The sequence below is a fragment of the Elaeis guineensis genome, chromosome 6 (assembly GCF_000442705.2).
Source record: "Elaeis guineensis isolate ETL-2024a chromosome 6, EG11, whole genome shotgun sequence".
Taxonomy (NCBI): Eukaryota; Viridiplantae; Streptophyta; class Magnoliopsida; order Arecales; family Arecaceae; genus Elaeis; species Elaeis guineensis.
The window spans coordinates 126,263,142-126,324,089 of NC_025998.2; the positions used below are offsets into that span (position 1 = coordinate 126,263,142).

The window sequence follows — 60,948 nt, forward strand, 5'->3', positions numbered from 1 at the left end:
TCTTGACCACTTTAGTGGTGATGCAATATATTAGCTCTAGGGTTGGAACTGAACTCAGGCCGATCCGACCTGGAGTTGGGCTTCGGACTAGGTCTGAAATAGTTTAGATTGGACTTAGACCTAATTATAGAGCCCGTTTGACTTGTGGGCCGGGCTTGGATGTACCTTTCGATCAGTTCGGGCTCAAGCTTGAAGTCCAGCTCGATCAAAAGCTTGATTGAGTCCCTTCTCCCAATCCCTTCCCATCCAAATGGAGTCTGACATGAAGTCGAGCCCCCCTTCGAGTCCCTTCTCCCAGCCCCTCTTGACCACCCCCAAGCCCCAGCCATCCCCGGACCTCCCTGAGAGCTTCTAGTGCTGTTACAGTGAGTTCCTTAACACTATCAAGAAGGGCAAGGTAGAGTATGTCCACTTCAGCAAGGACAGCAGTGCCCTCCAGCTCATCGCTATCGATGATCACTGTGCCACCGTCGTTGTCCCCAATGACCCTGACCTCATCGACATCCTTGCCATGAACAGCATCCACATCTTTGTCTCTGAGGGCGACGGTGGTAATGGCCTCTTCGCCTTCATTGGCAACCTTCTCTTCTCTTTCCTCATCTTCGCCAGCCTCTTCTTCCTCTTCCACCATGCCCGGAGGGGCCCAAAGGCTACGGCCCTATGATCTTCAGCTGCTTCAAACCTAAGTTTCAAGAGGTCCCAAAGACTAATGTCACCTTCATTGACATCATTGATGCCGACCAGGCCAAGCGTGAGCTCTGGGAGGTCATTGTTGTCATCAAAGACCCAGTAGGCTTGAGCGAGATAGTCGAAATGGGTTAGGGCTTCAAAGATTTTTTTTTTTTTTTAAATTTGAAGAGGAAGGAGAGCTGGTGTGTGCCGTGTGGCTGAAAATCTGATTGGACTGGCCCAATCGGGTTTGGGATAGGCTCAAGTCTGGCTCAAGCTTGAGCTTTTCAAAAACTTTTAGGTCTAAGCCCAGTCTAAAGTCCAAAAATAGTTTCAGATTAGGCTTGGGCAAGGATATGGCCTGGCCTGGCCCGACCCACTTCCAGCCCTAATTGGCTCCCAACCCAACCTTTGCCGGATACCATCAAATTCCATCATCACCAAAGATTTTTACTTTATGAATTCCATGTGGACCCCATGGAGGGGTCTTGGATGGCATTGCAGGTGATCATCCATTTTGTGCGTCTCCATCTTGGTTTTCATTGGCTATCCATAGATCCATAGTTGACAATCCCTAACTTGTTACCTTGCCTCGATTAGATCATCTATTTAATGATCTATAGAATTTGACCACATTATTCTGATTGATTAGAGTCACTCGACACCAATACCTAGCTAGCCTCATCCTTTTGTGTCAATCCTGTTTCATGATAACTACTAGTTCTCATGTGGAGATGCGATTGATCTGATGAGAAGACATTGAGCAAGAGAATTTATGCTCCGATCCTTAAATTAGGTAAATTCATAAATCTTTTATTATTAATTAATCTTATATTAGATAGGATCAAAAAATTTGGCGATTAAGAGTAATTTAGATATTAAAGCTTTGAAAATATTAATTTAATAATAATTTATTATTTCTTGTGCTGGTGATTAATTGAAGATGAGTTGAATTTATATGGATGGACATGCTAGGCATGGACTCATAGACATGGCATCTGGATTTGGCTAACGATAAAGGTAATAATTTTTGGACATTGATTATCTATTTATGTAAAAATTATTTTTTTGCATCAATAATTTTGTTCTATGTAGCTTTTGATAACTGTACACTATGTAGGGCTGGAAGTGGACTTGAACTGGCCTGAGGCCCATCGGGCTGGGCCGACTTTGGGCTAGACTTCAGGCTAAGCCCGAAATAATCTAGGCCAGGCTTGGGCCTATAAATATAGGATCTATTTTTTTTTGGGCCAAGCTCGGGCTAACCTTTAGCCCGACCCAAGCTCGAGTCTGAATTTCAGCCCGAGCCCAATCCCTTTCTCTAATTAATTTAGTCTGATTGATCTGAGTTAGCTTGAGCCTAATTGATTAACCAGTTAGTATTAGCTAATTGGTTTAATCAATTAGCTTGATTATAATTTATAAGGACCTTCTGTGTAACCCTATTCCACCTTCTCGACATCCCCCATCGAAGAGCCCTAGCCCTCATGTTCATTCGCCATTGCCATCCCTCCTGCTTGGTATATCCATGATGCCAGCTCTAGCCTTCAGGCTGCTGCCTCACTCGCCCATGCACTCCCCCACCTTGCGGAATGGTCCTGCCGACAAGCTTGTCAAAAAACAGGAAGCGGTGGAGGCCGTAGCGACAGTGGAAGGTGGAGAGGTAGAGGTTGGAGAGAGAGGAGACTGTCGTCAATGAGAGCTGGACAGTGAGATCATAGGGGTGGCATGTGGGGGAGTGGATCATGAGGAAGTGAGAAGCTGCGGGGATGAAGAGGCTGAGGAGGAAGAAGAGAGCCCAGGAGACGAGGGCATGGGGGGTGTCGAATTGGTTGTCACAGAGCCAGTGGAGGCCAAAGCAGAAGCTCGTGAGCTCATCGCCAATGTGGGAAAGGCAACCCATGTACGGCGAAATAATTCTAGGAAAGAAGGGGCTCTCTCACATGATTTCTCCTCCTTAGATCGAGCTCGGGCCCAACTCGGGCCAATCAATGTCTCGGGCTGGCCTGAATGGATTCATGCTGGGCTCGAGCCAGGGCTCGAATTAGGCTCGGGCTTGAGTTTTCATAAAATTATCGGACCAAATCCCAACCCAAAGTCTGAAAATAATTTTCGAGCAAGGCTTGGAATGAGGTAGGACCCAATCAAGCCCAACCCAGTTTCACCCATAATGCTATATTTGTTAGTTATATATGGTTTTGTATAAAGTTATATATCACATGTCACTAATCCTAACTTCGGTGGATTTTGGTAATCTTATACATTAAACTTTACAAAAAAGTGTAACCTTGAAATATAATACTTAACAATAGTATAATTGAATTGCGTGTACGAACATAAGGTTGCGATGATCTGGGCTAGCCATTTTATTGTGCCCTTTCATGGATTTAAAACATGGTTGTAATAGTTTAGGGTCGAGCATTTATGATCTTCTGGACTAGTTACTTTATTGGTGCCCTACTACGATCTTGAAACATGATTGTGGTAGTTCAGAATTGAATACATATAGTCTTTTGAACTAGCTACTTTATTGATGTCCTATCATAGACTTGAAACATAGTTGTGGTAGTTCATAGAACTAGCTATTTTATTTGTGCCCTGCTGCCACAGACTTAAAATATAGTTGTGGTAATCCAGAGGACTTACCATTTTGTTGATGCCCTGCCATGGGTGCGAAATATATATGGTTGTGATATCTCAAAGCTAAGCACTTAAATATGATCATATCTGACAAATGTATTATTTTGAGACAATTATATGGTGTAATTTATTACACAAAAAAATACATGTTTGCTACGTATGTTTTATAATTATGGTATCTTGTGGTATGAGATCTATATGAATAACAACCACTAATAATTTCTAATTTATTATTATTATTATGGATATTGGTATAAGAAAATTCTTATTAGACTATAAAACTTTTAACCCCTATCTTCTTTTTCTATTTTTTCAGAATTACAGGATGTATGTATTTGACTATAGTTGGATTCTGATTGAAAGAATTGAATAGATAGAGTATCATCAATATCGGTCGAGTGATTGAATTTTATAAATTGAATAAATTTTGTTATTTATTAATATAGAATATTTTGTTATGACATGATATCATTAGTGCTCATATAAATTTGAGGTTGTAATAATATATGATCTCTAAGATATTGCTCTATGATTTATACGGCTGTGTTGCATAGTCGACCCAGATGCTAGGTTTGAGGCATGACAGCTCTCATCTCTACCATTGCTCAAAGCCACTTTTGCATATCTAAACATCTAGTTGAAGCTAGGTGTTCCTTAGTAACTAAATGTTTCTTACTTCAGCAAAGTGAAGGCGTACATGATTCACTTCTTCTTGAAGCTTTGTTTTGGTTGCTATGGTCCCTTCCTTGACTGACAATGTCCATTCCAAGAATAAATTTTTTTTTTTTTTTGCGATTTCTTCTGTGGAGCAAGCTTCGAACCGGAAGATCCTACTATTGCATTCCTTCCAGGTTAGCCGTGAGCAGGAGGGGGATATGAACTTTGCGTTGTTCGGTGCAAGCGAAACTTTTGATCCAATCGCTCAAGATATGAGTGGTGTTCGCATTCCTTGAGAGATGAATATCCAGACTGTTTTAGAGTATGAGCAACAAATAGGAGCTGGTCCGTCGTCTCTTCGTGTGAGCAACATCATTTGCACACTGGGTCGACCAAGACTCTTTTTTTAGCAAAGTTGTTAGGTGTAAGTTATGGTTATCTTTGTGATGGGCAGGTAGACGACTCCGTATATGAGGAAATGGTAACAGTTTCTCATTGAGAATTTAGCTGTCGCACATCATTTCCATTCCCTGTGCTTTGCATTATTTGTTAGGCTAAGGTCTGCGAGTTATGGAATGTGTTTTGAGGAGTCAGCGCTAGCAGCACAGCTGAGTCGCGTTTTAAAGTCTGATTACCAATCAAAACAACACAGGAACTTGACGACACTCGTAGAGGTATTGTTCACAAATATGAATAGATAAAGTAAGGCATACTGAATGGATATGCCGTAGAGCCAAACATCATACCAAAAAGATGTTAATTCCCTGTTACCGATCCTTGGTAGAGTGAAGTCTTGGAAGATTTGGCCAAGCTTAAGGACTCCCTTCCAAAAAGGTGAAGCTGCTCTCGATGTTGCATCGTAGGGGGGAGTAGGGGGGCGCCTATTATAGTATATGTTTGTAACTATCTTCTGACATGGCTTTTCTTGTGTTGGGAAAAAAATTCCACCATCATTTCAGCAAGAGCGCTGGATTTAGGACGGCGATGTTTTCGACTCCTAAATCTGGGGGTGTTTGGTTGAAAGGAGTGAGAGTCTGAAATCAAAATTGAAACGGGAGGAGTCCCATTCCGATTCCGATTCCGATTCCGATTCCAGGATGGAATGAGAATGTCTCAATCTATATAGAACTCAATCCTTACTCTCTTCTATGGATTCAATTTTTCATTTCAATTCTGATTTTGATTCCGATTCTGATTACGAACCAAACGTTTTGAAGGATTTGACCATTCCGATTCTGATTCCAAGCCATTTTGATTTTTATTTTCATTTTGATTCCAGTTGCGAATCAAACACCCCCTAAGGTATTTCACGTAGCTCATCATGAACCAGTTTGCAAGAAATTTGATTTTCCTACAATCCTCTCGACCTCCCCTTAGGAAATTTCTGCAGATGCTGTTAATTCTTCAAATAACCAAGGCCGATAAAGAGTAGACTGCCGTCCAGTATATAGGTATGGCATTTAGATCTGAACTGACAAGAGTTAAGTGGCCATCTAATGATAGAACTTTCTGTTTCTAGCCTGACAACTTCTTTATTTTTTCCAAGAGGAAGTTCCAACCATCTGTTTCTAGCCTGACAAAACTCCTGTCCGTTCTATGCAAAAGGATAGAGCTATCAGTAGTTTATCTCATATAAGTACGTTGTTGGTGCATTACCTTATTTTTCCTCAAATAATTACAATAATGAATGCCTTCACCTGCAGGATCCATTCGTTGAGAGTAGAAAACTTAAATAAAAAGCTGCATTCTTCAGGATAAATATTTTTTTAAAAAATATTTATTTAATAAAATAATTCATTCCTATTTTTTTTATATCTTAGAAAGTTGCTCAAGAATCTATTAACCATGTTCTTTTACATTCTTATTTCCGTGAATAAATTATCAAGACTTATCTATATTTTCTATAATATTTTTTATTTATATATATTTTATGTTTATAACAATATATTAATATTTTTATCTATTTATAAATATAAATATATGACAATATTTGTATACTACTATATAAATATTTTTATATATAATATAATATAATATAATATTAAGGTTTGGGATATTTTAGGAATAAAATAAAAAATTTATTTTATTGGCTAATGAAAAATGACTTATCCATCTTTTAGATAGATAAGATTTTTTTTCATTTCATATGTAACTGCTATCTTTAGAAAAACATATCCATTTAGAAAAGAATGAGAATGTAGATGAGTTAGTTACTAGAAAAATTGATCAACTATCCTACAACATTTACTCACCAAAGAATGGATCCAAAAGTTCTTCCCATCCAAGGAAAGAATGTGAGAGGCATAATCCTACAAATACAAATGCCCATCTATCACAAGATGATCTACGCTTGCTTGGACTCCTTCACAAGTCCTTTCCCATATAATGCTTAGATATATAGAATTGCAAGAGTGGATCTTTGCTTGAACTCAGGTTCCATGTATGTTACCACGTTATGCTTACTGAGATAATAATTAACATATTCATTATTATAAATTATTTAAGATATTTGTAGATGAAGCTTATATATAGAAGTTAACAATTTGTTAGATATTATTAATATTTGTTAATTATTATTATTTTAATATAAATCATCAAGCATGATTTTTCATGAAAGTCATGACTCTATCAACTTTTATAAATAATCTCATCTTTTTTAATAAATACACCTTATTCATTTTAAGGAAGAAAGCAATAGAAATTCATCTTTGAAAAGTTGAAATACATCGATCAAATAACTAAATTATTATAATTTATTTAAAGGTCACTGAGTTAACAAGATTTATTTATAAATTAGATAAGAAAACTCACATCCTTCCATACTTCGTATGTGACATTTCCATGATTAATTGTTATTTCTATTATAATACTAATTAATATACAGATGGTAGTACTCATTAATTGGCAATATATGTGTTACTAAAATTTATGTCGACGCTCGGCCCTACAACTAGGGGTGGCAATCGGATCAGATTATAAACAGATAGGGATAAAAAATATCAAATTTGAATCTGACCTATTTATTAAACAGATCTGATTTACAAACCTGAATTTGATTTGTTTAATAAACAGGTCATCCGTCCCAATCTATTTAATCTATTTATTAAATAAATAATCTGTTTAACCGTTCTGACTCAACTCATTTAGTCTGTTTACTAAATAAATAATCTATTTACCAAACTCAACCTGATCCGATCTGTTTAACCTATTTGTTTAAAAAAATTGATTATTTATCAAATCATAGATCTCGAGCGGCCAACTCCCCTCAGTGACGGCTGTTGGAGAATAAAGTATTGACTATCGAAAGAGAAAAAAAGAAAACCCTAGATCTCGAGTGATCAAGGTTTCAAGCAGCACAAGCCCCCTCGGCAACGGTCATTAAGGAGGAAAATGAGAAAGAAAATGGCATAGATCTGAGCTTCCTTAGTGACAGCTAAGTGCCAATGAATACGGCCACCTCCTCTCAAGAACCGACGATAAAGGAAGATCGAAGGAGGAAACCAAAGAAGAAAATCGAGGGAGGGTTGTCTTCACAGTTTGCCTGACTATAGTTGAGAAGGAAGTTAGAAGCATCGGCCATCGAAGGAGGAGTGGAGGAACCCCAGCCACCGCTAGAAAATGGGGAGGAAGCTGGAAACATCAGTCACCGAAGGAGGAAATCCAAAAATCCTAGATCTAGAAGTCGGACCGGAGGAGGAAAGAGAGTAATGAGTCTTTTATACTCAAGATGGGATCGAAGAGCGAAAGATCAATGGTAGTGATCAATTTAAACCATTTAATGCTTTAGCCTTTAAACCATAGTATTATGGGTTTATGGATTACAATCTGATCCTACCTGACATGTCCCAATCCATTTATTAAACGGATTAAATGAGTCAGTTGTTTGAAATCTGAATCCGATCCGATTATTAAATTGGTTAGACAGGTCAATCTGCTTACAATCTGAAGCCGTTTAATCTAAATACAAACCTGTTTAAGATGGATCGAATGTGGGTCGAGTTGACAGGTTGGGTTGATTTTTGCCACCACTACCTACAACAAATATGTGTCCTTTGCAACCAATAAGTTAGGCATATAAATGTTTATAGGCCAAAACAAAATATAGATGATTTTCTAAGAGAAAATATAAAAAAAACATGATAATGCCTTGTATATCTCATTGGGTAACCAAGCCAGACTTTTAACTAGTGCAGGTAAAACGAGCATTAAAGCCACTATTAAACCAGCATGCTCATGCATATGATATATAAATCCTAGTTTGACGCTCATCCTAGGTATACATTAGGGTGGACCAAGCAATACTTAAAAAATATATAAGCCTCAGACCAGTTAGCAAACTGACTCCTTGGCTGATGTGGCAGTTAATTTGACATCCTATGAATGATATAGCTCTCTATCTATCAGGAATAATGCTACAGGGTTGTTGTGTTACATGCACATGAAAAATTTTCTTGCAACATGGCAAGAAAGGATTATTGCAAACTTGTGAAATTTATTATCAAATATAAATAATTAATTGATTATATATTTTTTTATAGACCTAATGAACTCTTCATACACACATAAAGGGCATATCCCAAAAGATTACCCATTGATCACATATTACACTAGATAAACTCCTTGTGCACTGTGGGCGGTGCAGCTCGGCGCGCACCACCCACAGTGATAGGCTCGGGTGTGGGGCCATGGAGCAGTGCGGGAAAAAAAAAATTTTGCCCAGCCCCGCGCCCGAGCCAATCACCGTGGGTAGTGCGGCCGAGCGGCACCACCCGCGGTGCACAAAGAGTTTCTTATTACACCAATACCCTCGTATCAATTTTAGTTTTGCTACGATACTTCTTTATAATATTTTATAGAAAAACTATAGATCAAACACTCCTCCAAATTTGTATAATGTGTACTTAAATATCAAAAGTTTAAAAGTATTAATTAACAACCAAAATCTTATATTGGTTGCAACGTGGTCAAGCTATCTATCTCTATTACCTCATGATGATTAATTTTTTTATAAAATTTCAGAATTTCTCTTTCCACCAACTTAGCAAGAGGCTCCTGTTTTGGTAAATATTGAAAGACAGAGGAGGAATACAGCATCATGAGATCTGTGCTAATGGATGTATGACTCATTCTTTGAAATTAATGCAAGTAGATATATAATAAAGGATTGAGTAGCTTAAAATTTGTCTAAACTAATGAATAATAGAGAATAGAGTACTTTGAGATTTGTAAAGCCGATGAATGACAAAGGATGGGATATTTTAAGATCTGTGTAGGCATATGAATGATAGTAGATGGGTACTTTGAGATCTATGCATACAAACGGATAATAAAGAATATAATGCTTTCAGATTTGTGCAAACAGATGGATGATGGAGGATGGACTATTTTGAGTTTTGTGCAAGCAGATGAATGAAAAAGGATGGAGCACTTCAAAATATGAACAGGCAAATAAATGATAGAGAATGGGATGTTTTGAGAAATATACAGATGGATGAATGAGAAAGGATGAAGTGCTTTAAGATCTATGCAGGTTGATGGATGATAGGAGATGGATCACTTCAAGATTTATGCAAGAAGATTGATGATAGAGGATGGAGTACTTTAAGATTTTGTATAGGCAGATAAATGATTGAGAATATTGTATTTCAATATCTATGCAAGCGGATGGATGATAAAGGATATAATATTTTAAGATTTGTGGATGAATGGATGATGCATGATTGAGCGCTTTGAGATCTATGCAAGCAAATGGATTATAGATAAAGTGCTTTGAAATCTATATAGGCAAATGAATCACAGACACAGTACTTTACGATCTTGTTCATGGATGATGACAAAGAATGAAGCTCTTTAAAATTTTTGCATGTAGATGGATAATTGAGGCCAGAGTACTTTAAGATCTATACTGAAAAATGAATGACAAAGGATGGGATATTTTAAAATCTATACACGTGGATGAATGATAGAGAATTGAGCGCTTGAAGATTTATCCTAGTTAATAATGATAAAAGACAACCTTTCTAAAGCTAAGGTATGTTTTATCCTTGTTCTTATTCCATTAATGGTATTAGGATCCAGATAGATAGTTAGGCTATATTGTAACAAATCTTAAGTTATGGTGTCTAATGGATACTTTTAAAGATTTTGTGGTCTAAATATAAATGCCAAACTCGAAAAGATATCTCTATAATTTTTTTTGTTTTGTAAAAAATAAGAGATATCTAGGTTGTTTAAGAAATTAGGATATTTAGGATATTTTCTTCTTAACTATTCAACAGCGAGTTACCTACGGGCAACCAACTTTCTAATTTTTTATTATTTTCAATGAAAAAAATAATATTGTATTATTTTGTCTTAACATGGAAAACTATCTCATGTGCTATCTCTTTCTAGGTTTTTTATATATTTTTTTAAAATAAAAATATATAAATATTTTTCTCTAAAATTATATTTTTCCTCAATTTATCCACCTCCTTAAGTAGCTTGAGGTCTGGCGATGGAGATGGTGACTCCAATGCCATCAATTGGCTTACCATCTAGGACATCCAACAACAATTGAGTGGGAAGAGCCGCAACCACCTCCACATCAAAATCAATGACCTCCTCTATCTCTATCTTCATTTGCTTGGGTCTCTTCCTACCACCATGCTTTCCCTACTCCCAACTTCCTCTATCCCCCGCTTTTGCTCTATATCCACTTCTTAGTCCTAACTCATCTCCTCCCCTATGTTTGCCCTCATGCATTTTTGCTACCACTATTCTATCTTCAGCCTCTTCTCCACCTCTTAGAGATGTTGGTTTAGAGCTCTTTATATAGATCTTATCGGGGGCTTCTCTTGGGGCACCACCTCTACCTATCACCCTTTGAGGCATACTGCCCCGACGTAGTTGGATATCCACCAACGAATCCATGAGTTACTCCATCGCTACCACCAAATCTCCCTACTCCGCCACTTCTGGCAACCTCTGTGATGCCTCCACTGCCTTCTAGTCCACTGACCACACCTACTACATTCCCATCCTCTCTCCTCAAGTTCAAATTGTATCTTTCACATGACAGAATGATTAATCTTCTTCTGTGATATCAACTATTGGATCATATATGTCAGAGATCTTAAAGCACTCCAACTTCTTTCATCCATCTGTCTGTATTGATCTCGAAGCAGTTATTACGCAATCCAATAACTTATGTCATAAAAGAAGATGAATCATTCTTTCACGTGAAAGATACAACTCAAACCCTCTCTCCTCCTCTCATTCCCCCTTTGATAGCTACTAGCCACCATCCCTAGGCACCATTATCAAAACTCCAACTTAGCCCATGATCGCCAATCTCTGCTACATATAGTCGTTGATCGCTGCCCTATGGCGATCTCTAGCATCTCTCTCTCTCAACTTGAAAAGATGTAGTGCTACAGAGAGAGCGAGAGGGAGGGAGGGAATTAATTATCTAGCTACCTCTATCCTCCTCCTCCTTCAATTGAGGGGAAGAAGTGGATTTAACAATGCCCCTCAAGTTTCTTTGAATTATCAAACCAACCACCCACTGCATTTGAAAATATCTATGGAGTTCAATATAATTATTGCACTAGCCAGGCACATCATCAACTAGAACTAGTTCTTGGTGGGTAAATCAAAGCCATTTATATTGAATTAGATGGTCAGAGATTGATTACAAGGGAAAAGACAAAAAAAAAAATCTTAAGCAGCATAGTATTTTCCAATCAATTTTATAACTAATTGAATAATAGTTAATCAAAATTTATCATATATTTTAATAATATTTTTTTTATAAATAAAATTGAGAGAATTTCCTCTCATGCTATTCCATCCTAACTTTTTTTTGATTCGAGTCCTCTCCTACCCTTAATGGTCTCTTGGTTTTCTTAGGTTTTTTTTTGCGTATATGCCTTTCTAAACATTCAAATTTGTATGAATACTTTTTCAAAATTGATATACGCATACATACCCTCAAAAAATATTTATTTTGCATGTATACCTTTTTTTCTACATATATATTCATACCATTAATAAATTAGTAATTTAAAATTGAAATAATTGAAATACCCTTAATGGGTCAACATACAAAAAAATATTTATAGGGGCATATATATAAATACTAACTTTACAAGGGTATTTATATAATATCACATATTTAGGAGAATATATAGGAAAAATCCTAATTTTATTTTTGTCTATTTTATCTTGTTTTAACATTCATGTTAGTTTAATACCTGCTTCTTTAGAAAAAAGATAGATTCAATAATTAAATAATAAAGAGAGTTATAGAAATTCTTTCACTAGTAATGAGATTGTTCTACTTTATTTTTCTTCATTTATACCTATCATCAAATTTTATTTGATCAAAAAATAATTTGTAATATTTATTGTTATAGATGCATGCGTGAGGTCATGGATCAGAATGCAGAAAGGGATTGGGATATTTTAAAGGCATATGACAATTTATAATGATTAAACTTCTTTGCAACTATCATGCTCATCGATGAAAAAGAAAAGGATAAACTATAAGATAATTTCTTAATTTTAGTCTAACTTTACTTACACTCCCTCGACTTTAAAATATATCAAATCAGTCCTTCAAATTTTCAAGATATTCCAGTATAGTCTTACCATTCATTTACCAACAAATAGTATTAATTATCTATTTCAATAGATAAAAATATTTTTTGCTTATATTGGATGGATCACCGATGAGGAAGGGATGGAGGTGAAGGGAGTTGACATGGAGGAGAAAGGTGGGATGCGAAGGTTAGCATAAAAAGTGAGGACGACATCAAAGGCCTCATAAGCGGGATTGAGGGGGAGGAGAAAAAGGGTTAGGAGAAAAAGAAGGGGGAAGGAGAGAGAGCACTCGTAGATGGGCTTAGAAGAGAAAGAATATAATAAGAAGAAAAGAGAGGAGAGAGAAAGAGGGGCTGCTGGTCAGGCAGGAAGAAGGTGGAGAGAGCCACCATGAAGGAGGAGGGATCATGAATAGGCTTGGAAGAAGAGGAGGAGAAATAGGTGAAGAAAAAGAGGAGCGAAAAGGAGGGGTCATGGGTGAGCTTGGAGGAGCAGAATGAGGAGAAAATATGGATGAGGAACGGGAGGAGGAGAAGGAGACGTCACTATAAGGCAGGGGTAGAGGTGATTGGAGCCATTATGAAGATCACTACAAGAAATCTAATTTTTTACGATAAAATTTTAGCGACAAATTTTTTTTTTTTGTAAATAAGTATGTTTTTGTGACGAAAAATTTTTTTTTATCAAAAATTAAGTATTTGCGATGAAAAAAAATTTCATCATAAAAAGTTGAATCTTTTGCGAAGACATTTTAATTTTCTTTGCTAGAAGTAAATTTTTAAGGATAAATTTTTTTTGTCGCTATAATTTTTATTTTTTTATGATGAAATAAATTTTTTATCATCAAAAATTAATTATTTGTGATGAAATAAATTTTTTATGCTTGGTGATGAAAATATTTCATCGCTAAAATATTTTTTTGTTGAAAAAAATGGAGATTTTAGGGCAATGAAATTTTTTTACGATAAAATGTTAATTTTTATTGCTAAAAATAAATTTTTAAAGATGAATTTTTTTTTTGTCACTACAGTTTTTATTTTTTTGCAATGAAATAAATTTTTCATCATAAAAAATTAATTATTTACAATGAAATAAATTTTTTATCGCTAAAAATCAATTATTTGTGACGAAAAAGTTTTCGTTGCAAAAAAGTATTTTTTTGCGATAAATTTTTTGATATTTGGCAACAAAAATATTTCATCGTTAAAATATTTTTTGTTAAAAAAAAGAAATTTTAGGACAAAATCATGCCCCAAAACCCTTCACGTGTGTCTCTAGCTCTCTCGCTCTCTCACACCGCCGAGCACACCACCAGCCATCGATTGAAGCTGTCCCCCTCTCTAGTCGATTGAAGCCATCCCCCGGTTGCCATCCCCCAGTCGGCATCATCCCTCCACACCATCGGTCGGTTGATTGAGCCCTTCCCGATCATCGTCCTTCCTTCACGCCACCACGTCGGTCATCATCCTCCCTCCTCGATTTCTCCCTCTCCTTTTCTTATGATTTTTGCTTCCCCTAGGCCTGCCATAGTCTGCCTTCGCCTCCTCCTCCATCGCCGTCCCTCTTTGAAGTCCTCTGGGATCTGTCCCTCTCTCTCAAGTATGGCTCTCTCCCTCCCCAGTTTCTCCCTCCCTTTCCCTCATATTCTCTCTCTCTCCCCCTCTCCCTCTCCTATGATTTTTGCTTCCCCTAGGGCCGCCATAGTCTGCCTCTACCTCCGCCACCGTCCCTCTTTGAAGTCTACTAGGATCTCTCCCTCTCTCTCAAGTATGACTCTCTCTCTCCCTCCCTCTCCCTCCCTCACTTTCTCTCTCTCTCCCTCCCTCTCCCTCTCTTATGATTTTTGCTTCCCCTAGGGCCGCCACAGTCTGCCTCCACCTCCGCCTCTGCCTCTGCCTCCGCCGTCGTACCTCTTTAAAGTCCATCGGGATCTCTCCCTCTCTCTCAGGTACGGCTCTCTCTAGCACTCTCTAGCTCTCTCTTTCTTTGGCTCTCTCTGGCTCTCTCTCTCACAGTCCACCTGCAAATCATCGCCACACCGTCGTCACCGTCACCATCGCTGCACAGCCACCGGCGTCCGCTTCCATCTCGGTACCCATCTCTTTCTCTTTGTGTGAGATTTACGGGAGAGTTGGAAGATCAACCAGCCATAATTTTTAATTTTTATAATTTTATAATTTTTATTTTTTTTTAAATTTTTATTTTTCTTTTTGTTATTAATTTTGTTGGTCTACTCTTTCTATGAAGCATAGTTCACGATCTGAAAATAGTTTAAAAATAAAAGTAGTTATAATAATAATATATTAATCTTAGCATAATAAGTCTATAAACCTTAAAATTTTTATTCGAGGATAGCATGCATGAATCAATAATTATCTTTTAATGAAAAAAAATATTGATATTATGCACACTATCCTCGAATTGTCCATGTGGATAGTTTGGGCACATGAGTGAATTTTATATTGCATACCATATGCTTCTAAACATTGAAAAATTTCATCGGTATTTTCGATCATATTCTCTTGGTACATAGCAAAATTTTAGTATTTGTGTATCTGAAAAACTGCACCGAAATACTATCGAAATTTTTTTGGTGTAGAAGACATGTATGGCAATGTTAAATTCTTGTGTTCCAGAATGGGATAGGACCACCATCCTATAGGTAAGGGATATAAGATGTTAGTCAACTATTATTACATAAGATTAACTGTATAGTTTACATCATAAACATATAGGTATAGATCATAGTTGGATGTCATTGCGCGATAAGTTATATCTCGAGTATATTATGGGTGTGACGTCTTTCATGAACGTGGCATCCAATCATACTAGAGAAGATGAGAAAGCTCGTTGTCCATGTCGTCAATGTAGAAATTTATTTTGATGTACCCTATCGAACATTCAAAATCATTTACACAAACATGGTATAAATATGACTTACAAGAGATGGACTTGTCATGGCAAAGATTTGCCGACTGGCTAGAGCATCTTGCCCAAAAGTCCTACAAATGCATCATCAGTAGGTAGATCATCCAGTCGTATAAGGCAAACACTCGGTGCAGAAAATAAAAAAATTCTGGAGGATCTCCATCCAGAGTTATTTGAAGCAAATGTGGAAGCGAGATCAGAATATCAACATCCCATCCCGAGACAAGAAGCTAAGGAGGACAGTAACATGCCGGCGAACGATAGATTCGAGCGTCTATTAAGAGATGTGCAAAGTGACGTTTATTCTGGTTGTAAGAAGTACTCTCTATTATCCACCATAATAAAATTATTACATATGAAGATATTTGATAAGTGGCCAAACAACTCATTTAATTGATTGCTCAAATTTTTGAAAGACCTACTGTCTGAGAGAGAGTTACTTCATTATATTTGATTCGATAGGGGGATAGGCTGGTGAAGCCATTGGTATGTTATGTACTAAACCAAAAAGAGAGAAATCAATTTCTTACATATCTGAAATTAGTGAGGTTTCCCGATAGATATGCCTCAAATTTGAAACAGTGTCCATCGGAGGATGGATGGCTGGGTGATTGTACATAAAAAAATAATATATATATATATATATATATCCCGAGAAAGTAATAGTACGTCACAGAATGAGCATGTAACAAGCTCTTCCAAAGATTCTTCATCCTAATTAAAATGAGCATTGGTTCTCAGCTGTCCATACATACATTCATCCTAATTATATACATACATTCAGAGAGGTCAACCTTAAAGACAAAACCTTACCCATGTCTCTCTCTCTCTCTCTCTCGTTTTCTCTTGATTCTCAACCAGCAATCATCCCTTCGGGACGAAGGAACGGGATCCTCTTTCCCACCATCCACCCAACCCTCTCTCACTTTCTCCTCTCGTTTAAATAACAAATAGAGCTCGCCGACGCCACCGAAACGGGGAGACCAGTGATGGCGTCGGCGGCACTCCTCCTCCTCCTCCTCTACTCCTCCTCCCCCTTCTGCCACGTAGCAGCAGCAGAGGAGAAGCGCCGGACGTACATCGTCCACATGGCCAAGTCCCGGATGCCGGCCACCTTCACTGATCACGGCCACTGGTACCACGCCTCCCTCCGCTCCGTCTCCGACTCGGCCGAGATCCTGTACTCCTACGACACGGTCTCCCACGGCTTCTCCACCCGTCTCACCCCCGCCGAGGCCGCCACCTTGGAATCCCGTGAGGGCGTCCTCTCCGTTCTCCCGGAGGTCCGCTACGAGCTCCACACAACCCGGACGCCCATGTTCCTAGGCCTGGATGAGAGCCACGGTCTCTTCCCGCAGGCCGACACGGGCAGCGACGTCGTGGTGGGACTTCTCGACACCGGGGTATGGCCGGAGAGGAAGAGCTTCGACGACACGGAGTTCGGACCGGTGCCGGCCGGGTGGAAGGGAGCGTGCGAGGAGGCGAAGGACTTCAAGGCGACGTCGTGCAACCGGAAATTGATCGGGGCGCGGTTCTTCTCCAAAAGCTACGAGGCCACAGTAGGCCCCATCAACGGGACCACGGAGTCCAGATCTCCGCGGGACGACGAAGGCCACGGGACTCACACCGCCACCACCGCTGCCGGCTCCGCCGTGACGGACGCCAGCCTCTTCGGCTTCGCTAACGGCACCGCCCGCGGGATGGCGACGCGGGCGCGCGTCGCCGCGTACAAGGTGTGCTGGGCCGCCGGGTGCTTCAGCTCCGACATCCTCGCCGCCATGGACAGGGCGGTGGACGACGGGTGCCACGTCCTTTCTCTGTCGCTTGGCGGCGAGATGACGGAATATTATGAGGATAGCATCGCGATCGGAGCGTTCAACGCGATGGAGAAAGGGCTCCTGATCTCGTGCTCCGCCGGTAACGGCGGCCCCATCGCCTCCAGCGTCACCAACGTCGCCCCCTGGATTATTACTGTGGGCGCTGGAACTATCGACCGGGACTTCCCCGCCTACGTTGTGCTCGGAAATGGCAAGAACTATACCGGGGTGTCGCTCTATAGTGGGAAGCTGCTTCCGAAATCGCCTCTCCCCTTCGTGTACGCTGGCAACGCCAGCAACGCCACCGACGGGAATCTTTGCATCCCGGGGACCCTGATACCGGAGAAGGTGGCCGGGAAGATCGTTCTCTGCGACCGTGGGATCAACTGGCGTGTCCAGAAGGGGTACGTGGTGCGCGAAGCCGGCGGTGCCGGGATGGTACTCGCCAACGCCGACACCTACGGCGAGGAGGTCGTTGCCGACGCCCACCTCCTCCCGGCCACCGCCGTCGGCCAGAAGGCCGGTGATGCCATCAGAGCGTATCTACGATCGAATAAAAATCCGAAGGCGACGATCGTATTCGGGGGGACGAAGATCGGGGTGCGGCCGTCGCCGGTGGTGGCCGCGTTCTCGTCGAGGGGGCCGAATTTGGTGACGTCGGAGATCCTGAAGCCGGACCTGATCGCCCCCGGGGTCAATATCCTGGCCGGGTGGACTGGGGCGGCGGGTCCGACGGGGCTGTCCGGGGACTCGCGTCGGGTGGTATTCAACATCATCTCCGGGACCTCCATGTCGTGCCCCCACGTCAGCGGCATCGCCGCCCTCCTCAAAGCGGCCCACCCGGACTGGAGTCCCGCCGCCGTCCGCTCCGCCCTCATGACCACCGCCTACTCCGCCTACCCCGGCGGCGATAGCGGCCTTTTTGACGTCGCCACCGGCAAGGCCGCCACCCCCTTCGACTACGGCGCCGGCCACGTGGACCCCCCGCGCGCCGTGGATCCGGGCCTCATCTACGACCTCACCACTGAGGACTACATCGACTTCCTCTGCGCGCTTAAGTACACCTCCCGCCATATCGCCACTGTGGCCAAAAGAACCAACTACACCTGCGACGGTACGAAGACATACGCGGTGTCGGGACTCAACTACCCGTCCTTCGCGGTGGTGTTCCAAAGGGCGAGCGGGGCCGGCGGCAGGGTGGCGACGGTGAAGCACACGAGGACGGTGACCAACGTGGGGGACCCGGGGACGTACAAGTCGACGGTGACGACTGCGGTGGCCGGCGGGGCAGTGAAGGTGGTGGTGGAGCCGGCGGAGCTGAGCTTCACGAAGAAGGGGGAGAGGCGGAGCTACACGGTGAGCTTATCATCGCCGTCGCTGCCGTCGGTGTCGTCGGGGTTCGGCCGGCTCGAGTGGTCCGACGGGAAGCACGTCGTGGCCAGCCCCATCGCGTTCAGCTGGACGTGAGGTCAATGTCATCAATGGAAACGGTGGAACACTAGCGCCCTCCGTCGCTGTTTTGAGTCTAATTATTACTTGGACCGGGCCCCACTTATTTCACCAATTCTCGTTTGAGCGTTATCCACCGTTCATAGGCGCCGCGATTAGAGCTGGTCCACTTGGACCTGGTCCACTCAATTACTTCTGAAGATTGGGACGTGCCAGCGACACGGGGCCAGTGTTTGCTTCCTGTTACTTCCACGTGTGATTATATTATTGCTGTCTGCTGGTTAACTTGGTCAAAGGGGAAAGTGAGAACAGTTTACTTCGGTAATTTGTATGATATATATATATATATATATATATATATATATGATAAATGCAGGGTGCCCGGGTGGTTTGGATTGCTGGAATTTGATTTGTTAGGAAAGGAGATTAGTTGGTACGCGACTCTTAGATTTAATTCATAATGTTTATGTATTGAGACAAAGAATCTGGACAAGTTATCGCTTTACTCCAACTATAATGACAATGAAATGCTTGGTGATGTGTTGGAAAATGAAGTTGTTGATTTGGAAAATGGTTGGTTGCATTAATTTTCAGGAGCGGATGGTTAGTAATTGAGTGCTCATTAGGAATTTTTTTGGAAAAAGTTATCGGTCCTCTACAATGCGCACGCGCCATTGTAGGATACATATGCATCTATAGATACTGTCGATCACAAGATGAAATGCTATATATGAATATGGAAAGTATGATGCATGCAATACATATTATTTGATGATCATCCATCTTATAATTCGCATTTATGAATGCACCATATCTTATGATGCTGCATGCACCATAGGTGATTCATGCTGTACCTAGTTTTGATTACCATCTTCGATGTTTACATTGGAGGCCACAGTTCTCGGATGACTCCAGCTGTAGCCTAGTATTTTATGACTTTGTGAGATCTTGCATGCTGGTAATGTAAGGACTTCTATGCTTGCGCATGCTGGGTTGGGCTTGTATCTTTTGCGTGATAGGATGGATTGATACTTTTTCGCAATATGAAATGTTGGATGGTGTCCCCCCCCCCCGGGATTCATTGGTTTTAGAAATGGTTGTGTACATTGCTCTTGTGCTTTCTGTACAAAGGGAATGGAATTCCATTTGACATGACCACGTTGCTAGTGGCATGGAACAGCGGGAGTAAAGTTTCAAGCTGTTGTCTAAAGCAGTGTGGTTGCCATTTCTGTGGAGAAAGACGATGCGTCCGCAGGGTCAATACTAGGTGCTCGCTCCATGTGCAAAACCGTGCGTTTGCTCCAGCGCCCTTTGCACCTCTCACTTGCCAAGCTCTTGCACTCCGTCCTCTCATCCAAACTCGTCCCCCCTCCTTCCCTTAGCTCATGCACGTCTCCCAGCTTTTCCGGCCGTTTATTTTTCATCTCAGAAGCCGTTGTCTCCTCCAGTTCCTCGGTCTTCTTTCCCACACTTGCTCGCGCTTGTAATAATAGTCCGAACAATGGTCCCAGTGGGCCAATCCAATGAGGCCCTGTTGGATGGATGTCTGGTCAGGACACCACCTCCTAAGATCCTTTCAGTACCACGCGATGCAGCAGGAAGAAAGAAGAAACAAAACAAAAGGAAAAACAATCAAAATACGTGGATCAGCCACAAAAGAGCTCGCCTCTACGGGGCATGCAAACTTCACTATGAAAAGAAAATTTTACAAGAGGAGACCTCACCCTCAACCCTTGTACACCCAATTCTCTCTCACATGAAGTTTTCCTCACAAAAGCTCTCTCTCTCTTGGAGACCCCCCTGAACCCCTGAAGAGCCTGGCGACCGCTGTCCAGGAGCCTCCTGCTCCTCTCTCACAGCGCCTCACGCCTCTCTCTCTCTCCACGGTTCGTACGGCCTTCGTACGGTGAGAAAACGAACCACACAATTCACTCTGTCGTCTCAGGCCTTTTTAAAGGCATAAACAGGGTTTAAACTTGATTAGACACGGATTAGGAATCCTAAACAAAGCCAAAAAATTTCCTGGACCGTCGGATCAAGATCGAAAATCACCTGGGCCCTCCGATCGCGCTCCGGTCCACAGAATAGTGTCGTGGACCGCGAGAAACGCGTGAGAAACGCCCATGCGGTCCACAGACCGCACCGTGGACCACCCGATCCACGGTGGACCGGGGCAAGGGGGACAGCAGCCCGCTGGCCTGGGCCGGCCCGCGCGCGTGGGTCTGCGCGCGCCTGGGCCGCGAGCCCGGCCTGGGCCGCGCGCCCGCCTGGGCCCCGGGCCCCCACCGCGCGGGCCTGGGTCGCACGTCCCCCGCCGGCCTGGGTCGCGGGTCCCGGGCGCCACCGCCTGCGGCCGCGCCGCTACCACCCGCCGCCGGTTGCTGGCGGTCCTCCGCCGCTTCGATTCTCGTGCCGACTTCATAAGCTCGTATCTCCTCCATCCGAGCTCCGTTTCAGGTGATCTTGGTCTCGTTGGACTCCGCTTTTCGCCGCGAACCTCGTTGTGGGCTCAATGTGGGCTGAATCACGAGGCGTCAAATCCTAACAATCTCCACCTCGACTCGATATTCGGCCTCCTTCAAACTCTGAGAGCTTCTGGATCTCCTCGCCCCCATGCCCTGGGGCAATCGCCTGCTGATCATAGATGGGCAAACATGGGAGTCGAGCCATGCTGCTCAATCCCATCTCCGTCGTATGCTGTGCTCCTCCTGACCTGAGACCTGCTCGGGGCATCATCCACGGTGGACCGGGGCAAGGGGGACAGCAGCCCGCTGGCCTGGGCCAGCCCGCGCGCGCGGGCCTGTGCCGCGCCTGCGCGCGGGCTTGCGCGTGCCTGGGCCGCGCGCCCGGCCTAGGCCGCGCGCCCCGCTGGGCCGCGCACCCCCACCACGCGGGCCTGGGTCGTGCGTCCCGCGCCGGCCTGGGTCGCGCGTCCCGCGCGCCATCGCCTGCGGCCGCGCCGCTGCCGCCCGCCGCCGGTCGCCGGCGGTCCTCCACCACCTCGATTCTCGTGCCGACTTCATAAGCTCGTTTCTCCTCCATCCGAGCTCCGTTTCAGGTAATCTTGGTCTCGTTGGACTCCATTTTTTGCCGCGAACCTCGTTGTGGGCTTAATGTGGGCTGAATCTCGAGGTATCAAATCCTAACAATCTCCACCTCGACTCGATATTCGGCCTCCTCCAAACTCTGAGAGCTTCTGGATCTCCTCGCCCCCATGCCTTGGGGCAATCGCCTGCTGATCATGGATGGGCAAACGTAGGAGTCGAGCCAGGCTGCTCAATCCCATCTCCGTCGTATGCTGTGCTCCTCCTGACCTGAGACCTGCTCGAGGCATCATCTTGCGGCAATAGGAATCTTACCTTGCGACGTCGCCTCTCGTCCTCCCGAGTCTCCTGTCTCGTGCCCGATCCGCCTCCTGGAGCTCCACCTCGCTCTGGGCTCCACCTGGCTCCCGATGCTCCACCTCGCATTGGGCTCCCTGCCAGGTAATAATGTCCTCTGCTCCCCTTCTTCCCCTCCAGCACAATCCTATCGCCGCGTAGCACCCTCAGGATTCCTCCACCAGCTACCGTCCTGTAGCCTATCGAATCCAGTCTGCTAAGTGAGATAAGATTCCGTCTGAAATCGGGTATGTATCGGACCTCCCCCAATCTCCTCACTGCACCGTCATGTGTCCTCCAGCTGACCGTCCCAATGTCTCTGATCGCACAGCTCGATCCATCCGGCAGATATATAGTGCTCTCACTGTTCTCCAGGGAGTCAAACTGCTCCTCTCTGTAACACACATGATAGGGGCATGCAGAATCTAATATCCACTGCTGGAAAAAAATAGATACCTCGTCAGATATCTCAAAGACATCTCCATCTAAATCACTGCCGGCCGTCGCTACAGCAGCCACCGTCCGATTTTTAAGTTGAGAGCAATCTCTGGCTAGATGCCCCAACTCCTCACACCGGTAACACCTGATTTTGCTTGAGTCCCTCCTGGACTTAGACCGCCCTCGTTGCGATCTCCTGTCGCTTCGTCTACCGCCTCCTGCACCTCCAAAAGCCACCAAAGCTGAGCTATCGACACCTGAGCTCGAAGCTGGGTTCTCCCTCCTGAGAATCTCGTTCTGGAGTATCGCCGTGGTGATCTCGTCCATCTTGATAGTGCTCTTCCCCACTAGAAGAGCAGTCACCAAGGACTCGTACGAAGAAGGAAGCGACGCCAGCAAAACCAGCGCCCTGGTCTTCTCCTCAATGTTCTCGCCAACGCTGAGAAGGTCGGTGAGGATCTTCTGGAAGTGGCTCAGATGCTCCTGCACGCTCTGTCCCTCAGTCATCTGTAGTTGGTAAAACTGCCTCCAGAGAAAAAGTGTGTTGGTGAGAGACTTCGCCATGTACAACTCCTCGAGCTTCGACCACAGCACCGTCGGAGAGTCTCGCTCAGCACATGGATCACCACCTCATCCGCCAGGTATATGCGGATGGTACTCACCGCCTGCATCTGTAGTCGTTTCCAATCCCGCACCTCCATGGTGGTCGGCTTCTCATCGCACAAGAGAGCATCGATCAACCCCTGTTGGATGAGCACGTCCTTCACCCTTGCCTGCCACAAGGAGAAATTGCTCTTACCATCGAACTTGTTGATCTCCATCTTGATTGTTTCTGTTCTCTCCATCTTCAGTCTTGCTCACCACCACTGCAATCTGCGTCCTTGTACCGCCTTGCTCTGATACCACTTGTTAGGTGGTGTCCTGGCCAGACATCCACCCAACAGGCCCGGACCCCTGCTTCTTGTGTGCTTGGCAGGTGATGGAGGGAGGAGAAGAAGACCATGATCAGGAGTCTTCTTCCCTTCCAACTCCAACGAACATCGGGAGTCCTAAGGCCAGCCAAATTCAGTCAAAATTCTAGGATTCATCTATAAAAGGATGCCCTCTCCTCTTCTTAGGACTCCACCACCAAAATCCCGAGAAATCACCATCAATTTCCTAGCATCTTGTTAGTATCCTTTTTCCTTGGATGTCCATCGAAAGGGCTTGTCGAAATCGTCTTTTAACCTCGTTGGACTTAGGTAAAGAACTCAAGGTGGTCTTCTTCCTTCTTTTCCTGATTTAATGGCTGTTATTCCATCTCGTTTGGACCGATGAGTTGCAGGAAGGTAATGCCACGAGATATGGTCGTTGGTTGCTGAGTCGGTGGTGATCAGGCCTAATTTCTTTTCGTTATTTCCGCTTTGCCTTATATTCTTATTTCTCTTAGCTGGCCAACCCCTATTGTCGGCGATCTTGCAGCTGAGCGTTGCTCCAGGTTGCGGCCCCTAGTCCCCAGCCATGCTCTAGGTTTAAGGAAAGGAGGGATGAGGTTCCCTGTTTTGAAGGGGAAGAAGAGGGCTCCCTCTTTTCTCTCTCTTCTCTTTTTTTTTTCTCTCTCTCTCCTCTCTCTTCTTAACCTTTATCTCTTTGTCTTTGCTTGGTTTCGTGGACTCTAGTGGATGATCCAACGATTCTGTGCATTAGATCCAGTTTGACCTTCATGAAAAGGGTCTTGACAACCCTAGTGGTGATGCAGTATATTAGCTCTAGGGCAGAAATTAGGCTCAGACTCCCCCGACTTGAAGTTGGACTTCGATTTAGGCCTAAAATAATTTTTAGATCTAATTATGGGGCTCATTTATTTTTTGAATCAGATTTAGATGTATTTTTCGATCAATTCAGACTCGAGCTCGAAGTCCAGCTCGATCAAAAATCTGATTGAGTCCCTTCTCCCAGTCCCCTCCCATTCAAATAGGATCCGTCATGAAGCCAAGCCCCCCTTTGAGTCCCTTCTCCCAATCCCTCTTGACCATCCCCAAACCCTAGCCATCCTCGAACCTCCTCGAGGGCTCCTAGTGGCGATACAGCGAGTTCCTTATAACACCGTCAAGAAGGGCAATGTAGAGTATGTCCACTTCAGCAAGAACGGCAGTGCCCTCCAACTCACCACTATCGACGGTCACCGCACCACCATCGTTGTCCCCAATGACCCTGACCTCATCGACATCCTCGCCATGAATGGCATCTACATCTTTGTCTCTGAGGTCGACGGTGGTAATGGCCTCTTTGCCTTCATTGGTAACCTTCTCTTCTTTTTCCTCATCTTTGCCAGCCTCTTCTTCCTCTTCCACCATGCCCAGGAGGGCCTCGAAGGCTGCGGTCCCATGGACTTTAGCTACTTACTCCAAATCTAAGTTTCAAGAGATCCAGGAGACTGGCGTCATCTTTGTTGATGCCGTCAATGTCGATCAAGCCAAGCTCGAGCTCCAAGAGGTCATCATCATTGTTGGTGCAAAAATCCGCCCACGTTGGAGAATCTGGAGTCGAGGGAGTCGCGGTCGCAGCCGAGACCTGCAAAGAAAGTCTAAACCAGAGTTGGAGGTGCTCCGACAAGACCCTCCGATGCTCAAGTCAGTTCTCTGCCTTAACAAGAATGGAGTGCTCGAACGAAAATTTTAGCAGAGTTTTGAGATAGAAAATGAGAGCTTAGAGAATAACGTATCTGGGTTCCCCCTTTATAGGTGGGGGGTGCGATAGGCTGATAGCGACGTTTGTAACCGTCTGGCAGTGGGCCGTTCGAGGCCAGAAGGAGCTTGTTATGAAGAGTAGTGGAGTGAAATCGTGGCCATCACCGTGACCTGCCACGTGAAGTCTGTTGCAGGGAGTGGAGCGGCGTCCGTTGTCGTGACTTGCCAGAGAGTGGAGGAGCCGTGCGGTATCCGTCGCAGGAAGTGGAACAGAGTCGTGGCCATTATTGTGGTCTGCCAGAGAGTGATGGAGCCGCACGAAATCCGTCGCAGAAAGTGGAGCAGAGTCGTGACCGTTACTATGGCCTGCCAGGGAGTGATGGAGCCGTGCGGAATCCGTCGCAGGAAGTGGAGCAGAGTCGTGGCCGTTACTATGGCCTGCCAGGGGTTCCAGACCTGTCGGCCGAAGTTCGGTTGGAGTCCGATCTCCGTAGAAGTTCGGATGGGGATCATTTATCGAGAAATCTGAGCCGAGGCCTGTCTGCAATAGAAATTCGAAAAAAATTCGTCCACAATGAATCCGGCACGGACCGCTCGTGATAGAAATTTAAAGTAGATCGTTTGTAGCAGAAGCTCGGAGTGGGTCGCTTGCAGTAGAAGCTCGGAGTCCGACTCTTGTAGGAATTTAGGGTGAGGTCTACCTGCAACAGGAGTTCAGGACGGAAGTTCGGCTCCCGTAGGAGCTCGGACGAAGTCTACCTGTTTGGAGAAGGAGTCCGACTCCCGTAGGAGTCCGGACGAAGTCTTCCTGCAGCCAGAGTCAGGAACGAAGTTTGGCTCCCATAGGAGTCTGGATGAAGTCTACCTGTAGTCGTCCGACTCTCGTAGGAGTCCGGATGAAGTCTACCTGCATTCGGAGTCGGGGATGAAGTCCGGCTCCCGTAGGAGTCCGGATGAAGTCTTCCTGCAGTTGAAGTCGGGGATGAAGTCCGGCTCCCGTAGGAGTCCGGATGAAATCTACCTTCAGTCGGAGTCGGGGACGAGGTCCGGCTCCCGCAGGAGTCCGGATGAAGTCTTCCTGCAGCCGGAGTCGGGGACGAAGTCCGGCTCCCGTAGGAGTCTGGATGAAGTCTTCCTGCAGTTGAAGTCGGAGAAGAAGTCCGGCTCCCGTAGGAGTCCAGATGAAATCTACCTTCAGTCAGAGTCGGAGACGAGGTCTGGCTCCCGTAGGAGTCCGGATGAAGTCTACCTGTAGTCGTCCGGCTCCCGTAGGAGTCCGGATGAAGTCTACCTGCATTCAGAGTCGGGGATGAAGTCCGGCTCCCGTAGGAGTCCGGATGAAATCTTCCTGCAGTTGAAGTCGGGGATGAAGTCCGGCTCCCGTAGGAGTCCAGATGAAATCTACCTTCAGTCGGAGTCAGAGACGAGGTCTGGCTCCCGTAGGAGTCCGGATGAAGTCTACCTGTAGTCGTCCGGCTCCCGTAGAAGTCCGGATGAAGTCTACCTGCATTCGGAGTCGGAGACGAAGTCCGACTCCCGTAGTAGTCCGGATGAAGTCTTCCTGCAGTTGAAGTCGGGGATAAAGTCCGGCTCCCGTAGGAGTCCGGATGAAGTCTACCTGTAGTCGTCCGACTCCCTTAGGAGTCCGGATGAAGTCTAGCAGGTAGAAACTTGGGTGGAGTCCGTCCGTCGTGAAAAATCCGATCGACGCTGGTGGGGGTTTATCCGTCCGTCGGTAGAACTTGAGAATATTGCGGAGGCTTGGCCGCCGGAGAGGTTCGAAAAGATGTCGCCGAAGGTCGGACGTCGGTAGAATCCCTGGAGGGTTACTCCTGACACGAACTTCAGCTGGGGGGTATTTTATACCCAACAATCATCATCGGAGACCCAATAGGCCTGAGCGAGATGGTCAAAATGGGTTAGGGTTTAGAAGGTTTTTTTTTTAAATTTTTTTGAAAGAGGAAAGAGAGCTGGTGGGTGCCGTGCGGCAGAAAATTTGATTGGACTTGCCCAATCGGGTTCAGGACAGGCTCGGGTCTGGCTCAGGCCTGAGCTTTTCAAAAACTTTCAAGTCTAAGTCCAGTCCGAAGTCCAAAAATACTTTTGAACTAAGCTTGGATAGGGATATGGCCTGACCTGGCCAGACCCACTTCCAACCTAATTGGCTTCCAACCCGACCTTTTCCAGATGGTTATGCCATCATTGCCAAAGATTTTTACTTTGTGAATTCTATGTTGGCCCCAGGGAGGGGTCTTGGATGGCATTGCAACTGATCATCCATTTTATAGGTCTCCACTTTGGCTTTCGTTGGCTATCCATGGACCTATCATTAACAATCCCTAACTTGTTACCTTGTCTCGATTGAATGATCTATTTAATGATCTATAGAATTTGACCACATTATTCTGATTGATTAGAATCTCTAGATGCTAATACCTAGCTAGCCTTGTCCTTTTTGTATCAATCTTGTTTCATGATAACTACTAGTTCTTGTGTGGAGATGCAATTGATCTGATGAGAAGACATTGAGCAAGAGAATTTATGCTCCGATCCTTAAATCAGGATCAATAAATTTTTTATTATTAATTAATCTTATATTAGATAGGATCGAGAAATTTGACGATTAAGAGTAATTTAGATATTAAAGCTTTAAAAATAAAAATCTAATAGTAATTTATTATTTCTTGTGCTGATGGTTGATCGACAATGAGTTGAATTTATATAGATGGACATGCTAGGCATGGACTCATGGACATGGCATCTAGATTTGACAACAATAGAGGTAATAATTTTCAGACATTAATTACCTATTTATGTAAAAACTATTTTTGTGCATCAGTGATTTTGTTCTACGTAGTTTTTTATCGCTACAAGCTATATAGAGCTGGAAGTGGGTTTGGACTGGACCAACTTTGGGCCAAGCTTCGAGCTAAGTCCAAAACAATTTAGGCGGGCCTTTGGCCTATAAATATAGGATCCATTTATGTTTTGGGCCAGGCTCGGGCTAACCTTTAGCCCGGCCCGAGCCTGATCCAGATCCGAGCCCGAATTTCAGCCCAAGCCCAATCCTTTTCTCTAATTAATTTAGTCTGATTGATCTGAGTTAGCCCAAGTCTAATTGATTAACCAGTTAGCATTAGCTAATTAGTTTAATCAATTAGCTCGATTATAATTTATAAGGACCTTCCGTGTAACTATGTTCCATCTTCCCAACATCTCCCATCGAAGAGCCCTAGCCCCCGTATCTATCTGCCATAGCCGTCCCTCCCTTTCGGTATATCCATGATGCCAGCTTCAGCCCATAGGCTACGGCCTCACTCACCCATGCACCCCCCACCTCATCGAATGGTCCTGTCGACAAGCTTGCCGAGGAAAAGGAAGTGGCGGAGGCCGTAGCGGCAATAGAAGGCAGAGAGGCAGAGGTAGGAGAGAGAGGAGACCGCCATCAACGAGAGCTGGATAGCGAGATCGTAGGGGTGGCGAGCGGGGCAGTGGATCATGAGGAAGTGGGAAGCGACAGGGATGAAGAGGCCGAGGAGGAAGAAGAGGGCTTAGGAGACTATGGCATGGGGGCATCGAATTGGCCGATACAGAGCCAGTGGAGGTCAGAGCGGAAGCTTGTGAGCTCATCGCCAACGTGGGAGAGGCAACCTATGTACGGTGAAATAATTCTGAGAAAGAAGGGGCTCTCTAGCATGATTTCTCCTCCTCGGATCGGGCTCGGGCCTAGCTTGGGCCAAGCAATGTCTCAGGCTAGCCCGAATGGATTTGGGCCAGGCATGGGCTTAAGCTCGAGTAAGGCTCGGGCTTGAATTTTCATAAAATTATCAGGCTGAAACCCAACCTGAAGCCCGAAAGGCCCAGTTCTACCCGTAATGCTATATACTTATTTGTTAGATATATATGGTTTTGTATAAAGTTATATATCACATATCACTAATGCTTAACTTGGGTGGATTTTAGTAATCTTGTACATTGGACTTTACAAAAGAGTATAACCTTGAAATATAATACTTAACAATTGTATAATTGAATTGCGTGTGTGAACATAAGGTTGCGATGATCTGGGCTAGCTACTTTATTGGTGCCCTACCATGGATTTAAAACATTGCTGTAGTAGTTCAGAGTCGAACATTTATGATCCCCTAGACTAGCTATTTTATTGATGCCCCACTACAATCTTGAAATATAGTTGTCGTAGTTCAGAATTGAGTACATATAGTCTTTTGGACTAGCTACTTTATTGATGTTCTATCATAGACTTGAAACATAGTTGTGGTAGTTCATAGGACTAACTATTTTATTAGTGTCCTGCCACGGACTTGAAATATGGTTGTGGTAATCCAGAGGATTTACCACTTTGTTGATGCCCTCCCATGGGTGCGAAATATATATGGTTGTGATATCTCAAAGCTAAGCACTTAAATATGATCATATCCGACATATGTATTGTTTTGAGACAAATATATGGCATAATTTATTATGCAAAAAAGATATGTTTGCTATGTATATTTTATAATTATGGTATCTTGTGGTATGAGATTTTTATGAGCAACAACCAGTGATAATTTCTTATTTATTATTATTATCATATTGATGTTGGTGCATAAAACTTTTTATTAGACTATAAAACTTTTAACCCCTATCTCTTTTTTCTATTTTTTTAAGAGTTATAGGATGTATGTACTTGACTATGATTGGATCTTGATTGAAAAGATTGAATAGATAGAGCATGATCAATATCAATCGAGTGATTGGGTCTTGTAAATTGAATAAATTTTGTTATTTATTAATATAGAATATTTTGTTATGAACTGAGATCATTAGTGTTCATATAAATTTGAGGTTGTAATAAATTTTAAGATCTTACATGATCTCTAAGATATTGCTCTACGATTTATACGGCCGTGTTGCATAGCTGACCCAGATGCTAGGTTTGAGGTGTGACAGCTCTCATATCTACCATTGCTCAAAGCCACTCTTGCATATCTAAACATCTAGTTGAAGCTGGGTGTTCCTTAGTAACTAAATGTTTCTTACTTCAGCGAAGTGAAGGCGAAGCCACTCTAACCCAGAGCGCTTGATTTAGGACAGCGATATTTTTGACTCCTAAATTTTTAGGGGGTATTTAGTTTGTAACCGGAATCAAAATGGAAATGAGAATGAAAATGGCTTGGAATCAGAATGGTCAAATCCTTCAAAGCGTTTGGTTTGTGGCCGGAATCGGAATCGGAATCAAAATTGGAATGAAAAATTGAATCCATAGAGGAGAGTAGAGATTGATTCTATATAGATTGATCCATTTCCATTCCACTCTAGAATCGAAATCGAAACGTGACTCCTTCCAATCAAATGGTTGGAATAGAAGTCATCCATTCTGATTCTGATTTCAGACCTCCATTCTCCCCAACCAAACACCTTCTTAAGGTATTTCATGTAGCTCACCATGAACCAGCTTGCAATGTATTTGGTTTTTCTACGGTCCTCTCGACCTCCCCTTAGGAAATTTCTGCAAATGCTGTTAATTCATCAAATAACCAAGGCCGATAAAGAGAAGACTGCTGTCCAATATTTAGGTATGGCATTCAGAACTGAACTGACAAGAGTTAAGTGGCCATCTAGTGATAGAACTTTCTGTTTCTAGCCTGACAATTTCTTCATTTTTTCCAAGAGGAAGTTCCAACTATCTGCCTTTAGTGTTATGTTGTGTAGGAGTGTGCCTATATATTTAATCGATGGCCATGCCACCGAGCATGTTGGCATAACCTCCAGCTTTTTCAATAGTCAATCCCAAGCCCTTTTCAATGCATTTTTTTTTTAAACAATTCCAGCTCAACCTAATATCTTCCGAACTCCGTCCATTGCTTTTTAGTATATCATTGGGATTCATGCCGATTCAAGGGATTGAGAGCCGATCCAAAGGACTGGGAGCTAACCAGATATAGGTTAGAATTTGATCAATCGAAGCCCAATCATATATATATATATATTAAAATAGAAACATCTGCATTAACAGTACTTCTGTCCGTCACATGTCATCCATCATGTTTGTCACGTGTGCAAGAAATACAGTGGCTACAGTCGAGCGTCGATGATGAAGATGAAGATGAAAGTGCCGGCGGAGAGGATGGCACTAAGATCGATGTAGAGATGGGCACCATGAATGGCGATGACAGAGGCAAAGATGTTGGGGCCATCGTTGTCGAGTGCGAGGAGAGTGACGGCAACCATGGAGGGAGAGAAGCAGTGGTAAGCAGCGAGGTGGGTGATAATGGGAGAGTAATAGTCTTAGGTGGTAGAGACAAGGAAGGAAAAGTGGAGGAGGATGAGGAGGGAGAGGTGGGGATCACCGACGAGGAGGCACAAGTAGTCAATGGCGTAGTTGAGGAGGTCGGAGGAGTCACTGTGGCTTGATGGTGCAGTGGTGATCATGAGGAAAGGCGGCAGATAGCGAAGCATGGAGCGGCGGAACCCTCGCGGATGCCCACCTTCTCCTCGCTCTCTTTGTTGCCATCTTCCATTGTCTCCATCGTTGCCTTCCTCCCTATTGTCACCGGCATCGGCCTTCTTCTCCTATCTCTCTCAAGTGCTTTCCCTTCCATGGATCTCTGAAAAAGGGAAAGAAATGGAATAAAAAAAGAAAAAAAGAAAAAAAAAACCAACACAGAATCCTAAAAGAGAACAGAGAGAGAGAGAGAGAGAGAGAGAGAGCAAGCACACATGAGAGAGAGAGAGAGAGTGAGAGAGAGATGGGTACGAAGAAAGGAAAGAGAAAGTCATCGGCAGTCAATGGAGAATGGATTCGTGGAAAAAGCACCGAAAACACTGATCATTGGGCTTTTTTGGTTGGAATCGGGATCTGCTCAGTTGGATTAATTGGTTTTGATGCATCTTACTTGATACATGAAGAATATAATACTTTTCTTTCTTTTAACCTAATAATATTTACTCGATTTCTTCCAAAAAGGGTCTAAATCTTCTTAAAGAATTAGTTTAACTTTTCCCCCCTAAAATAGAGCATCCATTTTCCTCCAATGGATATCTCAATTTATCAAATTTTGATGTTTTGGATTCATCGTATAAAACTAAGAATTGGGTCTTTGGTGCTTGGGATCAAATTAGGATTCTTGATTTGATGTTTTTAGACTCACAAGCCCGCCCTATACAAACATCAAGTAGGCTTCTTTTCTTTCTTTCTTTCTTTTTTTTCCCCTGAATTCAAGTGTGAATCGGTCCCTTGGTGTTTTGGGAACTTGATCTAATCTCGAGTCCTTGCAGATAGCCACGTCTTCTCCACCTTCTTAGCTGCCACATCTTGCAATCGTCTTTCTCCCTATCGTTATCAATATCGGGCTTCTCCCTTCAATTTTTTTTAGATGGAATCTTCATAAAATAAATAAAATTAAATATTATTTAAAAAAATTGTATTCCACACTCCGAATGGGCTATAAGCTAGTATATTAGTATAAAAACATACGCGGCAGTTGCTACATTCTGAGCAACGGTGCATCACAGCAGCAGCCCTGGCTGTGATGATCGCGATAAAACTTCTGCCACCGTCCATTTCAATCATCTCCCGGTCAGATTCAGGTAAAAATAGCACAGCTATCTCTTTTGTCTCCACCTTGCGAATGCCGCGAGGAGCCTCAGATTTCGCTGGGCCCTTCGTCGGTACACCAACCTAGCTTTTCGTCACCTCTCTCCTCCTCCTCCTCCTCTCTCTCTCTCTCTCGTGGGAAAATGGCCAGACCCAATAACGCCACGGTCAGCTGAAACCGATCGGTTCCTTTACCCTTCCATCATGAAAACGTCGAAACCAAGCTCCCGGGTGAGGGTCGCGGTTGTAAATTTCTTCTGAGATCTAAAGTCTGTCCTCTTTTCTTTCGGTTTGGGAGGGATTTCTGGATGGCTACGTGCTTCGATCGGTGGGAGAAGGATCCCTTCTTCGCGGCCGCAGAGGAGGTCCAGGAAGCCGCCGACAGGTGCCATTTTTTCTGTATTTTTTTCCACCTTCTGTTACTCGGATCTTAGATGTTGAAGGATCTTAGTCCCCCGCCTCTCGATTTCCTGCTTCTAGGATGGAATCCGTGTATAGAAGATGGATTTATGAGAGGAAAGCGGCTTCTAGTGGCGCTGGAAATGGCGAAGACGTCTCCGGCGAGCTCCTCGGGGAGCTTCACACGGCCCTCGGCACTGCAAAATGGCAGGTGACTTCGAAAGTTGAAAGTTTGAAACTAGGATTTGGTTTATTCTAGGGGTTTTTGTAATGGTCATTGATCGAGGAGAGATTTTGATCGTTGTTGGGTACTATTTGCAGCTAGAGGAGTTGGATCGGGCGGTTAGGTCGAGCGATGAGGCTTGCTCGGCCGGGGAGGACACGAGGACCCGGCATAGCCAATTTGTTGCGGCGATTGGGAATCAGATCTTGCTGGTGGAGAATGCTTTGAGGGAATTGACAGATGAGGCGGGGAAGGCTATGGCCTGGGTTCAATTGGACGAAGGAGAACGGGATGAACTCGCTCTTTTCTTGTCCTGTCCGTTGCCAGAACTAGAGAAAGTGGTGACTGTTCCATCTCTTGGTGAGCTAAAGGTAGGGGGCAATCAGCTGAGGATGAATGGAGAGGCTGAATGCCTGAAGAACTTTTGTGATTCATATGAGTTGGGTAAGGAAGGAAGAGAGGAGGAGAAGGTGCAGGGGCACCGGAGGGCAGCAAGTGCTAATGCTGATATTGGGGTATGGAAGATTTCAGTTTCTGATGAGGAAGCTCCCAGGAGATCGTTTGACGAGCGGCCCAATTTACCCCCTCCAAAGATATCCAGCTTATCTTGCTTAACAAAGGCTTTAGAATCAACATCTAGGATGAACTTGTCTAAAAATGGCTATAGGAAATGGAAAGGTGGGGTTCAACATCAAGACGATGAAGAATTGATCCCATTACGAAACAATAGATTGAGTCGGGTGAGGAGTTTCCCATTAATTATTGTTTCCTCCAAACTCATTTTTTTAAAATTTATAATTGCTTTTGTGATTGTGGTGGCTTTATTCAATTCTACTGTTTTTCTGGTTCATCATATAGGGAAATGATGCATGCTATGAGAAAAGTAAGAGCTGCCTTAGTAGTCATGGTGATGAATCTTATGATAAACAGCTCTATGGGTGGTTTGGAGCTCTTCAAAGACAGTTTCAAAGGTCTCAGTATCAAATCCAGTATGGCCGTCCTATTCAAACTATCCTCTGGGCCATTCTCGTACTTGTATTACTTGGTGAGTTCTCCATTCTTTCTTCTTTTCAAAGATGTATTTTTTTCACTAAAGGTAACTCTTTTATCATTACTCATTGCTTTGAATGAATGAGTGCCCAACATGGAAATTAGAAGGCTAGTTCCGGGGATTATTGGGAGTTCTAATACTTAGTTTTGGATAATAAAGATTTTGGAGAAATGGGTTGGGTGGTTGGGAAGTTGTATTATGATTCTAGGTTTCAGTTTTGAGTCATTAAGAAGGTTTCTTGGAAGGTGTATTAATGAGATAGAACCATCTCAGCTTGCTTGTGATCTAGGTTTGTACGTTGAGGCTCCAATAATGAGACACTCTGTTCACAATCCAAGCTGGAGCCTTGAATTTGGGTCAGGATTAAGGCGAACTCAAACTAAGGTGTGGCAAGTTTGGGAATATCTATATCATTAAACACACATGCTTACCGGTTGAACTGAATCTTATAGTGCACCCACATCTGTGCCTTTCTGTGCAAATTAAAACCAATTGTTTGCCTACTATGACTGTTTTGAAATTTTTAAAGATAGAGGCACATGGGCTTTCAAAAAGTGCTGATTATAAGACAGTTGCTAGAATCAGGGACAGGTGGATGAGCAAGTGTGAGTTTGGGTAGGGGTAATTCAATAGTCTATAAACACTTTTAGTAGTAAAGCGCTTAGCAAGCAAGTGTGGATTCGAGATTCCAAGAAGATTCCAAAGCAGGTGCATTACCCCAGATAGAAGATTCTAGCTATAGAGTATAACACTTCATGTGTCAGTAGGCCCAATGTCTCAAGGGACAAGTCGGGTTGGATGAAACTGAAAAACTTCTGACAAGCTTGAGCTTTCAAAATTTAGAAGAGCTGAAGTCAAGAAGAGCCCACCTTGTAGTGTTTAGAGCCAACATAGAGTTGGTCAGTGATTAATGTATGCCATCAGAATGAATCCCATTTCACATCTTCCCTTTGGGCAAGAAAAATTTACATAGATGCACTTTATATGGATATCTAATTGAAATATGGTGGCTTGTTGTTTCCACATGCACACCCACCCACACACAGATTATGGTATTCTTCTTCTCATTCAAAGTTGAAGATTAACATTTGAAAAGTAGTAATCTAATTCCAGAATCAAAATTATGCCATCTGTAAATATGTGAAGAGGATCTAATTTTTTCACTGATTTTGAAAATAATCAATGCCTAAAATGCATATTGACTGTATGAGATGCAAACTATGGTACAATTGTGCCCCATCCAAGAATGATTCTGTATGATGTCTTACAAAGCATCACCAAGGGCCTGAAGGCTCCTTTGTGGAGCGACACCTAAAGGCATAACTTGAGCTGATTGTCATTTTGGCCTTTCTAGATAATTACCCTTTTTCTGCAATAATATGTGATCTTTTGTTATATGTACTCTTTTATCTTTGGATGGCTCCTCAATTTACATTTAGCACATAATGAACTTTTTCATTCTGACTGCTTCTGTCAAATAAAGAAAGTATTGACCATTTTCAAATATTGTTTCCAGTACAATATCTCTCATGACCTTCGCAACTTCCCACTTTTTGTTTGGATAACAAAGTTGGCAAACGTACAATACATTGCAGTTATTGAACACTAATTATCTACTTGCTGAGCATAGTAATTGTGCGTGTGCATGCTCAGTTACTGATTGGTTTCTTAAATTAAGGAGTTTTTTGTATTTCTTTTTGAAATTCATTTCTTTGCTTGAATGGGAAGGAAAGTATCTTCATTAAGCTTCCAGGGCCCCCCCTTTTTTCCTTCACATTGGTATCTATGGTAAACATTGGTGCAAGCTCGACCCTAATTAATTGCCAGCGCTCTACTTTCAAAGCTCAGGCTTTCTCTTCAAACTATAACCATCATACTTGTATTTTGCAGTCTTATTGGCATTGAGTGCAATCTAGTGGTGATAGACATATTGATACATCATTTGGCAGTTGGAAAATCCATGGGTGATAGGTCAGGCTTTGGTACTTTCACAACAATAAGGTATTTTTTTCTCTCTTCAAAGTATATCATCATCCACTCATATATAAAAGCATAAACAACCATGTCAGAATGAATTTGTACTCACATAATTGGTAGAAAACTACTGATAGCGCTGACAGGAAGTTTGATGAATACATGTTTGATTTTGTGATCCCTACTTGATGTCATGTTTTGCTTACTGTGCAAACCACTAGTGGTAGTAAGCCTATGAAACTTTGATTTCTTGAAAATTTGCTCATGTGAACAGGCAGTGTCCTCATGCAAAATGGTAGCTGTTTTGTGTTTTAGAAATATTTACATCCATCCAAGGTAATTATTTTCATGCTAGAGTTTGCATGAGGCCTCTGTTGCAGCGTCTGGTGTTCTGGGTTTGTATCTGTGTACATGTTATACTGTGCATGCGAAAATTCTATATCTGGAGGTTATATATGATTCTTTTTTAGTATCAAATTGTATGACCTTTTGATTTTCAGTAATTTGTTACAGATAGGCATTTTCATTTCCAAAAGCTTCGGCTTCATGAGAAATAATAAACATGTCCAAGGACAGTGAGCTCATTAGTGGATGTGTATGCAGACTTTGTTTCTAAGAGCAATTTCATCAAGAGTTTGCTTGAGTTCGTCTTTTGGAGTGATGCACTTCCATGATCTCTTGGTGCCACCAATGCGTGTTTATGGCCTTGATGCAAAGGGAACTTTTTTCTTCAATAAGAGTTTGCATGATATAGTTGCTGCAGCTGTCGTCTGTAGCATGCATTTGATTTTCAAATGTTAAATACAGTTCATTTGCATGTCCACATGTTATAGATTTAAACAGTTGATCTTTGAGGAATTCATGGTAATTATGCAAAAGGTGAAAACCAGAAAGTATGCAAACTGTATCCCTGTTGATGACCTTTCCAGCTACCACTTCATTTGTTGATACATGCACATCAACTGCACAATGCACATGCATGATACTGCCCTTGCAAAGACCAAATAGTTGAACTGTTGTGCGCCTGCCATCCTCATATGTTGCTCCCACCAGAGATCAAGTGGATTGGCAGATGGGATCTTGGTAAATGGTTAATGACAACAATGAAGCTCACAAAGTCATCTAACTCATAGCCATTTAACTTAGGTGGTTGGCTAGGCAATGTAGCTACACCTGATAAAGTACTTGAAAACTGACCTGAGGGATGTTTTTCATGCCAAACACAAGCTGTCTGTCCAAACAAATAGTTAGTTGTCCTGCTGCTGTTGATTTCCAGATCTGTGACAAGGACCTCAGAGGGTAAAAGACACATGGAGGAACAATCCAATTATCAGAAATTATATATTGAAAATGTACAACCAAAGAGTAATTTGGAAGTCTTGGGCTAAAAGGGTGCCTTCTAGGATACTCTGTAGCTTCCATAGCATGCATTGCATCCAGCGTAACATTTCTTAATGTTGTATATGCTGTTTATTTTTGGTCTGACTCTTGTTTCCACATTTTAATTCAGTGCAGGTTGTCGATAATTTTTGAGGCTTATGCCAAATGCATGCATCAGAGCCTCAACTCTTTGTAAGGTTTCTTATTAGTAAAAGATGTATCTGGAAAGCCTGATCTGGAGAGGCCTTGTTTGTATTCTGTTGCGAAAGTCGTATCAATTTGAAATGTTGGTCTTTTGTTTCCATAAGATCACTGTTTGCTTCCAACTTCTAATGCCAAGACAGAAGTGTCAATAATATTCATCTCCCATCAAATGACAGTTTAGGAATGCATCACGCTATAACCCTTGCTAACACATGACAGGGGCATAGTAATGGAATCATCCAAGCCATTGATGCACTTGATGTTGCGAATCTCAGGTGCTATATTGCATGCAGGATGGTTCAGAGTGCATCAATTGATAGTCCAGCACTTTGTCATTAATCTTGTGTTTATGCTGTTTATATTGTTAGAAGTAGCACAGTCTGCAGATGGTACGAAATATTCTGAATTTTTCTTGTGCTTATAGAAGGTTAATCGACCTATATCTTTCATTTTCTCCAGTAGGACTTCATCATCAATGTGCTGTATCCATTGCAGGACTTCAGTGTCTTCATTACCGTCCCATGAACTGGCTGGTCCCTAACATCTTACTCCCTGGGGTTTTCGCTTGCTGAGATTAACTTGAATCGAGAAAGAGTGGAGGAAAATGCTCAGGATGGAATCCACCAGTGATAGCACAGGTTTATCATTGTTAGGTTAAGTGGATTGTGTTGTAAATTGTGTCTTGTATTGTGAACTCCTGAATGCTAAATCACTTCAGCAATTAGCATTGCTTTAGTTTTATAATTTATACTGGCATATGATCCTCGATCGTAATGCATGAAATACAGTTTTCTTCTTTTTCTAACTATCCTTGGACTATAAAATAGCAATGTGATAAATTATACTAAATAAATAATTTCAATACCAAAATTTTTGCTGCATATTAAATAATAATTTTTAACAATGGTCGAACATATTTTTAGATAAAAAATAAACTCTTCAATATATATATATATATATGAACGGGGCCTGTCCGAGTCACAGGACGGCACCCCAGTCGATCTCATGCGGTGCCGTGCTAATGTTATCGTATCCCATGACGCATGCATCGGGACCGTTGCGTCTCCTGCCTTCCGGACGAAGGATGCCACATAAACGGAACCCGAGTAATAAATGCTGTCCAAATCCAACGCCCGCTCTCGATGCTTGGATACGCTGACGAAACAAATAGCGTCTTTGTAGGAACAAAGCAAACGGCTCCCCAGTAAGACTCTTTCTATTCTTTTGTTCTTGAGATAGAGATGTTTTTTTGACTCGGTGATCGCATTTCTAGAAATCACAGTCATTTGGGAGCTACTCATGGCGAGTTGACGAGGTGAAATATGAAGGCTACTTTGTCGAAAAAGAATGACCATCACCAACGGTCCCTATTTTAACACTATTTTCTTTTTAGCTAGTGCAATGCACGCATTATATTTTGGATTTTTTTTTATGCACCTTGTATTTATTTGGATATTCTTATAAGATTAAACTGACAATTCTAAAGATTGTCTATTTAAGTATGACTTTGTATTAACCAAAAACCACTGTATCTAAATTATATAGAAAAAAAAAAAGACTTCCATATATATATATATATATATATATTTGTTTTACAACTCAAAGATTGAGATTTGGAATGAATTTGGACAGTCTTTTAGAAAATGCAATCTAAATGGGTGAACATCTTCGATTCCTACAAAATTTTTAATCCAATCCTGTAAATTTATCCAAACAAGCCCCATTATGTAATATTATCTTAGATATTTATTGTTACTAATTTTATTAAATATTTATTATAAAGTTAAATAAATTAGATTTTATTTATATGTATTAATATGTCAATTCTTGTAGATTTTTTTGGGTTCTCCATCAAACAAGACACCAACCCATCTCCTTACATCACCATTTAGGAAGAACATTGGTGAGGAATAAATTCTATTATGGTTTGCCTGATTGGGATATATTAGATTAGGATAATCTAATGATTTTTAGGAATCATTTATTTTGAAAAATGATTGGAAAAAAAAAAGTAAAGATTGCTATTGTTGGAAAAAGAATGCCGTATTTGTTTGAAAATAATCTTATATGATAATATTGTTGAATTTTTAATAATATCTTTGAATAAATCATTCAAAAAATAATATTTTTCTCTCCATCCATTAGTTGGTCATTTATGGCCCACTTAAACAAGGTTAATATTGACTATTTCGGACATTGAAAGATACTTGCATAAGTTATATATATATAGTTACATGAATATGATTTAATTTAAATACTTTAAAATTAATTATACATATTCTAGAAAATATATTTCTTATTATAAATAAAGTCTGTTATATTTTTGTATATAAATAAATATATTAATTAGTTATAAATCTTATATTAGATTTACTGTTAACCAATAAATATTTATTAATTATTTATGAATAATTAATATTTATTATATCAATATATTTATAATATATTAATATTAATGATATTAATTATATAATATAATTGGGAGTATTTTTGTCAATAAATAATATTTTCATTTTTTTTTGAGAAAAATAGATATCAAACATCAGTTATCTTATCATCTTTCTCGTCCATTTCTTAACCAAATATTGTAATCTATTTATTTACTTGATGACAGATTTCCTTACAACCAACGGCCCTAAGATGAGATTCTCTACGGGGTGGGTCGGTGGTCCAGGCTGAAGTTAGCACGTGTCACGCAGTCGAGCGCCCACGTCCACCTCATTTCCGGATCCCGGTCGATGATATCAACCCTCCAAACTCCCAACCCAGACGGCAGGCGGCGTGGCGCCAGGGAATTTCCCCCGTCCATCTCTCCCGGTCCACCATGGAACCCCCACTCCCTCTTCCGTGTCGCTCCCTCTCATCCCCCTCCTCTCCCATTCCCTTTTCCTTCCCTTTTTAGCCGTTATCCAATCTTTTTTTCCTCATATCCTTGTTTCTTTCTCTAAGTCTCTTCTACCCTCACCTTATCTCTTATAGATAGTTTCTGCTGGGGCCCGGGGCCGAGAGAGAGAGAGAGGGGGGTTTTGTTGCATGACGATAGCTACGAAGCTGTTCTACTACTGGAGGTCTCGGACGGGCCGTGACTCGGACCCGGAGCCGGACGCGGCTCTCCGCCTTCCTCGTGGTCGTCGCGGCAACGGCGGCCATCACCCCCGTGAGGAAGGTGATTCTTCACGGCGTTCCCACCCGGGGATTCACCATGGCAGGCACCTCTCCCACCACCGCGCCTCCCCAACAGTACTTCTCTTCTTCTTCCTCCTCTTCTTCTGTGTGTGTTCTTATGTTTCCACTTAATCATCTTTTCCAGCATGCGGAGTTCGCTTAGGGTTTTACGGTCTTTTAATTTCATATTCATAGAAATTAGCATTTAATATTTGTCGTTATAATCGTCTAATTAATCGGTCTTTTTTTTATAAAAAAAATCTCATGATTTTAAGGAAATATATCGTAATTTTGTTCAAAGTTTGATTTTTGTCATCTGAAAGGCTTTAATACAGGTAAATTAGGAGGTACATAGAATATGTTGGTGTTCTGGGTTATAAATTAGTTTTGAGCTTTCCTTACATTTTGATGTATTTATTTGAGGTTTTGGAAATGAAGTCTGCTCCTGTTAGCTCTTGTCCTTCGGATCTATGCACTGGGCCTTCTTTCGTCCAAACCACCCAAGAATCACAGAGGCAATTAATTAAGATTTACTGATGATATTTTTCATTCAAACTAGTGTGGCACCGTAAAGTTTCGTGATGATTGAATTAACGCAGCGGTAAGGGCAAATTGGGATTGTTTTCGAAAGGGTTGTGTGACTGCTTTGTATGCCATGACTTGTAGCCAGTGTAGGGTTGTTTCTATGAAGCAAGTGCGTTCAAATTGGGAGAGGAACATCACGGTAGAGATTGAACAGCAACTTCCTTGAATGCGAAACATCTCCTTGTCATGGTTGATAATGTTTCACTTTCGTTGGAGTCCTGCAATCGCTGTCATATATACTGTTCCTCTGGATTTGGCTTGCAATATGTTGCAAAGAGTTTCGTATATGAATTAATCATTTGCCTCCATTTTTATTGCATTTATCATCCTTTTTACGCACTTCTATTATAATACCTCTCTCTCTCTCTCTCTAATAGTCTTTGGATGCTAAACATCTCGTTTTCATGGTTGATAATGTTTCACTCTCGTGGAGTCCTGCAATCGCTGTCGTATATACTGTTCCTTTGATTTTGGCTTGCAATATGTTGCAAAGAGTTTCGTATGTGAATTAATCATTTTCCTCTGTTTTTATTGGATTTATCATCCTTTTTAGGCACTTCTATTATAAAATTACCTTTTTTTTTCTACTTGTCCATAGTCTTTAGATGCTAAACACCTCCTTTTCATGGTTGATAATGTTTCACTCTCGTGGAGTCCTGCAATCGCTATCATATATACTGTTCCTTTGATTTTGTCTTGCAATATTTTGCAAAGAGTTTTGTATGTGAATCAATCATTTTCCTCTGTTTTTATTGGATTTATCATCCTTTTTTAGGCACTTCTATTATAAAATAACTTCTTTTTTCTCTTGTTAATAGTAAAAACCAGTATTGTAAAATATTCTTGTCACCTTCTGCTATTACCAACCTTTTGCGTAAGTCTTTATGCATCTGGTCTTTCCACCATTTTCAACTCCATTATTTTCCTATTCCAAGGCTTCCAAAAATTCTTTTTCTGCAAGTAAAGAATTATCTTTATTTATTGTCTTTTAACCTATGTATGTTTCCATATGCATTCCTAGCTTGGGCATGTGTTATTGTGCATGGCACATGTAAGCTTAAGGGAGTTGGGAGGATGGTTTTTTATGGCCAAATTGGAAGAATTATAATTATCTCATGAAGGCAAATCGATCACCTTTGAACGAACTTGGGAAATGTGTACTATGAACTTATCATAGGAGGATCTTGGAAACCGTAGCTTAAAAAAGTAAAGGTCAGAAAACTCTTGGGGTAAACAAGGTTGTCTCTCACTCCTTTGTGAGAGGCCAAATTGTCCATGTTGATTGTGGGATGGTGAAGCTCCTAGGTAGAAAGAAGTTGTCATTGACATTTAGCTTTATTAGGGGATTAGATGATATGTTGGAGAAGAATTAATACCAGATTTGGAGATACTTGGGTAAAAGTTGTTTGTTAATAAATTATTTTCACATCAGTATTGGTCTTGCAACTAAAAGTTTTTTTTTGGCAATATATTTGGTTATTTGAAAGGGAAATCATTGTAGTGTTCCGAGCATAGGCTTGATGGGGTAAAAGCAAAAATAGATTACATGAATGGATGATTCGTTGGAAATATTGGACAGTGCCATATTTGTCCTAGAAGGTATGTCAAACTTCAAAAATTGTAAACATCTAAAGCCATCCCTGTCAGAAAGATCTATTTGTTCAAGATCGGTAGGAAAATAAAATGTGAAATTTAGACTCGGGTCATAGTCTCCATCCCTGCGCTATGCGATGGGGTTATGTCTAATAACTTGGGCAACTGTTATCTAAGGACCATGATTTCTCTGGAAATGCTATTTTTACCCAAATAGAAATAGATCTTTCTTGCATTCTGCCTGCTTGCATGAAGAAACTCTAGACTACGGTCGCTATGATCCTTGCTGCGAACAATTCCAACCCATCATCTCCCATGCTTTCTTTCTTGTGCTCCACAATGGAATTTTTTTGGAAAAAAATCTTAGAAGTGTCATATGTGCTGTTCTCTGTTATTGCAGATAGAAGTCAGCTTTGACTTATCTTGGAAATTAATATGCACGTCTGATAGGATGTTGTGCACCTTTCCAAGAATTGAGAATTTTGATAGAGTGGCTTATTTAAGGGGTCCTGAGTTGGCACTATATTATATCAAAATCTGGTTAAACATGTAGCTCAGGAGATGTTTTCCAAGCATCTTACAAGAAGAGGTCCTTGCTGTTGGTTGACTGCTACCTTTGCTAGTTTAGTCTCCCAAAGTTTGCAAAAGGATAGGTAAATCTCATGCCAAGATCAGTCAGAAAAGTCTCCAAGTATTGCTTAGAGTTTTGCTTTTCGAGCTCAAAGATGAGAGAAGATGCACTGTTATTGGAGAATTGCTTAAGGTTTACATTTGTTACAAGGTTTATTTGTTTTCTGCGATATTGTAAACAGATAAATTTAGTGTATTAATAAAAGGGCTGGTGTGATGTGAAATTGGTTTTGGACAAGTCACATGACATGGTAAATTGCGTTTATTTGCTTGATATCGAGAAGAATTCATGTTTTATGATAAAGTGTGTTGGTTGCTTCACTTGTTTGTTTACCCCACTTGTGTTTTATCTTATTGTTAATGGTGGACCCAATTATTCTTATAGAGGTTCTAGGAGGTGGAGACATGGAGACATTCTATATTTCTTGTTATTTATTGGTCATGGAGGGGTAGTGTAAGCAGACCTATTCTTATTTTCATGCTGGGTTTGGAATTGAGAATATCCAATTTTGTTTGTTTGTGGATGACATTGTTTTCTGTTTTATTGTAGAACATCACATGATTGATAAATTTGAATTTTTTTAGTACTTGTCCCAACTGATTGTATTAATCCTGATCAATAAATATTGATCTTTTGTAAGGGAAAGGAAAACCTTTTGGTTATAATCATTGTTCTGGTTGAGTATTTGAGATATCACACCTTGCTCTATTTTCACTCATCCTTCCACAGTCATAAGACACATGTGCCTAAATATTTAAAGGTTGGTATTCCCCCTGTGTCTACATCTGTTGCATCTCTTGCCTGCGTTTTCTGTTGCCTTTCATTCTATTTTGAGACATCTCATCAGCCTTGTCGTAATACTGTAGTAAAGAATGATTTGGAGGAAGTTGATCATGGAAAAACTAGCCACTGCAGCAATAATGATTGGGAACCTGCGGCTTGAATTAATATTTGAGGCAGTTTTTGGTTGATCTACTCATTACTACACCATACTTTTGAGCTTTTGACCCCAATTTGAATCTACAATATTCTCTCTTAATAACTATTGCAAACTAATGAATCCGAGATTGTGTGCTTTGGTGATGTTTGAGGTGGTTATGAGCAATGCTGGTATTTTACAGTCTCAAGGCTGACCGCTATAACCATGACTTTCAAGCCTTGTCCTGGCTATGTGTGTTTTGGCCCTTGAATCCTCACCCACTGATAATTCATATTTAAGTGCAACCTCCTGTTTTGCTGGATGGTTTAACCTGGCTCAAAATTTCAGTCAAAAATAACTAAGATCATCCCTCTTCTTTCCTAGCTTAGGCAAATGGCAAACAATGATATCACACTAAAATATTTCTTCGCTTGACATTCTCCTACATAGAATTTCTCATATGTGGAGGGTTTGAATTTTGTAGTTCCATTGGTCAATTCGAATGTCTTTCCTTCTCTTATGGACAGCATCTCACTCTGCATGAACCTGGTTGATTTTCCTGTAAATGCTACATGAGAACTCGATTTGAATCTGTTGTATTATCTTGAAAGGATGGTGTCTGCTGTGGTCTGGTACATGAACAGATTTGGTTGGACCATAGAGGCGCTAGTGACTTTGAGGCAGGTAACAGCAGCAGTGGTGGGATACGAAGTTGCAGAGACAGTGGGTCGAGACAAACCAGAGATGAGTCAGATGATCGACGACTTCCTGGTGCTGTGGTGCAGGCACGAGCAAGGCTTCTTGAAAGACTGCAGAGTGTTCATATTACAGGAGGCAGGTTGCTCATCAATCTCTGTTTCTCTGTCTATAATACACTAAATTGCTAGAGAAAATGCATCTTCAGCTTATGTTTAAATGGAAATATATGGGCAGTGTTCTTGCAAGAACTTGCTGACACCTGTTTGTTTCTACCTAGGCAAAGCACCTCATCTTCAGGCATCTCCCAGAATGAACGTTCATGCAGTGATGACTGGAGTGTTATTGTCTCTGGGGATTGGGAAGCCCAAACACGAAGGGAATGCTCTAAACCCGGGATTCCCCTTCCTGTCCCTACACTTCGAACAGATCGAACACTTTCTTTCTGTGATACGGGCAGGAAGCCTCCTGGACTAAGCTGGGACAAACTTGGGCTACGACAACAGGTTTTCAGATATGCAGAAGAAGGTGGAGTTGCAAAAGCATCATTTGAATGCTGTATATGTCTGGAGAGGTTTTTGGAGGGGGATGGGCTGATACGGCTGCAGTGTGGGCATAGATTCCATCCAAGTTGTTTAGAGCCATGGCTGCGGACCCATGTTGATTGCCCGTACTGTCGATCAAGCATCACCTGTTGATCATGGAGCAAGAGAGAATGAACCTTCAATGAGATTAGCCGCATGTTTCAGCACCATTCCACAGGCTTTTTGTCATCTCTAATCCTAAAAATATGAAATATAATTTCATATGTAACATCAGTCTTTATAGCCATAGATGAGATGTAACTTTGTGTTGTGTTTTCCCACTATACTTGGAATGCTGTGTCATGTTTGATATGGAACACTAATGTAAAATTATTTAATCGACCTGTGAGGTTTTTGTGTGCCCTGATATGTTAACACACGTACTAAAACAGCATCAGAATTGCATGGTAGGCTGAGAAAGACGACAGGTGCAACCTTTTGTGTTTATTCTGTAATTTCTTGATGTTGTTTACTGTATTGGCTCCTGTGGTTTAGCTGCGTATCTGTTCTCTATGTTTCCTCTGATTTCCTTCTATTATCAGTCAAAGAGATACCTTTTCATAAGTTTTGGAGTGCCGGGCGGCCGGGCTGTGCTATAATATAGTATGCCCTGTACTGAGATTTATCGTGAACTGATACGGAAATATACAGCAGTATGTACCACGTACAATCCTGTATAAAGGTGTTTCTGATCTTGTTTTGTGGCGTCCTTTTCTTCTGGACTACCGATTCCACCGTTTGGGGATGTCTTGTGTTATTTTTTTTTATTTTTTATTTTTATGGTGTGTGAAAAAATATTTAGAACTTGTTTAAATATCTGAGTCCAAAATCTCATGTGATTAGTTGAAACAGGCTTTTAGCTGATCTGATTAGAATTTGAGACAGATATAAGTTTTAAAAAAAATATCTGTAATGAATTAAGATGGGATATAGATAATTATATATCCCATTTTGTATCCGATCTGGTAGAATTTTAATCTATATCTTTCTTTTAAAATTATAATTATTTTATAATATTTATATATATCCAATCTTGTTTGCTCTAATCCAATTCTTCTTATCCAATCCGATCCACATCCCTATTTGATAGGATCCAACCTGAGGTAAATAGGAAGTAAAGCATGGATATGAAATTTTTAATTATGGATATGAGTATTGGTTGATTCAATCCATATTCAATCTATTGCCATCTTTATATGTGATTGAGACAAGATAATCAATCAAATCAAGCTTGGCTAGATCTATTTTTATAAATATTTAAAGAATCATTCGAATGGGTTGGCCCGTATCTTATAAAGAGAAAAAGCTCTATAGGATGTGGGCTGGCCCATTACAATAGTTCTCTGGATTTTTATAAATATGAGTTTAGATCAACCTAATTTAGTTGGTGATCTTGACCGGCACACAAGTTCTATGGAATTTTGGGTGCAGATATCTAAATAAACCCTTAGAATCTGTTCAGATGAATGGGCTGCAAATCTTATTGAATTCATGGGTTGGATCGATACAATCAATTAGATGATAAGCATTAAGTTAGGATAGGGCTATATCCATGACTATATATAGGATATGTTTGGAAGTGAACTGGTCTGAATTCTATTTCATCTTGGCCTACTCCTCGAAACATTGCCCCCAGGGGGCTCTGGACCCAATTAACATCCACTTAGGCATCCTGACCTACTCCTCGAAGCATTGCCCCCACCGGGCTCTGGACCCAATTAACATCCACTTAGGCCGTGCGATTTCTGTTTTCTTTCCTCCAAATTTTCTTCGACATTTTCTTCCACTTCTGGTCCCGCAAATCACCGGAAAGTCCAAACATAGAGCAGCCCTCGATTCGTTAATAGGCTGGTTAGAGGCATTGCATTCTTTCCGGGGTCAAAGGAACCGTTGCCGACTTTTTCCTCTCCTTGGCCCTCTCTCTCTCTCTCTGTATATATATATATATATATATCCAAACCGATGAAGGAAGGGATTAGTCCGTGAGAAAGTAAAATGGCGATGGCGAGCGAGCAACAGGTAATGCCGAAGGGTACCGAGGAGGGAGCCAAGGGAATAGAAGGGCTGCCCCCGGAGAGCAGCCCTTACGTGAAGTACTCGGACCTGGAGGACTACAAGCAGCAGGGCTACGGCACCCACGGCCACCTCCCCACCATCGACACCTCCAGGCACGGCGGCGCCACCGATGCCCCCACCCTCTCCGGCGCCGGCCTCTCCGAAGGCCAGGTCCGCACCCTCGATCCCGTCGACCGCCAGAGCACCGTCTAAGCTTTGCTGCAGCTAGCAAGAAGGACCCATGCAGTACCAGTCATAACCAAGCTGTGCTCTTTGGCATGGTTTGTTTAATAACTTGCTTGAACGTGGAAACAGGCCATGTTAGTGTTAGTATAAGAGAGAGTCCGACTACTGATGCGTCTCTTGTTATCATTTTAAATTATTGTCAACGTAGCTTTCTTTATTAATGCATCGGAGAACAAAAACCATTTGCAAAACACCCGTGACCTTCCCACACTCTCTCTAATGTGCTTCTCTTGAGGCAGTTATATCAATTAATAGATACCGGTGGATATATTAATTTCCATGAGTACCTCTCTTTTCAACTAAGCATATGTCTCTCATCACATACTAAGTGCAAGTGCGATTCCAATGTTTGATGCTTCAGCAGGAGGGGCATTTGCGACAGTGACTAGTCTGTCATATGGATGATTGTTGTTTGATATAAGGGGTCCTGGATTAAAATGTTTTACGTTTGTAAACTTTTATTGTATCTGATCTATATCCTTAAGCTTTCTTTAAACTTCGTTGGTCTATTTCTGAGGTTTTGTAATTGCGTTTCATTTGATGTAAGGGGTCCACACCTTATCAGAACTAGGTGTCCTTTGATATGGGAAAAAAATAAATAATATCTTTATTTTTTTAACCTCCTCTCTATCCATTTTTGCTCGATGTCCTCATTGTGAACTTGTTCTGGGAGATTGCATTGGGTGCAATTTGATTGGGGATAGAATGTATGAGTTTGCAGTGTCTCCAATTGCTTAGCCAAATTGGTTGAAGCTAGCATCAAACAGTCCAAGACATTTCAGGAGAATGGATGATGACGCGGTTATGTTAATCAAAAAAATGCTGCTACATATACATACATACATACATACATGTTTATACACACACACACATGCATGCATGCATTTATATCTTTGTTTTCACCTTGTGAGTGACTAGCAAGATGACAGAAACTTTAGAAAAATAAGATACTAATAACCCACTAATATTTATAAATATTGAAATAAATAAATTTGAAAATCTGAAGGGAATAAGAAAAGCGTCACTACAGGAAAAATGGTCATTAACGACGCTATTAATGGTCATTAACGACACTTTAAAGCGTCGCTATTTCACTTTACGACGCTTCGAAAAGCGTCGGCAAAGCGTCGCCTATGTAAGAGTGGAGATGAATAGCGCCGACGCTTTTTAAAAGCGTCGTTATTTTTTAACGACGCTTTAAAGCGTCGTAAAAATTAACATTAACGGCGCTTATAAGCGTCGTTAAACTTGTCTTAACGACGCTTATAAGCGTCGTTAAATATATTTTTAACAACGCTTTAAAGCGTCGCAAAAAGTAATTTTAACGGCGCTTTTTAGCGTCGTTAATGACTCTGCGTCATCCACTCTACCAAGACGCTTTTCGAAGCGTCGGCTTTTTGTCTTTAACGACGCTTATAAGCGTCGTTAAAGGTTTTAAGAGAAAAAAAAAATACAGGTATTATCTACAAAAAAAAAAAAGAATACATACATTTCTGTACGAAATTATATCAATTATTCGAACATAAACATGTACAATCACCATATTCACATTCACACCTGTACAATCACCACCATTCACATCAAAAGCAAACTTAAATAAAAAATTTAACCAAACCAAAAGATAATATTTTATATAAATAAAAATAAAGTACTAATCGTCCATTACAATCAAGAGTAATATAAATAAATATAAAAATATAATAAAAATAAAATAATATCAATCTGCAAGCGGATGGTCGTCGTTGTCTCCACGTGACGTGCCGCTATCTCGACGGGTGCCTGATGTGCCAAGAGCCTACAAGAAACATATCAAAAGCATGATTTGCATATCTATAAATAAAAATATATAAATCATTAAATTAATACAAAAATATATATTTAATATTATGTGTTTACCTGAGATGAACCATACATCTCTAATAAAGATGTAAGGCGATCAATCTGTCCCCTCATGGCCTGCATCTCGGCACGGCTCTGTCGCATCTCCTCCATCTCAGCGGCACGACTCTGTCTAATCTCCTGTATCTCCGCCTCGAGTCTGCGAACGCGTGAATCCTGAGCATCTGCTGCAGCATGCTGCGTATATCTACTAACCTCAGATAACTGAGTGGGGGTGACTCCTACTCCATAACCCCTCACTTGGCCGTAGCGCTCTGGTCCCATCAACTCTGTGAACACCTCGGCCTCGATACGGCTCTGCTGCGTAGATGCTGCGGACTTGTCGTCACGCTCCCATATGAGAGATGTAGCCCTCTCCTGTATTTTTTTTGAAAACAAGAGTTATACATTAATAGCTAACAAAATTAAATTTAAATCATTACAAAAAATATAATATTAATAATGCCGTACATATAAATCTCTCGACTCATCTCGAACAAAAGTACCATCCTGATGAGTATGAGTCATCCGGTAAAACTCCACTTGTCCGGGTTCCCTCCCATGCTCATCCTCCTACACAAATAATTTCAATTTTAAGCAAACAGTTATAATAATTTAAAAAAATATATGAGTATCATGATACAGACATGGTCCACGATACATAATGATATTAGTTATATAAATATTTCAACATAAAAATTAAAAGTTAATTATGAAAGTTTAAGGAACATACAAACTCCTGTCGGAGTCGTGCATAACTCTTCGACCCCGATGTATGAGGAACAGACTGAGCTGCTCGTGCAGCTCTACCAATAGCAGAATAAGTCTATAAAATAAAGTAAAGAACTTGTTATATATATAATATATAATAAAAATCAATATTTTTATAAAATATTTTAAAAAAAAAGATAATAAACAGATAATATACCTGTGCCCTCTCGGAGAACCAATAATGAACCAACTCCATCCACTGATGAGGGGGTACATCAGGAGGACAATTCCTAGCAACCTCCTCCTCTGTCATACCCTGTCTCATATAGTCCTTCTTCAATTGTGCTCTATATTCTTTCCATTTGCGGTTGAGAGACTTCATTACAAAATCATGAGTGGATGGAGGGAGAACAAACTTGCTCTATAAAAAAAAAAGTTAAATAAAATAAATTATATAAATGATTAACAATTAATATACAGTATGAACATCAATTCATTACCTCTATAACTCGGAGGAGCTCAACTTTGTACGTTGGAAGCATGTCATTCCATTTTGCATAGCCCAACGGACATAGCTGAGGCCTCCGAGCAACAGTCCCCAAAAATGAAGTCAATAAGCAGGCAGCTTTCTTAATTGGCTGACCTAGCTGATTGCACTCCACAACAATCCTCTCGTCCTCACGCATCTGCCACACATCTCGTACTACTGTGGATCCGCGTCTGGGGCGTACTCTCCCGGATCCGTCTGCAAAAAATACATAAAAGTAACTATATCATAAATATATATATAAAAAAAAAATATATATGAAAGACAATATATACCCTGCACGTGTATCTCATCATCTGGCTGATGAACAGGAGGATCGTGCTGTGCTGATGATGAAGGACAGGGCTCAGAATGCTGTGCAGCTGAACTGGCCTCAGGCTGCTGTGCTGAAGAAGACGTACCGGCCTCTGTCTGTGAAAACTGGAACTGCACACCAGCATATCGTCCCCTGCGACGCATGATGTCACCTAGCATTTATATAAATAAAAGGTAGAATCAGTTAATATATGGAGTAAAATAACACAATAATTAATGCAAAATATATACATCATAAATAATTATTACCAGTAACAATCAAGCAGTAGTGTTTTCTTCGAATTCTGTTCTAACCAACGTCGTCGTATCATTTAAATCATCAGCTGGCACAAAATTGTAGGGCATACATTGTGTATAAATGTCATCGTCATCATCCTCCACTTGGTTTCCCATATCATATAAGTCTCTAGGTTTTGTTTTGATGACAGTAAACCAATCTTTATCTTTTGCATCTTGTACATAAAATACTTGACGAGCTTGAGATGAAAAAATGAATGGGTCATCCTTCAATAACACACCAGTGTGTATCAACCTTGAAAAATTTACAAGTGTAAATCCATTTGCATCTTGTTTCAAACCCCTTAGTGAGTTTATGTCTATCCAATCACATCTAAACAGTACTACTTTAAATTTTTCATAATAATCCAACTCATAGATATCTTTAAGTGCACCATAATAGGATTTTTCATCCGCTTCCACCATAACACTGCTATTCTGTGTTTTTCTAAATTTCTCCCGTTCTCTAGTATGAAATTTAAAGCCATTAATTATGAAACCATTATATTTATTCACAATCTTGTTAGGTCCTCGAGCAAGAGCTATTAGTTCATCTGACTTATTTGTCTCCATCATCTTTGATACCTAACAAAAAATGATATGACGAAGTGCAGTTGAGTTATCTGATATTAAATATGTATCAAAAATTAATATATCCAATAATTAAATATAAATCACACCTGATTCGAAAGCCACATAGGGAATAACTCGACCAACCATCGCTGTTCAATCCTTGCATTAGGACGAATGTTATGATTGGCTCGTCTCTGATAAATTAAAAATTCACTGCATAAAATATAAATATATCATTTAGAACATTATATCTAATATAAAATTTAAATTTTGATGTCATTCCTTAAATATACTAACCTGCGATGGTCAGATATTATGTCACTATGAAGTAACACATAACGATGTGCTTGTGCTAAGGATTTTTGATCAAGTACAATACCTTCACCTCTTCCCAAGAATTTTCCAGCAGTTAAGAACTTATACAGTTCTGCATTCTCCACAAAGTCATTATGCCGTTGAGGTCGACTAAAAATAGTCTCTACACCTTGAAGATATCTTGAACAAAATGTCAAACATTCATCCGCAATATATGCTTCAGCAATCGAGCCTTCGGGATAGGCTCTATTTCGCACATAATCTTTAAGACGCACAAGATACCTTCAAGAATTAAATATTTATTAAAATATCAGTATGCTGTTGTTTCTAATAAAATTATCAAAAGATTTAAGGTTTGTAATAATACCTCTCAATAGGATACATCCATCTATAATGTACCGGTCCACCAACTTTAACTTCTGAAGCTAGGTGAACGAGCAGATGTACCATAATAGTAAAAAATCTAGGAGGAAAAATCTTTTCCATCTGGCAAAGTGTAATTGCAATATCCGATTCTAACTGATCAAGTTTCCGAGGATCAATAACTTTGGAACATAATGCCTTAAAGAATGACGATAATCGAAGTACAATTGTAACAACTTGTTTCGGCAATGACGATCTTAAAGCTATTGGAAAAATATTTTGCATCAATATGTGACCATCATGACTTTTAAGATTTGAAAGTTTTCGATCCTTTAGATGCACACATCGTGAAATATTCGATGCATATCCATCGGGTACTTTGATACTTTTCAAAACTCCCAAAAAATTATCCTTTTCTCGAGCAGACATTGTGTAACATGCAGGAGGCACATAAATTCTATCATTAGCAAGCATTTTAGGATGAAGTTCCTGTCGGATACCCATTTCTTTTAAATCAAGACGTGCCTTCATGTTATCTTTGCTCTTTCCATCAAGGTTTAAAAATGTTCCAAGTAAATTATCGCAAACATTCTTCTCTATATGCATGACATCAAGATTGTGCCGAATAAGATTATGTTTCCAATAAGGTAAGTCAAAAAAGATACTTCATTTTTTCCATAAATATTTACTTGGCTGTTGTGTAGATGCTATCTGTGTGTCTTCCTCATTTTCATCCTCGAAATAATTGTCTGGATCTTGAAACAACTGATCTGCATCTATAGTACTGATACTGACTTCCTCTGGTAACCCTTCGTGTACTGAGCGTTCAACATCATCCCTTCCTCTTTTTTTAGAGGACTTTGAGTGCTTACCATAGCTGTAATTCATGCCATCCATTTGTCTATGAACATCAGTTCCAGAAGGTGGAATAGGGGCACATCCCAATTCTATAGTACCATCAAACAAATCTTTCTGAAATCGAAACGGATGATTTGCTTCCAACCATCGACGATGTCCCATGTAACAAAATTTACCTCCATGTTTTAACCAAATTGAATGTGTTGAATCTCCACAACAAGGACATGCGACCCGTCCCTTTGTACTCCAGCCAGATAAATTGGCATATGCTGGAAAATCATTAATAGTCCATAACAAAGCTGCCCGTAGTTTAAATGTTTGGCCGTTGGAAGCATCAAATGCATCAACACCCTCCCACAACTGTTTCAATTCCTCTATCAAAGGATGTAGAAAAATATCAATATCATTGCCTGGACCCTTATCTCCTGGAATAACCATTGACAAGATAAGTGATGATTGTTTCATGCACATCCACGGTGGCAAATTGTAAGGTATCAAAACGACTGGCCAAGTGCTGTAGGTAGAACTCAGGGTCCGAAATGGATTGAAGCCATCAGAAGCTAAGCCAAACCTAATACTGCGAACATCAGAGGCAAAATCAGGATGCCTATCATCAAATGCTTTCCATTGAAGACTATCTGCTGGATGTCTCAACATTCCATCCTTTGTACGTCCTTCATGATGCCATCTCATTGATGAAGCTGTTTTTGATGATGCATAAATCCTTTTCAATTTAGGTATAAGAGGAAAGTAACGCAATACCTTGGCCGGTTTTTTTTTACTCCGCGTTGCATCCAATTCATTCAGTACATCATCTCGATCTTCTTTTTGTGTTATCCATCTTGAAGATCCACATACATTGCATGACTCTTGATTAGCGTTTTCACCCCGATATAACATACAATCTTTCGGACAACTATGAATCTTTTCGTATCCAAGATCCAATTCCTTTTCTACTTTCTTGGCTTCATAATACGATGGTGGTAAACGAGTGCTTTCTGGAAATGCATCCTTTAATAACTTGAGCAGCATGGTAAAACTCTTTTCAGACCATCCATTCAAATATTTTATATGAAATAAATGTATAAGAAAAGAAATCTTAGAAAATTTTGTACAATCCGGATATAATTCTTCGTCTGCATCTTTCATTAAGGTGTGATAACGAGCTGTCTCATCATTAGATGTATGTATGGGCTCCTCAACATGCATACGTTCCGTATGCGTACATCCATCAAACATCCCAACTGTTTCTTGTATACTACTGGATTCTCCTAAATTTTGAACATCAAATCCAAAAGCATCTGTGATCAAACCCCTTATATCATCATCTCTTGCAGAATTGTCTTCTAGGCTAGTGGATCCAAAATGAGTCAGGGGTTGGTTACATGATGATGGCAACATAGATTCTCCATGAAAAATTCAGTCGGTATAACCTCTTAAAAAACCATTCCATACCAAATGTTCTTCAACATTTTGTGGATCTAAAGAAGAACTATTTACATATTTCCGACATAGACATAAAATCTTTTCATTCAAACTACTTTTCTCCATACCAAATTTAATGAAGTCATGAACTCCATCTAAATATTCTTTACTATTCCTTGGTTTATTTATCCAACTTTTGTCCATTGTAGGATAAAACTGATCGAACTTGCAATTTATCTAAAAATAAAAAAAATTATACAATCTATATTAATGCAATGAGTAAAAAATATCAGTCATTTCATAAAATCCAAAAAAATAACAGCTAGATAAAGTTTACATAGTAAATGCTTGCTATCATCAACTAATAGGTAAAGAAGGTCCTATCCCATTCAGAAAATGCATTAATTGTATAGGTCAATTACAAAAATCAAATGATATGCAACAAGAGCCGAAAAAAATTTCGGCAGCATTTCTCCTTAGTTCTTCCGTATAGGAAGAACAAAAGAAAAATACCATCCGAAATTTATTCCTAACCCTCAGCATACCATTTGATTATGGTAATGACCTATAGAATTACTCACATTTTCCAAACTGTCCATACTGGACAATCAATTGATCAATGTACATAATTCTTTTATCCGTATAAAAATAAATAAATGTACGGATATAATAGAATATGTACATTAATCAAAAGACGGGTCTACGTTTCTATGTAGTATAATTTTTTTTAAAATTAATTCATAATTAACATTGCCTGGCATTAAATTCACAACCATCACAAAAACACCCATGAAAATCTACTTAGCATGCATTTTAAAATTATTGCTAGCCATTTCTGTGATAAATTTTTATATTAATGCAATTTAAAATTATTTAGATAAATTTCAACTCTAGCCATTTCTGTGATAAAAAGTTGCAACTAATACTACAATTTAATGAGAGATTATCAACCAACTTGAATATTTCACAATGATATAGAAAACTATGCACCATGTGCTCATAATCTCCATATAACAGAAAAGATATTTAACTTTTCAATCACAACAAAATGAAGTCTAATCTGATAAATAAAAAGCTTGATATCTCGCTAGCATTAGGCTAAGAGCCACAAGGAAAAAAAAAACAAGTGTCATTTGATTGGACTGATCAGTAGTATGTGAACATTAGACCATACAAATCAAACAAAGCCACTTTCAATCATAAATACATGTCAAATAAGGACATACAAACTAGATTTGGGTAGTCACATCAATAACTAAAAATGATCACAATCAAAATAAAAGAGCTTTCCTCCACCTTAAATTGAGTCCATGGTAGATGCTAAGTTGTCTTATGGGCCTAATTCTCATGCGAAACTTCAAAATTTAAAGCTAATTAGCTTTTTATCTTGTAAGGTGCTTGATTAGGACATCATATTTTACACAACTTACTAGTTAAAATAAATAAGTTTTATTTTTACTTTTGAGGAAATCTTAAGTTATATTAGTTATTAAGATGAAAAATATTTCAATACTTCAATTATAGTTAATTTAAAATGACCATTTACAATGTGATATCCTTTGTAGTTTACCTTAGATATTATTAGTATTTTTTGGTACAAACCTTGAATACCGTTTGATCACTCATATTTTATTGTATTTCTAAATCCACCCTTTATGAAACTTTCATAAAAGACCGTAGAAAGTAGTTTATTCACATCTATTTCTGAAAACACACCCCACAAACTTACAAAAATGACCTACTTCATCTTTAATGTTGCATGTTTAAGCCAATATATATATATATATATATATATATATATATATATATATATATATATATATATATATATATATATATATATATATATATATATTATTTTAGCAAAATAGACGCTCAAAACATGCATTCGGTATAGAAACAAATTATATTACTTAAATTAGACATTCTGTAGAAAACTATAACACCAAAACACAAAATTATTCTGACGGATCGATAACCGGTGTCAGATTTAGGCAATTCGACTGGGCAGTCATATCCATCCGATCAAATTCCGATCCAAAGACCAACCAATCCACTGGGTGGCGGATCGGGGCCCAGAAGCCCCTCGCGACTGGCATTTCCATATAATGAATGAAATAAATGATTCATCACATCCGATCCACTCCCAAGTTTCACGGTTAGTAATTCTTGATAACGAAATCGAAGGATAAAACAAAAAAGACAAAAAGAAAATAGTTCCTGAATCAAGGTCTTCCCAGGGAACAAAAAAACCGAAGAAACTTAGCCCTGACGTGGGGAAAGAAAGCAATCTGGATCCAACTAATCCGAAGATTTCACACAGATTCTTGCATTGATTCCCATTTATTAAACTTCGATTTCAGATCTAGATCAAAATATGATCGGAGTTGCAACATTTCTATCGAATATTCATCAAAATAGTATTAGAAACAAAAAGAAAAGGATCGTTACACCAGCTACTAACCGTACCCGAGCACAAACCTCCGGCGATTCGCGAGGAATCCAAAGGGTCGCCAAGCTCTCTGCCTCCGAACTCCGGTCTGGCCGAAAGGAACGGATTAGTAATTTATGGTAGGCGCGACCGAAGCCGGGCCGGCCTGTAAATCGTATTTCAAATCTCTCTTAGCAGCGGGGAAGCACCACGATACATCCCTCTTAGACACTCAAAAGCTTAAATGACGAAGAGAAAAAGGGAGGAGAAGGACCAACCTCGGAGGACAGGTACTCGAGGACGGCGGCGAGGAAGACCGGAGTGCCGGCGCTCACGGACGGCGGCTGCGCTACCGGTGGCAGAGATGGGGTCGGCGGAGGAAAGGATGGAAAACAGGGGCGGCGGGAGATAGATTAGGGCACGGGAGATTGGGGGTATTAAACGAACCTAACGATGCTTTTTAGCGTCATTAAATACTGTACAAAAGCGTCGGTATTTGCTTTATTTAACGACGCTTTTGCTAAAAGCGTCGGCGTTGACGTTGGATAGTTTTACGACGCTTTTAAGCGTCGTTAAAAGACGACGCTTTTTAAAAGCATCGGCAGGTCAGCGCAACCTGCCGACGCTTTCCAAAAGCGTCGGCAAAAAAAGGTCGTTAATTCACTATTTTCTTGTAGTGCGTGCTTGAAATAAGGCACCTAGGAATACAACTCCAAGAATAAAATTCGCCATCAAAATCATCCCCAGGATACAATAAACCTGGCCTGACCCGAAAGTTGAGAGAGAAGAAAAGTTGAAAAGTATTGTATTCTAACAAAAACCTAAGCCTGATTTATGTCTGAAACCTAAGGTCTTTATATAAGCTTACTTTACATAGCCCCATGGATGGATTCATAATGGCCTCAATGGATGTCGCCAAGATTTAAACTCCAGAAGAATGGCCTATAATCTAAAACATCAGTCATGAGAATGGTTTGTCAGCACATTCGATTGGTTACCAATCTAAAACCTAGGCCAAACTAGGTTTGTAACTATTGGACTTCATTAAATAAAAATCAGCTTGTATTTAAATATCCAATATAGTCTGATTCAAAACAAATATTTAAAAAAATTTAACCTTTTCAACAATCATAATATTATCCTAACAAGTAATTTATTGTCATCTAACAACTGATGACAAAAAATGCTAGCAAAAGACATGTTAGAAACGCGTTATTATTCTCTCTCTCATGAGAGGATAAGAAATTAATACTCAAGTTGCTTGGTGAGGATGTAAATTAATTAGAAAAATCTTCAATCAGACAATAACACCCATCCATCAACTTTGCTTCCTTTCTGCTTCCTTTCACACTGGATCACAAGCCCTTTTGGTTAATTTCCTCTTCTTATTTAACAAACAAACAAGAAATTTAAAGAACATGCATCAAAATTAGGAGTATATTTGTCAATTTGCAGAAATGAAATTATGAATCAAATGGCACTATAAACATCCGCCAAGTGTTGCATCATACATTCTTAGCACCAGTCCATCAGAAACTAGCACCTTCTAACTTTCTGCATCAGCCATTCCCATCTAGCATTTCTATCCTTCATTACGGTCCCCTCTCTAACTCCAACCTGGCCCCATCCATCCCCATTTCCTCTAAAATCCACCATTAATTTGGTTTAAAGGAAAATGAACCAGAAGAAGGTTGTGGATGGGAAAGCAACTCAAATAAATATGTTATAAAGTGTCATTATACTTGAATGAAACTGGTTTTAGAACTAACTTGTGCTTTCAAAATTGCCCTTCTCAGCAAAAAAGTTAAGTGGCAGCAGTGACTTGGTCTTTCAGAGCCCTTAATCATCATTATGTGCAACAAGTTTAGATAGGCAATTGGAGTTAGTGAATTGTTTAAGAGCCAATGACTGCAATGATGTTGTCCCATGAAAACAAACTAGGGGCTGCCACTTGCCTCATCGGGGATTAAATAGCTTCCACTACCTATAGCAGTGTTGTCAACAGACAGGTAGGCCTGCCTACCTGCCCCATTAACTTTAAACTTCCATTAATTCGACATTTGGATGTCAATTGTATCTATAAGATGAAATCGACTAATTAAAAGATTATCTGAAGTCTCACTTATTTTGACCGTTGCCTTCTCCAGAACATTTATCAGATACCTGAAATCCTTGACCACATGATCAAGAACCTTGCCGTGTATGGGTTGCGTTAGTACCAAGTAGCTGAAGCATTTATCACCAAACATGACCTCTAAGCTCCACCTTCCATGCTTATCTTTCCTTCTTTTTGTATTTATTCATCTTCTTCTGATGATGATGACAGAATCCTACTTGTAAATTGAGTGATATTGGTTCCACAACGCTGATACTGAACTTTTAAGATGGATGGATAATATTTGTTAAAAAATCTAAGGGATAAGGGACACATAGCATCTTCTTCTTGCAGAAAGGAAAAGGAATATATGCTTTCTTAATTAACTTGATTTATGGTTTGTGACCATTGACTTTTGCAGAATTTCTTTATGTTGGAATTAATATTCTTTTGAATAAAAAAATTCTCCATCTTATCCAATCGCTTGGCTATTTAAAATGAAGATATAATATTATTGTCCTTTGAAACTTAGGAATCAACAAGTTGGAAGAATTGATTTCACAACAACAAGGATTAAAAAAAAAAATTATCTACTTAGCAATAATGCGTGGCAATTCACTGAAAAGATG

General features: G+C 40.7%; 5 protein-coding genes across 11 annotated transcripts; 4 read left to right on the forward strand and 1 right to left on the reverse strand.

Moving 5' to 3' along the window:
• Nucleotides 1–16,280: 16,280 nt before the first annotated feature.
• On the forward strand, nucleotides 16,281–19,236 carry LOC105033247 (subtilisin-like protease SBT1.7). The gene has a single exon (XM_010907967.4). It carries the CDS (start codon nucleotides 16,467–16,469, stop codon nucleotides 18,759–18,761), a length of 2,295 nt encoding a protein of 764 aa, XP_010906269.2. The 5' UTR covers nucleotides 16,281–16,466; the 3' UTR covers nucleotides 18,762–19,236.
• Nucleotides 19,237–32,742: 13,506 nt separating this feature from the next.
• LOC105033246 (uncharacterized) lies at nucleotides 32,743–38,802 on the forward strand. Of its 6 annotated transcripts, none has more exons than XM_010907962.4 (7): nucleotides 32,743–33,212; nucleotides 33,308–33,437; nucleotides 33,548–34,189; nucleotides 34,308–34,494; nucleotides 36,391–36,501; nucleotides 37,985–38,447; nucleotides 38,554–38,802. In XM_010907962.4, exons 1-5 carry the CDS (start codon nucleotides 33,136–33,138, stop codon nucleotides 36,414–36,416), a joined length of 1,062 nt encoding a protein of 353 aa, XP_010906264.1. In that variant the 5' UTR covers nucleotides 32,743–33,135; the 3' UTR covers nucleotides 36,417–36,501; nucleotides 37,985–38,447; nucleotides 38,554–38,802. The 6 variants fall into 6 exon arrangements, with proteins under 6 accessions (XP_010906264.1, XP_019702159.1, XP_010906268.1 ...); XM_019846600.3 differs by having other exon boundaries at nucleotides 37,985–38,046; XM_010907966.4 differs by having other exon boundaries at nucleotides 37,990–38,046.
• A 2,025-nt stretch (nucleotides 38,803–40,827) lies between these two features.
• LOC105033245 (probable E3 ubiquitin-protein ligase RHY1A) lies at nucleotides 40,828–46,575 on the forward strand. 2 transcript variants are annotated; one of them, XM_010907960.4, is made up of 3 exons: nucleotides 40,828–41,298; nucleotides 45,563–45,789; nucleotides 45,928–46,575. In XM_010907960.4, the coding sequence occupies exons 1-3, from the start codon at nucleotides 41,092–41,094 to the stop codon at nucleotides 46,343–46,345; spliced, it is 852 nt and encodes a 283-aa protein (XP_010906262.1). In that variant the 5' UTR covers nucleotides 40,828–41,091; the 3' UTR covers nucleotides 46,346–46,575. The 2 variants fall into 2 exon arrangements, with proteins under 2 accessions (XP_010906262.1, XP_010906263.1); XM_010907961.4 differs by having other exon boundaries at nucleotides 40,829–41,298; nucleotides 45,596–45,789.
• Nucleotides 46,576–48,208: 1,633 nt separating this feature from the next.
• On the forward strand, nucleotides 48,209–48,812 carry LOC114912884 (uncharacterized). Its single transcript, XM_029261263.2, has one exon. The coding sequence runs from the start codon at nucleotides 48,227–48,229 to the stop codon at nucleotides 48,497–48,499; it is 273 nt and encodes a 90-aa protein (XP_029117096.1). The 5' UTR covers nucleotides 48,209–48,226; the 3' UTR covers nucleotides 48,500–48,812.
• Nucleotides 48,813–51,059: 2,247 nt separating this feature from the next.
• On the reverse strand, nucleotides 51,060–52,555 carry LOC140858372 (uncharacterized). Its single transcript, XM_073258758.1, has 4 exons — nucleotides 51,944–52,555; nucleotides 51,622–51,866; nucleotides 51,339–51,542; nucleotides 51,060–51,236 (listed from the first exon to the last, which is right to left on the reverse strand). The coding sequence occupies exons 1-4, from the start codon at nucleotides 52,140–52,142 to the stop codon at nucleotides 51,117–51,119; spliced, it is 768 nt and encodes a 255-aa protein (XP_073114859.1). The 5' UTR covers nucleotides 52,143–52,555; the 3' UTR covers nucleotides 51,060–51,116.
• Between the last annotated feature and the right edge of the window lie 8,393 nt (nucleotides 52,556–60,948).

Bases quoted from the DNA above. Each gene is read 5' to 3' on its own strand.
- LOC105033247 (XM_010907967.4), top strand. From the start codon at position 16,467: ATGGCGTCGGCGGCACTCCTCCTCCTCCTCCTCTACTCCTCCTCCCCC.
- LOC114912884 (XM_029261263.2), top strand. From the start codon at position 48,227: ATGGCGATGGCGAGCGAGCAACAGGTAATGCCGAAGGGTACCGAGGAG.
- LOC105033246 (XM_019846599.3), top strand. From the start codon at position 33,136: ATGGCTACGTGCTTCGATCGGTGGGAGAAGGATCCCTTCTTCGCGGCC. The intron at 33,438-33,547 runs GTGACTTCGAAA...TACTATTTGCAG, and splicing joins TCGGCACTGCAAAATGGCAG to CTAGAGGAGTTGGATCGGGC. The intron at 34,190-34,307 runs GTGAGGAGTTTC...TTCATCATATAG, and splicing joins GAAACAATAGATTGAGTCGG to GGAAATGATGCATGCTATGA.
- LOC105033245 (XM_010907960.4), top strand. From the start codon at position 41,092: ATGACGATAGCTACGAAGCTGTTCTACTACTGGAGGTCTCGGACGGGC. The intron at 41,299-45,562 runs GTACTTCTCTTC...TTATCTTGAAAG, and splicing joins ACCACCGCGCCTCCCCAACA to GATGGTGTCTGCTGTGGTCT. The intron at 45,790-45,927 runs GTTGCTCATCAA...GTTTCTACCTAG, and splicing joins GTTCATATTACAGGAGGCAG to GCAAAGCACCTCATCTTCAG.
- LOC140858372 (XM_073258758.1), bottom strand. From the start codon at position 52,142: ATGCTAGGTGACATCATGCGTCGCAGGGGACGATATGCTGGTGTGCAG. The intron at 51,867-51,943 runs GTATATATTGTC...TATTTTTTGCAG, and splicing joins TGATGAGATACACGTGCAGG to ACGGATCCGGGAGAGTACGC. The intron at 51,543-51,621 runs GTAATGAATTGA...TTTTTTTTATAG, and splicing joins AGCTCCTCCGAGTTATAGAG to AGCAAGTTTGTTCTCCCTCC.